The 72,089-nt window shown below is 40.2% G+C and overlaps 1 protein-coding gene across 1 annotated transcript; it reads left to right on the top strand.

Annotated features, from left to right (window-relative positions):
- The first annotated feature begins 38,691 nt into the window (after positions 1 to 38,691).
- Positions 38,692 to 45,309, top strand: LOC135092828 (dentin sialophosphoprotein-like). The gene is made up of 3 exons (XM_063991573.1): positions 38,692 to 38,770; positions 41,124 to 41,225; positions 44,037 to 45,309. The coding sequence occupies exons 1-3, from the start codon at positions 38,766 to 38,768 to the stop codon at positions 44,857 to 44,859; spliced, it is 930 nt and encodes a 309-aa protein (XP_063847643.1). The 5' UTR covers positions 38,692 to 38,765; the 3' UTR covers positions 44,860 to 45,309.
- Positions 45,310 to 72,089: the final 26,780 nt, after the last annotated feature.

The raw sequence follows: 72,089 nt of genomic DNA, 5'->3' as shown, positions 1-72,089 counted from the left end.
TATTTGTTTCTGTGTGTGTGTGTGTGTGTCTGTATGTGTGTGTGTGTGTGTGTGTGTGTGTGTTTCTTTGTGTCGATCTCTACAAATCACGAAGGGGAAAAAATGTAACAGTGCTAAATTGATTCCGCCCATGGATTAAAAATGGTTCTGGAAATATACGTAATGTGATCGTGGAAGACATGAACAGGGAAAGAGGAATGGCATAAGTGGGAGGGAAAGGAGGATCAGTTAGGCTACTACTCCGCTTGTTTCCCGAAGTAGCCAAACAATTTCTTGCAAAAGCAATATTTTCCGTAAATAACACCTGCTTTTAAATATACTGAAAAAAAAAAAAAAAACGAAACGTAGATCTTATGAAGTATAAATTGATTTTGTTCAGAAGTAGCATGAATAGAGAGAGAGAGAGAGAGAGAGAGAGAGAGAGAGAGAGAGAGAGAGAGAGAGAGAGAGAGAGAAGAGGAGAGATGAGGGAGGAGAGGAGTAGAGATGAGGGAGGCAAGATTACTCCGCCAGTCTCACGAAGTGGCCTTACTGACTTGGAAAGCACTGAATCATCGCTTCCCTTTCTTTCTCTCAACTTGGGGAAAAGAATACAGTGGAAAAAAAAAAGTAAACAAAAGACGAATTTCTTCCAGTATACATTAGTGAAGGAAAGGGACTAGTTTGCACCACAGCGCCACCGGGGAGTCAGCCAGTCAGTGAAGTAAACAAGTGCATGGTTTACTAACACTGAAACTTTACCTCCCGTGAGTTAATACTTAGTGAAATATACTGAGGTACTGAAAAGTTCTGGTTTATGGCAATGAGGGCGTGAGGGAAAACCATTCTATTTCACTAACTTGAGGGAGAAAAGTTGAGAGAAGAAATTAAAAGGAAATGGTTACCAAAGATAAATAAGTGCTTATAACTGTACTTAGAGCAAACTGAGAGATGACAAGACGAAAGAAAAAGAGAAAGACAGATAAGCTGTTCCATAACTGAAGACTGAGATATGAAAGTGATTCACCTACAATATGACACAGATATTTTGCAGTTTATTTCTTTAACGTTTAGCAAAATGCACATCATAAAACAAGTATAAAGCAAGAAAACTGCAGCAACAATGAGTGAGCGGCGCATGGCCAAGATGAAGCGATGCAGCACTCCCACTACTCGCTGCCAGGTACCACGCGACGACGCCCACGGGGAGTTTTCCAGAGCACGAGGGTTGGTGAGTGTTCATCATCAAGCTTGATAAAATTATACTTTAACAAAGAGATAGGAAGGAATTGCTTTTCAGATAGAATAGTTGATAAACGTAATTAAGTTATTAGTGTTGAATCATTAGATAGCTTTAAAATATTAGATAAATTCATGGATGAGAAATAAGTACTAGGTAGATATGTTTCATGTTGGGGCATGTTGATGGCTTCTAGCTTAGCTTCTCTTATTTCATTTATTTATCTATTTATATATGTATTTATTTATGTAATGCTAGAGCAGTGTCTGGTGAGATGTAGGTGAAAACTAAAGAAAGCGAGCACGCTGTCTGTAGGATCTTGGTGTTAATTAGTCCGTTTCCTTTCTGCGAGGTAGATGCGGTGTCTAAATGTTGCAAGTGTGTTGCTGTTCTCACCCATAACATTGCCGTGAACTGGAATTACAGTGTGAACTTTGCGGATCCACTGACTGAGAGTAATGCAGATCTGTGGCCTGCATACCGCCTCCTGCCTGGCCTGGTGACCATAAAGGGAGTGGTGTGCAATGTGGATTTTGGAAAGCTTGTCCACGAAACTCTCTCTACTTTGACCCTGCAGGAAGTGTGGGGCTAGTAACTCCTTTCTAACGAGACACCAACGCTCTCTCAATGCGGCAACAATACGGTGATACAGACATTCACATTCACAGGCACACTACCTTTTCTCCGCAAACCGATTGAATCTTGACAAGCCTGTGGCCTTGCCCTCGCTCAATCGAGGAATTATTTTACAAAGAACGCCATGGAAATGTACCTTGGTCTAGTTTTCATATTTTCGTTAATATTATTTTTCCTTGTGCGTTTGGGGGGTTGGAGGAGGAGGAGAAGGAGGAGGAGGAGGAGGAGGAGGAGGAGGAGGAGGAGGAGGAGGAGGAGGAGGAGGAGGAGGAAGAAGAAGAAGAAGAAGAAGAAGAAGAAGAAGAAGAAGAAGAAGAAAAAGAAGAAGAAGAGGAGGAAGAGGAGGAGCAGGAGCAGGAGCAGAAGGAGACGGGAGATGAATGGTGATGAGAAAGAGGGAGAGTGGGGTTCACAATATGGCATCCTTTACCTCCCAAAGTATCCGGCGGAGGTGCACCACCAGGGGAAGTGAATAAGGGGAGGGCGGGCTGGGGTAATACAAAATATTTTGTGGCATATAGAATCATTATTCGTTAGTCCCTGATCGTAAGGATTGCATTTGTTGAGATTTTAAGTTCCTCTCCTTTCCTCCGCTTCAGTTATCAAGTGAATTCTTTGACCCTCCTAGTGGTGCGGTCTTTTCTTAGCTTTCGAATCAGTTAAAAAAAGAAAATGTTTTGCATGGACATGTAAAATAGAGAAAACAAAAGCTTATATTTGTATTTTCTAGGATACAAAACAATATAAGACGCCGGTGCAAAACTACCTAAAAATCAACCCTTCATCATCGGCGTCTGTACAAAAAGTACAGAGGACGAAGATGGAGAGGTATTCTGGTCCGGATTTTCATACCTTCATAAGCCAGAACACAAAAAGGACCCCAGACATCATCCTTACTAACAATAAAACATATCACAACCATATAATAGAAGGACCAATCACTTCATCCGGTCACATTCCCATCATACTCACCAATACCTCTCAAGCAGTCACGGAACCTACAACGACCAGATTTAATTTCAAAAAAGCAAACTGGGAGAAGTTTGAAAACGGAGTAAAAACCTCTATAGATGATTCCGATCCAGGTGGAGAAGCAACACAAAGGAAAATAGAAAGGGCGCTTGAGAAATGGTACACTATAATAACAGCTAACATGAAAGAACACATACCAACCACGGATACAAAAACTACACAAAAGACAATAAGCAACGAAACCATACACAACATACAAAAACATCTAAACACACTAACACAAAACGCCCAACATCACGGACTTACATATATAAAGTTTATTCATTATAAAACACTTTAAAACTACCTTAAAGCAGAATGAATAAAAAAGCATAATAAAAACTGGGAGTATAAAATAGAGCAACTACAAACACTCTATAAAACACCAGCAGATTTCTGGCAACAAATAAAAATACTTAAAGGCAAGAAAAACCAAACATCAACTTTCATTATTATACAATAACAATAAACTTTACACGGATAAAGAAAAAGAATCAACATTTCGGCAGATATGGAGCAAAGTTTTAAAAATAAGTGAGGAAGAGAATTTATCATTTGATAACAATAATGAAAGAATAGTAGAAGAATTCCTGAACAACAATAGCAATAAATTTACCCCTTACGATAAATCTGATATAAACAGAATTAATAACAACCACCTACTTGCATCTAAAATAACTCTGCAAGATATAAGAGACACCATCAAATCACCTAAAAATAACACCCCGGGCAATAACAACATCAATAAATCTATAATGACCCATCTACCAGTCAATGCAATAAAAATATACGCAAAAATCATAAACCAATGTCTATTAATGGGATATTTTCGCAAAAAAATTAAAACAACATTAATCAAACTAATACCAAAGCCCAATAAACCTTCCACAGACCCAATGAAATTATAGACCAATTTCGCTACTTGAAGTTCCAAGTAAAATATTCGAAAAAAAATAATAAACAAAAGACTAAGACACTACATAGAATCAAATAAGATACTCCCTCAAGCACAACACAGATTCAGACAGACAAGAGGCACAGAAACAGGCATAACACTAACAACGGAAACAATAGCAAACACATATCTCTATCTTGTCCTATCGCTCCAGTCCCTCCTCAGGATCCTCCTAAGCGAAGGTGCCTCTGGCGTTTTGCCTCTGCTAGTTGGGGGGACCTGAGGAGGTATTTTGTTGATTTTCCTTGGAATGACTACTGCTTCCGTGTCAGAGACCCGTCTTTGTGTGCTGAGCGCATAACAGAGGTGATAGTGTCTGGCATGGAGGCGTACATTCCTCACTCTTTTTCTCGTCCTAAATCTTCTAAACCTTGGTTTAACACAGCTTGTTCTCGTGCTATACATGATAAGGAGGTTGCCCATCACCAGAATCTCATGCACTTTATATTTCTGCCCAGAACCATGCCAAGCCGGTTCTACGACTAGCCAAAAACTCCTTCATTAACACAAAGTGTCAAAATCTTTCAAGATCTAACTCCCCTCGTGACTTCTGGCATCTAGCCAAAAGTATCTCCAATAACTTTGCTTCTTCTTCTTTCCCACCTCTATTTCAACCAGATGGCACCACTGCTATCACATCTATTTCTAAAGCTGAACTCTTCGCTCAAACTTTGCTAAAAACTCTACCTTGGACGGTTCTGGGCTTGTTCCTCCCTCTCCTTTACCCTCTGACTACTTCATGGCACCTATTAAAATTCTTCGCAATGATGTTTTCCATGCCCTCGCTGGCCTAAACCCTCGGAAGGCTTATGGACCTAATGGGATCCCTCCTATTGTTCTCCGAAATTGTGCCTCCGTGCTTGCACCTTGCCTAGTCAAACTCTTTCAGCTCTGTCTGTCAACATCTACCTTTCCTTCTTGCTGAAAGTTTGCCTGCATTCAACCTGTTCCTAAAAAGGGTGACCGTTCTAATCCCTCAAACTACCGTCCTATTGCTTTAATTTCCTGCCTATCTAAAGTTTTCGAATCTATCCTCAACAGGAAGGTTCTTAAACATCTATCACTTCACAACCTTCTATCTGATCGCCAGTATGGGTTCCGTCAAGGTCGCTCTACTGGTGATCTTCTGGCTTTCCTTACTGAGTCTTGGTCATCCTCTTTTAGAGATTTTGGTGAAACTTTTGCTGTTGCCTTGGACATATCAAAAGCTTTTGATAGAGTCTGGCAAAAAGCTTTGATTTCCAAACTACACTCCTATGGCTTCTATCCTTCTCGTTGTAACTTCATCTCAAGTTTCCTTTCTGACCATTCTATTGATGCTGTGGTAGACGGTCACTGTTCTTCACCTAATTCTATTAACAGTGGTGTTTCTCAGGGTTATGTCCTGTCACCCAATCTCTTCTTCTTATTCATTAATGATCTTCTAAACAAAACTTCTTGTCCTATCCAATCCTATGCTGATGATACCAACCTGCATTTTTCCACGTCTTTTCATAGACGTCCAACTCTTCAGGAGATAAACATTTCACGCAGGGAAGCCACAGAATTCTTGATTTCTGATCTTTCTAAAATTTCTGATTGGGGCAGAGCAAACTTGGTATTGATCAATGCCTCAAAAACTCAACTCCTCTATCTATCAGCTCGACACAATCTTCCAGACAACTATCCCTTCTTCTTCAATGACACTCAACTGTCCCCCTCTTCTACACTGAACAAGGTAGAGTTTTTGGCAAAGGTTTGAGCGAAGAGTTCAGCTTTAGAAATAGATGTGATAGCAGTGGTCCCATCTGGTTGAAATAGAGGAGGGAAAGAAGAAGAAGCAAAGTTATTGGAGATATTTTTGGCTAGATGCCAGAAATCACGAGCGGAGTTAGATCTTGAAAAGTTTTGACATTTTCTGTTAATGAAGGAGTTTTTGGCTAGTTGGAGAACAGACGTGGCATGGTTCCGGGCAGAAATATAAAGTGCATGAGATTCTGGTGATGGAAGGCTTAAGTACCTTTTGTGGGCCACCTCTCTATCATGTATAGCACGAGAAAAAGCTGTGTTAAACCAAGTTTTAGAAGGTTTAGGACGAGAAAAAGAGTGAGGAATGTACGCCTCCATGCTAGACACTATCACCTCTGTTATGCGGTCAGCACACAAAGACGGGTCTCTGACACGGAAGCAGTAGTCATTCCAAGGAAAATCAGCAAAATACCTCCTCAGGTCCCCCCAACTAGCAGAGGCAAAACGCCAGAGGCACCTTCGCTTTGGGGGATCCTGAGGAGGGATTGGAGCGATAGGACAAGATAATGATATGAGATTGTGATCGGAGGAGCCCAACAGAGAAGAAAGGGTGACAGCATAAGCAGAAGGATTAGAGGTCAGGAAAAAGGTCAAGAATGTTGGGCGTATCTCCAAGACGGTCAGGAATACGAGTAGGGTGTTGCACCAATTGCTCTAGGTCATGGAGGATAGCAAAGTTGTAGGCTAGTTCACCAGGATGGTCAGTGAAGGGAGAGGAAAGCCAAAGCTGGTGGTGAACATTGAAGTCTCCAAGAATGGAGATCTCTGCAAAAGGGAAGAGGGTCAGAATGTGCTCCAGTTTGGAAGTTAAGTAGTCAAAGAATTTCTTATAATCAGAGGAGTTAGGTGAGAGGTATACAGCACAGATAAATTTAGTATGAGAATGACTCTGTAGTCGTAGCTAGATGTTGGAAAACTCGGAAGATTCAAGAGCGTGGGCAGGAGAGCAGGTTAAGTCATTGCGCACATAAACGCAGCATCCAGCTTTGGAACGAAAATGAAGATAGAGAAAGTAGGAGGGAACAGAAAAGGGGCTACTGTCAGTTGCCTCAGACACCTAAGTTTCAGTGAGGAAAGGAAGATGAGGTTTAGAAGAGGAGAGGTGGTGTTCTACAGATTGAAAATTAGATCTTAGACCGCGAATGTTGCAGAAGTTACTGAAAAAAAAGTTGTGGGGGGTGTCAAGACGGGGGCGTCGTCGACAGAAAGGCAGTCCGACCTGGGGACATTTATGGTCCCCTCCCCAGATGGGGACTCCGAGGCTGGTGTAGGAGTCGCCATGATGATTTTAAATTTTTTGAGTGAAGGGTGTGTGTGTTAATAGGTGCTTGTAGTTTTGTGTGGAGGAAGAGAGTTGTCTTTAGAGGGCAGGCTGTGACTGCCCCCTTGTGTTGTGAGACACAAAGGGAAACGTTTAGTGAGGTCACAGCTGAATTTAATGATAAGTTCACATCACCCCCTGAACAGTGCTTTAGACCTCACTGGGAGTAATTATCGTTTCGGCAGGTGTCTACTGCCTCCTACAAATAGCGGTAGAAGACAGGTAGATATGCAACATTGCGGCGGTGACGAGAGGCTGAACACAGTCAGTTAGAAGAGAGGAGTTGATGAGAAGAAAAGCTTTTGATTTTTACCCTGTCTAGAAGAGCAGTATGAGTGTGTATATATTTGTGTGTGTGTGTGTGTGTGTGTGTGTAATAATAAATAATAATAATAAACGGTTTATTATTTAGGCAGTTGACAAACTGAAAATGTACATAGGGGATGGGGAAAAACTTAACATTAATCCTAAAGGTAAGTCTAATCTAGGAGGGAAATACTATTGATTGATGGCTCGCACCATGGTGGGAATCGCACTGAGTCTGTACAGGTCCGTGCGCGGCGCCTTCAGGGGCGTTATTTTGTTGTGGTGTCTGGTGGCACGGACCGGGCGAGGCGCGTCGGGTGGCAGCATGTTTCTGAGACGTGGATGATGCAGTAGTCCCCTCCCAAACTTCTCCAGAGCCTCTCGGTGCCTGGTGGATATTCTGGACAGACTCAGGGTGGTCAGGGCTTCTTCATAGGTGGTGTATGCAGGGCCAAGGATGACCCTGCACGCCCTTTTCTGCACACTCTCTAGCTGTAGCTGTTGAGTGTGTGTGAGGGAGGAGGACCACGCTGGGGAGGCGTACATGAGTTTGGGGAGGATGAAGGTAAGGTACACCCCCCTTAACTCATCTGTCGGCGTCCCCAGCGACCTGAGTCTGCGCAGCATGTACAGCCTGTAGGTAGCTGATCTCACGGTGCTGGCGACATGCTGCTTCCAGGTCAGCTGGTCGTCCACCGTGACTCCGAGAAGCTTGGCACATTGGACCACCTGGAGGGGGTGAGGGCCCACTGTGAGCCGGGGAGGGGGCACTGGTACAGAGGAGGTACAGAAATGCATCACCACAGTTTTACTGTGGTTGATGGTCATCCTGCTCTCCTCCGTCCACGTCTGCAGTCGCTCCAGAATTGCTTGCAGTGGCGAGTAGTCCGGGTTCTTGGTGGAAACTGGGACGCCCACGGTGCAGTCGTCCACATACTTCCAGCGATGGGGGGTGTCAGTGAGGGCGTCGTTGATGAGGAAGAGGAAGCATAGAGGACCCATCTTGGTCCCCTGGGGGACTCCACATGTCAGCTGTTGGAAATTAGAGACAGAGCCCTGATACCGAACGGTCTGACGTCGTGGATGAATTCAAGGAAGCTGGTCAGGTAATGTGAGGTGGAGGTGGCTTTAATATTTCCGAATTGTCTGATATCCACGGTGTTACAAATTTTGGTGTATGCCCAGTCATATACAAAATCTTCACAAATAAGGCTAGGGATGGGAGTGATAGAGACTGGCCTGAGGTCATTGAGTGACTGTGGACTGGAAGTTTTGGGGATGGGGGTGACGTAAGATGTCTTCCAGTCCGCGGGGCAAGAGTGTTGGGAGAGTGAGGCATTTATTATGGAGCATAGCGGTGTTGCTAGCTCTACAGCAAATTCCTTGTAAATTTTTATAGGAAGGTCAGTGGGTGTGGTGGATCTTGGTTTAAATTTAAGTATTCTCTTAAAAACATCCATCGCCTGGACAGTGTGTGGAGGGGAGGGAGCGGGAAGATAGGAAGGAAGCGGAGTGGTGTGGAGGGGAGGAGAGGTTTGACAGATAGCAGCAAAGTGATCGTTCATCTCCTGAGCCGCGAGATTAGCAGAAAGGTGTGAGGTGCAAGGAAGAGATGAAGTGTGCTTTTGTAAGCCACACAAAGCTTTGATCTTAGCGTACCACTGTCTGTTGTTGGTCAGCTTGAGGTGGTGTATCTTGTCTGGGTAATAGCTTGCCTTTGTATTCTTAATCTCCCTGATTACTCTGTTTCTTAGTTTCCTGTATAGGACCGGGCAGGAGTGGAACGCCCAGGTCCGCTGACGCATGAGTCTTTTAATGCGGGGCGTCATCCAGGGAGCATCAGACGGGTGCGTTGTGACGCTCTTGGCTGGGAAGTAGTGGTGGAAGGCTTCTGTGGTGGTGGCGACGTAATTTTGCCATTTTAAGTGGACGTCCTCCTCATCCAGCACCTCGGTCCACGGGTGTTGTGTCACCCACTGCCCAAACTAACTCATGGCTGAGTCAGGCATGGGGCGGTGGGTCCTGGTGACAGCTGACCGAGGGGTCGAGGTGGTGGGTGTGGGTGTCCACAGTATGGAGAGGTGGGTGCTCCGTCCCATGGGAGGCAGCGGCTTGGGTGGCGAGTACTGCTGGCCCAGGTCTGTGAGTATAAGGTCGAGGATGGCTTGCTGGTGGGTGGGGAAGTCCACGACCTGGGTGAGGTGTAGCTGGTGTAGGATATCGTTGATATCTAATCTGTTAAAGTCCCCACAGATGACCAGCTTGGCAGCAGGATACCTCACCCTCAGGGCATCAGCAGTGTTGATGATGTGAGCGGTGAGTAACTGTGCTGTGGAGGCTCGTGGGGGGTGGTACACGACGCAAACGATGATGAAGGCCGTGTTGCTGGGATGGGAGGGGGGCGTGACTCTCACCCACAGGGCCTCCACACCGGCAGGAATATCGACAGGGAGGTGTAAGGGGCTGAGGGCAGAGCGGCAGAAAACGGCCACTCCCCCCCCCCTGCGTCCTGACCTGAGGTGATGGTAGAGCTGGTAGTCCTGCATCGTGCACACCTCAGGAACAATCTGCCACGCCTCAGTAACCGCCACAATGTCCGCACAAGTAGATCTCACCGTCACAATCAAGTCGTCCATCTTGTTGGCCAGAGACGTTGCATTAAATAAGAGGAGTGAGGGAAATCCACGTTCTCGGTACCTCAAAGTGTTTGTATTCCCTCTTCTCCACCCTGCGGTCTTCCCTGGCACTGGAGGTCACTACCTTGATGGGACGCACCACACTTTTGCCTCCTCTCGATGTGTGTGTGTGTATGTGTGTGTGTGTGTGTGTGTGTGTGTGTGTGTGTGTGTGTGTGTGTGTGTGTGTGTGTGTGCGTGTGTGTGTGTGTGTGTGTGTGTGTGTGTGTGTGTGTGTGTGTGTGTGTGATTCACCTACGGTCGTCTTCTGGTCACCCAGCCAGCCGTCTCCCAATGGAAAAAGCTCCGAGCTCATAGTGACCGATCTTTGTGTGTGAGTGTGTGTGTGTGTGTGTGTGTGTGTGTGTGTGTGTGTGTGTGTGTGTGTGTGTGTGTGTGTGTGTCTGTGTGTGTGTCTTTGTGTGTGTGTGTGTGTGTGTGTGTGTGTGAGTGTGTGTGTGTGTGTGTGTGTGTGTGTTTGTGTGTGTGTTCGTGTCTTTTTTTTTTTTTTGTGTGTGTGTGTGTGTGTGTGTCCTTGTGTGTGTGTGTGTGTGTGTGTGTGTGTGTGTGTGTGTGTGTGTGTGTGTGTGTGTGTGTGTGTCTGTGTGTGTGTGTGTGTGTGTGTGTGTGTGTGTGTGTGTGTGTGTAGACTCTCAACTAGCCAAGGCAACTGCGTAAAAATTAATGGACAAATAGGGAAGTAAGCAATGCTACGAAAAAGTAACACCGTCTGTAAGCGAATGACGCTAATAAACACCTACATATACACACACAGACAGAGATAGGTTTTTGGTACACAAGAAGATAAAAAAAAACACACACTCACAGTACACATTTCTCGCAATGTCTTTTCGTTTTCCCATAGAAGGTATTTTCATGCATTCAAAGATTTTCTACGTAACAAGCTAAAAAAAAAAAAAAAACTCACAGTAAGTCTGTATGGTTATGTTATTATGTTTCTCCATAAGTGTGCTTTACTTGTGTTTTAGCTGTCTGGTACGTATGGAACTCAAAAACACTGAAAAGAGAGGATTTTTGTAATATTTTGTTTTCTCCTATAGGGTGCTTGCTATGATTTTTTTTGAAGCATTTTCATGCTTTAATCTCTCAAAAAAAGTTTACGGAAATCTCATTTCTTTATCCCATATAGGGTGCTTTGCATATATTTTGACGTTTACATACCTAACAATGTGAAATACACTTAAAATCCAGACTTTTGCTAATGTTGTTAATGTTTCTCTATCATATAAAATGCTAAACATGCGTTTTTCACATTTTCGTACCTAACAAGCTCAAAACACTAACCATGTCCTTATACGTCTCTAGTAATGTTCTTTTGTTTCCCCATATAGGGTACTTTGAATGCTTTTTAGTATTTTTGTACGTAACAAGCTCAAAAACACTTAAAATACTTGTTTTTGGTATTGTTATTGTGTTTCTCCATCAAGGTTGATTTACACGCGTTTTGGGGTTTTGGTACGCATGAAGTTCAAAAACGCTCAAAAGACATGCTTCTCGTAACGATGTTTTTTTTTTTTTTTTTATGCCCATATAGGGTGAACTCCATACTTTTTAGGGATTTGGTGCCTAACACGTTCAAAACCATCGGAACACGTTTCTGGTAATGTCGTTTCGATTCTCCATATAGGGTACTTACTGGCGTTTTTCTATGTAACAAGCTGAAAATCAGTAAAAAAATACTTGTCAATGGTAATGTTGTTCTGTTTATCCATAATGGATGTTTTAAAATGCAATTTTTTTTTTGAACGTAAACAAAAACACTTAAAAATAAACGTTTTTGGAAATGTTGTTCTCTCTCTCCATATAGATTAATATTCATGCGTTTTCGAGTTTTGTTATGGAAGAAGCTCAAAAACACTCATAATACACTTTTCTCGTAATGTCTTTCCGTGTCCTCATATAGGGTGCTTTGTATGCATTTTGGCGTTTTTATACGTAACAAACTCAGAAACACTCAAAATACATTTTTTTTTCTCACTTTATTTTGTTTCTCCACAAAGGATGTTTTCCGGATATTTCCGGATATCCTCTATCCGGATATCCGCTATCCGGATATTTCCGGATAGCGTTTTGATTCGTTAGTAGCTCAGAAACACTAAAATGACATGTTTTTTGTAAAGTTGCTTTGGTACCTTATACAGGCTGCTTTCCATGACTTTTATCTTTTTAGTACCTAACAAGCTCATAAACAATTAAAAGACACGTTTCTGGTGATCTCGTTTTTTTTTTTTTTTTCCATATAGGTTGCTTTGCATGCTTTGTGGCGTTCTCATACTTAACACTGTGAGGTACAATCAAAAGACATGTTTTTGGTAATGTTATTTTTTTTCTCCATATAGAGTGCTATTCATGCGTTTTAACGTTTTGGTACCGAAGCTCAAAAACACTCATAATACATGTTTCTCGCAATGTCTCTATATAGAGTACTTTGCATGCATTTTGGCGGTTTTGTACGTAACAAGCTCAAAAACACACAAAATAATTTTTTTTTGTTAATATCTTTCTATATCTCACTAAAGGATTTTATTTTTATTGCATGCGTTTCAGCTTTTTCGTAAGTAAGAACCTGAAAAACACTCAAAAGACACGTTTTTGGCAGTGTTGTTCTATTTCTCTGCATAGAGTGGTATTGGCGCCTTTCGCGGTTTCTTACCATAAAATCTCAATAAAAACACTCATATTATAATTTCCAGTAACGTCTTTGTTTCCCCATGTAGTGTAATTTGCATGCATTTTTTGCGTTTTTCTATGAAACAAGATCGAAAACTCAAAATATTTGTCTTCCGTAATGTTATTCTGTTTTTTCTAGCGTTTTGGTACGTAAGAAGCTGAAAAAAAAACTGTCAAAAGACACGTTTTTGGTAATGTTGTTTCCCATTCCCATATAGTGTGATTTCCATTGTTTTTAACGTTTTGATTCCGAACGCACTCAAAAAGACTAAAAAGACACGTATCTGGTAATGTCGTTTCATTTCTCCATATAGGAAGCTTTGCCTGCATTTTGGCGTTCTTGTTTTTTTTTTTTTTTATGTAGGAAGGATACTGGCCAAGGCCAACAAAAATCTAATAAAAAAAAAATGCCCACTGAAATGCCAGTCCCATAAAAGGGTCAAGGCAGTGGTCAAAAATTGATGGATAAGTGTCTTGAAACCTCCCTCTTGAAGGAATTCAAGTCATAGGAAGGTGGAAATACAGAAGCAGGCAGGGAGTTCCAGAGTTTACCAGAGAAAGGGATGAATGATTGAGAATACTGGTTAACTCTTGCGTTAGAGAGGTGGACAGAATAGGGGTGAGAGAAAGAAGAAAGTCTTGTGCAGCGAGGCCGCGGAAGGAGGGGAGGCATGCAGTTAGCAAGATCAGAAGAGCAGTTGGCATGAAAATAGCGGTAGAAGACAGCTAGATATGCAACATTGCGGCGGCGAGAGAGGGGCTGAAGACAGTCAGTTAGAGGAGAGGAGTTGATGAGACGAAAAGCTTTTGATTCCACCCTGTCTAGAAGAGCAGTATGAGTGGAACCCCCCCAGACATGTGAAGCGTACTCCATACATGGACGGATAAGGCCCTTGTACAGAGTTAGCAGCTGGGGGTGTGAAAAAAACTGGCGGAGACGTCTCAGAACACCTAACTTCATAGAAGCTGTTTTAGCTAGAGATGAGATGTGAAGTTTCCAGTTCAGATTATAAGTAAAGGACAGACCAAGGATGTTCAGTGTAGAAGAGGGGGACAGTTGAGTGTCATTGAAGAAGAGGGGATAGTTGTCTGGAAGGTTGTGTCGAGTTGATAGATGGAGGAATTGAGTTTTTGAGGCATTGAACAATACCAAGTTTGCTCTGCCCCAATCAGAAATTTTAGAAAGATCAGAAGTCAAGCGTTCTGTGGCTTCCCTGCGTGATATGTTTACCTCCTAAAGGGTTGGACGTCTATGAAAAGACGTGGAAGAGTGCAGGGTGGTATCATCAGCGTAGGAGTGGATAGGAAAAGAAATTTGGTTTAGAAGATCATTAATGAATAATAAGAAGAGAGTGGGTGACAGGACAGAACCCTGAGGAACACCACTGTTAATAGATTTAGGAGAAGAACAGTGACCGTCCACCACAGCAGCAATAGAACGGTCAGAAAGGAAACTTGAGATGAAGTTACAGAGAGAAGGATAGAAACCGTAGGAGGGTAGTTTGGAAATCAAAGCTTTGTGCCAGACTCTATCAAAGGCTTTTGAGATATCCAAGGCAACAGCAAAAGTTTCACCAAAGTCTCTAAAAAAGGATGACCAAGACTCAGTAAGGAAAGCCAGAAGATCACCAGTAGAGCGGCCTTGACGGAACCCATACCATAGATCAGATAGAACCCATAGATCAGATAGAAGGTTGTGAAGTGATAGATGTTTAAGAATCTTCCTGTTGAGGATAGATTCAAAAACTTTAGATAAGCAGGAAATTAAAGCAATAGGACGGTAGTTTGAGGGATTAGAGCGGTCACCCTTTTTAGGAACAGGTTGAATGTAGGCAAACTTCCAGCAAGAAGGAAAGGTAGATGTTGACAGACAGAGCTGAAAGAGTTTGACTAGGCAAGGTACAAGCACGGAGGCACAGTTTCGGAGAACAATAGGAGGGACCCCATCAGGTCCATAAGCCTTCCGAGGGTTTAGGCCAGCGAGGGCATGAAAAACATCATTGCGAAGAATTTTAATACGTGGCATGAAGTAGTCAGAGGGTGGAGGAGAGGGAGGAACAAGCCCAGAATCATCCAAGGTAGAGTTTTTAGCAAAGGTTTGAGCAAAGAGTTCAGCTTTAGAAATAGATGTGATAGCAGTGGTGCCATCTGGTTGAAGTAGAGGAGGGAAAGAAGAAGAAGCAAAGTTATTGGAGATATTTTTGGCTAGATGCCAGAAATCACGAAGGGAGTTAGATCTTGAAAGGTTTTGACATTTTCTGTTAATGAAGGAGTTTTTGGCTAGTTGGAGAACAGACTTGGCATGGTTCCGGGCAGAAATATAAAGTGCATGAGATAAAAAGGTGTATTTTTAGTGTATTTCACATTGTTGTGTAGTAAAATGACAAAATGGTCGCAAAGCACACTATATGGGGAAATGACACGAGATTTCCAGAAACGAATTTTTTGAGCTAAAAAGTTTGGAAAGCACCTTATTTAGGAAAACAAATTACATCATTACCAAAATCGTCTCTTTATATATATATATATATATATATATATATATATATATATATATATATATATATATATATATATATATATATATATATATATATATATATATATATATATATATATATATATATATATATATATAATTTTCAGTATTTTTCAGCTATATGCCCAACAAAACGCTAAAACATATGCAAAAAGAGCTTTTATGGAGAAACAGTATAACTTTACGAAAAACGTGTGCTTTGAGTGTTTTTTCAGCATCTTACGTAGAAAAATGCCAAAATGAATATAAATTAATAGAAAAGGGGTATTATGAAAATTTTTGAGCTTTTTAGGTACCAAAATTGTAAAATGCATGAATAGCACCCTATATCGAGAAAAAAAACAATTTTGAAAAAAAAAAAAGAACTGTACATTTACGTACATTGTTAGGTTCCAAAACGCCAAAATGCATGCAAAGCCCTCCAGTTCGGCAACAAAACGACATTAAGAAAAACATTTTTTTTTCGGTGTTTTTGAGCTTGTTGTGCAGAAAAAAGGCAAAATGCATGGGGGAAAGAAAGACATTACGATTAATGAGCATTATGATTTTTTTTTTTTTTTTAGATTCTTAGGTACCAAAACGCGAAAAAAACATGAATAGCACTATATATGAGAAAGAAAATAACGTTACGAAAAACGTGGATTTTGAGTCTTTTTTTACATTGTTAGGAGGAGGCACTAGACACCTGCCGAAACGATAATTACTCCCAGTGAGGTCTAAAGCACTGTTCAGGGGGTGCTGTGAACTTATCATTAAACCCAGCTGTGACCTCACTGAACGTTTCCCTTTGTGTCTCACAACACAAGGGGGCAGTCACAGCCTGCCCTCTAAAGACAACTCTCTTCCTCCACACAAAACTACAAGCACCTAATAACACACACACCCTTCACTCAAAAATTTTAAAATCATGGCGACTCCTACACCAGCCTCGGAGTCCCCATCTGGGGAGGGGACCATAAATGTCCCCAGGTCGGACTGCCTTTCTGTCGACGACCCTAAGTGTCTTGACACCCCCCTCAACTTTTTCTTCATTAACTTCTGCAACATTCGCGTTCTAATTTTCAATCTGTAGAACACCACCTCTCCTCTTCTAAACCTCATCTTCTTTTCCTCACTGAAACTCAGGTGTCTGAGGCAACTGACAGTAGCCCCTTTTCTGTTCCCTCCTACTTTCTCTATCCTCATTTTCGATCCAAAGCTGGATGCTGCGTTTATGTGCGCAATGACTTAACCTGCTCTCGTGCCCACGCTCTTGAATCTTCCGAGTTTTCCACCATCTGGCTACGACTACAGAGTCATTCTCATACTAAATTTATCTGTGCTGTAAACCTCTCTCCTAACTCCTCTGACTATAAGAAATTCTTTGACTACTTAACTTCCAAAGTGGAGCACATTCTGACCCTCTTACCTTTTGCAGAGATCTCCATTCTTGGAGACTTCAATGTTCACCACCAGCTTTGGCTTTCCTCTCCCTTCACTGACCATCCTGGTGAACTAGCCTACAACTTTGCTATCCTCCATGACCTAGAGCAATTGGTGCAACACCCTACTCGTATTCCTGACCGTCTTGGAGATACGCCCAACATTCTTGACCTTTTCCTGACCTCTAATCCTTCTGCTTATGCTGTCACCCTTTCTTCTCTGTTGGGCTCCTCTGATCACAATCTCATATCATTATCTTGTCCTATCACTCCAATCCCTCCTCAGGATTCCCCTAAGCGAAGGTGCCTCTGGCGTTTTGCCTCTGCTAGTTGGGGGGACCTGAGGAGGTATTTTGCTGATTTTCCTTGGAATGACTACTGCTTCCGTGTCAGAGACCCGTCTTTGTGTGGTGAGCGCATAACAGAGGTGATAGTGTCTGGCATGGGGGCGTACATTCCTCACTCTTTTTCTCGTCCTAAACCTTCTAAACCTTGGTTTAACACAGCTTTTTCTCGTGCTATACATGATAGAGAGGTGGCCCACAAAAGGTACTTAAGCCTTCCATCACCAGAATCTCATGCACTTTATATTTCTGCCCGGAACCATGCCAAGTCTGTTCTCCAACTAGCCAAAAACTCCTTCATTAACAGAAAATGTCAAAACCTTTCAAGATCTAACTCCCCTCGTGATTTCTGGCATCTAGCCAAAAATATCTCCAATAACTTTGCTTCTTCTTCTTTCCCTCCTCTACTTCAACCAGATGGCACCACTGCTATCACATCTATTTCTAAAGCTGAACTCTTTGCTCAAACCTTTGCTAAAAACTCTACCTTGGACGATTCTAGGCTTGTTCCTCCCTCTCCTCTGACTACTTCATGCCAAGTATTAAAATTCTTTGTAATGATGTTTTCCATGCCCTCGCTGGTCTAAACCCTCGGAAGGCTTATGGACCTGATGGGGTCCTTCCTATTATTCTCCGAAACTGTGCCTCCGTGCTTGCACCTTCCCTAGTCAAACTCTTTCAGCTCTGTCTGTCAACATCTACCTTTCCTTCTTGCTGGAAGTTTGCCTACATTCAACCTGTTCCTAAAAAGGGTGACCGCTCTAATCCCTCAAACCACCGTTCTATTGCTTTAATTGCCTGCTTATCTAAAGTTTTTGAATCTATCCTCAACAGGAAGATTCTTAAACATCTATCACTTCACAACCTTCTATCTGATCGCCAGTATGGGTTCCGTCAAGGCCGCTCTACTGGTGATCTTCTGGCTTTCCTTACTGAGTCTTGGTCATCCTCTTTTAGAGACTTTGATGAAACTTTTGCTGTTGCCTTGGACATATCAAAAGCCTTTGATAGAGTCTGGCACAAAGCTTTGATTTCAAAACTACCCTCCTACGGTTTCTATCCTTCTCTCTGTAACTTTATCTCAAGTTTCCTTTCTGACCGTTCTATTGCTGCTGTGGTAGACGGTCACTATTCTTCTCCTAATTCTATTAACAGTGGTGTTCCTCAGGGTTCTGTCCTGTCACCCACTCTCTTCTTCTTATTCATTAATGATCTTCTAAACCAAACTTCTTGTCCTATCCACTCCTATGCTGATGATACCACCCTGCACTTTTCCACGTCTTTTCATAGACGTCCAACCCTTCAGGAGGTAAACATATCACGCAGGGAAGCCACAGAACGCCTGATTTCTGATCTTTCTAAAATTTCTGATTGGGGCAGAGCAAACTTGGTATTGTTCAGTGCCTCAAAAACTCAATTCCTCCATCTATCAACTCGACACAATCTTCCAGACAACTATCCCCTCTTCTTCAATGACACTCAACTGTCCCCCTCTTCTACACTGAACATCCTCGGTCTGTCCTTTACTTATATTCTGAACTGGAAACTTCACATATCATCTCTAGCTAAAAACAGCTTCTATGAAGTTAGGTGTTCTGAGACGTCTCCGCCAGTTTTTCTCACCCCCCCAGCTGCTAACTCTGTACAAGGGCCTTATCCGTCCATGTATGGAGTATGCTTCACATGTCTGGGGGGGTTCCTCTCATACTGCTCTTCTAGACAGGGTGGAATCAAAAGCTTTTCGTCTCATCAACTCCTCTCCTCTAACTGACTGTCTTCAGCCCCTCTCTCACCGCCGCAATGTTGCATATCTAGCTGTCTTCTACCGCTATTTTCATGCCAACTGCTCTTCTGATCTTGCTAACTGCATGCCTCTCCTCCTTCCACGGCCTCGCTGCACAAGACTTTCTTCTTTCTCTCACCCCTATTCTGTCCACCTCTCTAACGCAAGAGTTAACCAGTATTCTCAATCATTCATCCCTTTCTCTGGTAAACTCTGGAACTCTCTGCCTTCTTCTGTATTTCCACCTTCCTATGACTTGAATTCTTTCAAGAGGGAGGTTTCAAGACACTTATCCACCAATTTTTGACCACTGCTTTGACCCTTTTATGGGACTGGCATTTCAGTGGGCATTTTTTTTTTATTAGATTTTTTGTTGCCCTTGGCCAGTATCCTTCCTACATAAAAAAAAAAAAAAAAGTTTTCGTTATGTGTTTTTGTTTCACTATATTGGGTACTTTGCATGAATTTTACCATTCTTCTACGTAGTAAGTTCAAAAACACTGAAAATACTTGTTTTTGGTAATGTTATTATTTTTCTCCATAAAGTGTTTTTGCTTACGTTTTAGTGTTTTGGAACATAAGAAGTTCAAAAATATTCAAAAGACACGTTTTTCTTAATGTTGTTACTATTCCTTTATAGGGTGAATTCCATGCCTATTAGGGTTTTAGTGCCTAACATCTTCAAAACACTCAAAAGTCAATTTCTCGTAATGTCATTTTGTTACCCAACATAGGAGCCTTTTGCATACATTTTGCCTTTTTGGAACCTAGAAAACACAAAAAATACACGTTTTTGTTAACGTTTATCTTTTTCTTGATATAGGGTGCTATTCATGTATTACAGCATTTTGGTACCTAAAAGCCTCGAAAGCTCTCATAATACACGTTTTTCGTAAAGTATTTTTGTTTCCTTATATAGAGTACTTTGTATGGATTTTGGCATTTTTCTAGCTAACAAGCTCAAATACACTCAAAATACACGTTTTTCGTAAAATTACAATGTTTTTACATATTTTTTTTCCCATGCCTTTCAGCTTTTTGATACGCAAGAAGCTAAAAAAAAAAAAAAAATGATAGACGTTTTCGGTAACAGTTTTTTTTTTTCTCTCTCTTTTGTTCTTTTATGATATTGTGTGCTTTCCATGCCTTTCATCGTTTTGGTGCCTAGCACGCTGATAAACACCCTCGTTTCCTCTTTTCATATAGAATGCATTCTATGCATTTTATAGTTTTGTTACCTAAAAATGTAAAACACACTAAAAAAAAAACAGGTTTTTAGTAATGTCGATCTTTTGCTTTATATAGAGGGCTATTCATGCCTTTCAGTGTTTTGATACTAAGGAGCTCGAAAACACTCATAATACACGTTTTTGGTAATGTCTTTTCGTTTCCCAATATAGAGTACTAACCATGCATTTTGGCGTTTTCATACGTGACAACCTCAAAAACTCTCAAAATACTTTTTTTTATAATGTCATTGTGTTTTATTAATAAAGGGTGCTATTGCATGTATTTTTGCATTTTTTAACATATATAGCTCAAAAACACTAAAACATAAGTTTTTGGTAATGTTTTGTTTTCCCATATTGGGTACTTTCCATACTTTATAACGTTTTGTGTACTAACACGCTAATAAACTCTCAAAAGAAACGTTTCTCGAAATTTCGTTTCCTTTCCTCATGTATAGTGCTTTGCCTGCATTTTGGTCTTATGGCACCTAACAATGTGAAATAAACTCAACATGCATCTTTCTGGTATGTATGTTCTGTTTTTCCATATACAGTGCATGCATTTTAGTTTTTTGGTACCTAAGAAGCTCATAAGCACTCATAATACACGTTTCTCGTAATGTCTTTTATTTTCCCCATATAGGGTACTTTGCATGGATTTTTACCCTTGTGTGAGTAACAAGCTCAACAAACACTTTAAATACCCTTTTTTGTAATGTTCTTTTGTTTCTCCATATAGTGTGGTATTAACGCGTTTTCGCGTTACGTCCTAATAAACGTTTCTCTTCTTTTTTTTTTCTCTCTCTCCCTCCCTATATTGGGTATATTGCATGCATTTTGTCATTTTTCTACGTAACCAACTCAAAAAACATTCAAAATACTTGTTTTTTTTTTATTATGTTATTATGTTTCTCCATAATGTGTGTTTACATACGTTTTAGCGTTTTGGCAAGAAAAGTAAAAAAAAAAACCCTCTAAAGAAACTTTTTTCGTAAAGTTCTCTTCTATCTATAGGGTGAATTGCATGTTTGTTGTTTTAGGTTTGTAGTGCCTAACATCCTTAAAAAAACACACAAAAGACACGTTTCTGCTAATGTAGTTTTGTTTCCACATACACGAAGCTTTGCATGCATTTTGCATGCATTGTATGCATTTTGCATGCATTTGCATGCATTGTAACTAACAATGTGAAATACACACAAAAAAACACATTTTTGGCAAAGTTGTTCCCTTTATATAGAATGCTATTCGTGCGTTTTAGCGTTTTGCTACCTTAGATACTCAAAAAAATATTCATGATACACGTTTCCCGTAATGTCTTTTTTTTTTTTTCATGTCTGGTACTTTCCATGCCTTTTATTTATTCATTTTTTTTACGTAACAAGCTCAAAACACTCAATATATATATATATATATATATATATATATATATATATATATATATATATATATATATATATATATATATATATATATATATATATATATATTATGTGGTAAGGTTATACTTTCTCCTCATAAAGGGTGTTTGCATGCGTTTTTACGTGAGTAAAAAAAAAAAAAAAATGAAAAAGACGTTCTTGGTAGTCTTTTTTTTAGGGGGTGTGTTTCCCATATAGGGTGGTTTCCATGCTTAAAATATTAGCGTTTTGGTGCTTATTACGCTCACAAACCTTTAAAAGACATATTTTTTTTTACTTCTTTTCATATTCTATATAGGGTGATGTGCATGCATTTTAGCGTATTGGTATCTAAGAATGTGAAATGAACTCAAAATACTCTTTTTCGTTAATATTTTCTGTTCTTTGTTTTGTTTTTTTCTATATACAGTGGTGTCCATGGATTCTAACGTTTTCTACGTGATAAGCTCAAAAACACTCAAAATACTTTTTTTTTTTTGGTAATATTATTGTGTTTCTTAATAAAGGGTGTTTTGCACGTGTTTTAGCGTTTTAGTATGTAAATAGCTCAAAACACTCAAAAACACGTTTTTGATGTTTTATATATATATATATATATATATATATATATATATATATATATATATATATATATATATATATATATATATATATATATATATATATATATATATATATATATATATATATATATATATATATATACGGTGCTTTCTATTTTTTTTTTTTTTTTTTTTTTGCATTTTGCTACGTAACAGGCTTATAAACACTGAGAAGTCACGTTACTAGGAGTACCATTTTCTTTCCCCATATAGGATGCCTTCTCTAGAGTGAGCTCCTTCTAGCACTACAGCAGGTGAAGGAAACTCAGGAGGTGTTGTTTGTAGGTCCTTAATCCGTAAAGCAGCACAGGAGAGGAGAAATACAAGGGTGGTATAATCCTGCGTCTAACTGGAGTACAGGTCTCGCTGCTACTGCTGAAGTCGGCGGCGTGTCCTGAGGGGAACACGGCTGAGTTGCCACATACTAATAAGTACCCTACTCTAGCTAACATTAGTAGGTATACCCGTACATAATATCAAACATATACACCTCCCTCCCCCCTCCACGCTCGTAGTCTCATTCTCGAGCGGGCGGTCTGCCTTGAAGCCTCTTGGAGCGGCGCAACTCTGCAGGTGGTCCATCACTAGGGGCTTCACACTGAGGAGGATCGTCGGTATTGCGGACTGGGCGCAAGAAGCGGCGGTTGCGCCAGTACACACGACCACTGGGGACACGCACTTCGTAGGTCCTGGCTTTGCCAACGCTCATGACAACGCCGACCTTGTCCCAGCGGTGGGTCTTCGGGTCCTGTAGCCTGACTTGCTGTCCGACCTGCAGCTTGGGAAGTTCGCGTGCCTGGTTGTCATACTGGACTGCAACATTTTCAGTATGGGTAGCCGCACGACGATCGCAATCCTCAGCTTTGGACTGCCACTCCATGGAGAAAGAGTTGGGGTGGGCAGGAACGCAGGAACGGAGAGGGTGGCCGTAGAGCACCTGAGCTGGGGAACGGCCAGTGAAGTTGGGAGTGTTCCGATGTTCCAGCAAACCTCGGTCGAACTCCTCGCAATCTATGTCACCTGAGGGGGCCACCTTGAGGATGAGGTGCTTGATGGATTTCACAGCGGCCTCAGCATGACCATTAGCTTGCGGGTAGTGAGGTGATGTGACGATATGTCGCACACCCCATCGCTCTGCGAAGCTCCGGAATTCCTGGCTGGTGAACTGGGGGCCTCCATCCGTTCGCAGGCGAAGGGGCACACCAATCTCACGGAAGTAGCGACAAAACATCCGGACGGTGTTGGACGATGTTGTATCACCTTTGCAAGGGACGACCACAGGCCAGCCAGAGAGTCTGTCGACGATAACCAGGAATGACTTCCCAGCGACAGAGAAGAAATCTGCTGACACAGACTCGAAGGGCCTCGTTGGATGGTCATCGTTGAGTAGGGGTTCCTTCTGCTGGCTAGGTTGGAGAGTCTGGCAAGGCTCACAAGCTTGGACCATGTTCGCAATGTCCGAGTTGATACCTGGCCAGAAGACAGTTTGACCTGCCCGAAGTTTTGTCGCCTCAACACCCCGATGGCTATCATGAAGACGGGCTAGGATGCGGCGACGCAGGACAGCAGGAACCACAATTCTCATACCGTAGAGAACTAGGTCACCATCGGCATAAAGATTGTCCCGAATCTTCCAATAAGGGAGCAAGGACCTGTGAAGGGCATAACGGTCCAAGGGGAATCCGGAGGTCACGCAGTTGAGTAACAGGACGTATTCTGGGTCGGCCTTTGCTGCGTCACGCAACTCTTCCAGGATCCTGTCGTCATCCACCTTGGTCCCTGTCACAGCCCGCACGGTTGCTACGGTATGGAGGGATGCAGTGGACTCAGCACAGAGTGTGTAGTCTTCCGGTAGTGGGTGGCTTACTGGAGCGCGGGATAAGGCGTCGGGAATGCGGAGATCCTTTCCGGCACGCCACACTGCCGTGAAGATGTATGGAGATGTCTTCTCTTTGAGACGCTGGAGGCGTGGATTTTCCACTGCGTCCAAAGTATAGCTGGGCACCAGGGGCCGATGATCAGTCACCAACGTAAAGTTCTGCAGTCCCACCAAGTAAAATTTGCACTTGAACATCGCCCAGACAGCAGCGAGCAATTCCAGCTCGATGGTGGCGTACCTGCTTTCTGCCTCTGTCAAGAAACGGGAACCGCACTGTATGAGGCGTAGCTGTCCGCCGCCATGGTCTTGCAGTAATGCAAACCCGATTCCGTTGAGCCGAGAGGCATCCGTTTGGAGGATAGTTGGCCGGGCTGGATCAAATGAGGTGAGGACTGGAGGTTGTGAGAGTGCTGCCTTGACTTGTCGAAAGGCCGCATCATGATCCAGTGTCCACAGGAACTGTCTCTTCGGACTCATCAGGGGTCGGAGGGGTTGAGCAGCCGCAGAGATCTCAGGGGAAAACTCAGCTAACTGGTTGACAAGCCCCATAAAGGATCTGAGATCTGTCAGATTTGCTGGAGTTGGGAAATCCCTGATAGCAGTCACTTTACCTGGGTCAGCAGCAATGCCAGCCATTGATAGTGTGAATCCGCAGAAATCTAACTGGGGTGCTTCTACTACAAATTTTTCTCTGTTGAGGGTGATGCCAAATTCGCGACATCTGGTGAGAACTTGGTGGATGCGGCTCAAGTGAGTGGTGTAGTCGGCGTCATACAGTAAGATGTCGTCAACCACTTTCTCACAATTCTTGATGCCTTGTAGAGCTGCATCACCTCGCAAGCAATAGGCATCACCTGTCGCTGCGAATCCCATCGGTCCCCTGCAGTACTGGAACCTACCATGTGGTGTTATGAAGGTGGTAAGGTGTCTGTCTTCCTCAGCAAGCTCGATCTGCCAGTAACCGCAGAGAGCATCCATCGTCGAGAAGTAACGGGCTGTGGCATCCACGCTACGAACAGTGGCAAAGGGTGTAGGCGATGGATGAGCTGGTCGGGCGATTTGTGAGTTGAGTTTGGACAGATCTGTCGTGATCCTTACACCTCCCTTAGGTTTAGCCACGGCGACCAGTGGGTGACTCCACTCGGAGGGTTCATCACCTGCAGGTCGAATGATCCCTTGAGATACCATGGATTCGAGCTCTTCTTGAACTTGACCTCTGAAAGCCAAGGGGATCTGCCGGGCAGTATGGATGGCAAAAGGCACTGAACCATCCTTGAGATGGATTCTCATAGGTGAACCCACCATAGGTTTGAGTGGTGTGGACTCTAAGGCTGCCTTGTCCACAAGAACGTCCTGGAACTCCTTCAAAAAGTACGCCTTAGCTTCTGAAGGTGGTGTGTTGCTAGAGACCGGGAGCTCCACGCACTTCTTGGCATGCTTTACTTCCAAGATTGGCTTGGGGAAGTCCTTGGAGATGATGGCCAACGCTTGACAGTGGCCGCGGGAGAGAAGTGGAGTCTGGATATCCTTGTGTACCCAGATTTCAGCTAAACACGACTTCTCGCCTAGAGTTAGAGTGGCCGTGAGCATTCCGAGGGCGGGAGCCATTTCAGAACCGTCAGCTGTGAGTATAGTGGTTTCTGGGGGGATCTGTAGCTGGCTCGAAGGAATCTGAAGACTCCTCAGGTGTTGTGGGCCGATCATAGTGATATCAGCGCCGGTGTCAGGCATCATCCGCAAGTGCGACGACTTACCACCATGGGTGACGAGAACACTGACGTGTTGAGGTACTGCCGGGCTGGGAGATATCACGCGACGGCAGGAGAGCTGCTTGGATTTTTGTTGCGAAGGGGTGGGAGCACCATCAGTACTACCCCGCTTGTGGTTCTGACGGGATACCTTCTTGCAACAACTATCAAAGTGGCCGATACGGGAGCAGAGACGGCACTGAGCTTTGCTGGCGGGGCACTTGACAGTGGATGCGAAGTGGCCTTGGCGACCACAGTTACGACAGGTGACCTGGGCTGCAGGGCAGGCCCCTGTCTCATGGTACCTTGCACAGCACTGGCACAGTTCTGCTGTCTTCGCTGTCGACTGTTGCGGAGGTTGCTTATCGAGATTCTTCTGTTTCTTACTCTTCTGGTGCTGGGTTAAGGCTCTCACCTGTGTAGGCTGGGCACGGATGTCAGACGTGGCGCATCTGGCTGCCTCGTAGGAGCGGCAGGCCGTGACCATCTCCTGTAGGGAGCACTTGTCTTCCAAGGATATGAGTCGCTGGATTAACTCATCATCCCGGACACCCATAAGAATCACCGATTTAAGCTGAGTCTCCTCGCATACCGATGACTTACCAGGACAGATGTCGATCTCCTCGGCGCGGCGTCGCAACCTTACGTAAAAGTCGGCGAATGTTTCACCTTCCATCTGTCTGCAGCTGAAGAGCTCTCTTCTGCGTAATGCCTCGTTCCGCAAACCCTTGATGTGTAGCTACAGAGCGTCCACCACCTCATCGACAGTCTTATCTGTGGTGGGAGGAATTTGTAAGGTGTGCTCTAAGACACGTTGAGTCTCAAGGGTGAGACACATACGCAGCTGGATGAGCTGTTTCTCCTGTGTTAAGCTGGACAGGTCCACCATTGTTGCATAGTCCTGCCAGCGTCGCTTCCATTCACGAAACAGTTGGTAGGTAGCGTCGGGCTTCAGCGGCGGTGGAATCTGAGCTGCAGGCTTCTGAGTGGAAGGAGTCCGTGGCTGTTGGGGCTGGCGGCGGGTGGGGTTCTCGGGGTCCTCGCCGTCGTCCTCAGGGGGGACTTGAGGGGTTTGCCGTTGAGCAGCAAGCATGCTGATCAGAGCCTCAAACCTGGCATTATCCTCTTGCCTTCTGCTTTCCTCTGCTTCTCTTCGTCGTTCCTCATCTCTGAGCCTAGTCTCCTCCATCCATTTCATGAGAGACACGATATCAGCTGGTGGTGGTGAGGTTGCAGTATGTCGCCAATCGCCGGCGACGGCTTGGTCCTCCGCCTCACCGACACGGCGTTCGTGCTCACCAGAGCGAGTGAGAGGCATTGCGTCACACAAGATTTATTCTGCAGTATTAACAAATCTCATGAGAAAGTTTGATGAAAGTCAGCAGGGTGTGTGTGAGTGCGTGATTCAGTGGGTATATGCGTGGCAGTGTTTGGCATCTATGTATGGCGGGACGAAAGGTGAGCGAGGCATCACCGCAGACTGTGGTTCCAGCCCGAGGCAGTCACCCGAGAGACATGCGAGTGAGGGTATGTACGCCGCTCGCTGTGCCGTCCTCCTGTTTAACCAGCCACTACATTTCTTATGCCTCTGAATGACACGGAAGTATAATAACACTGCACTATACACATCACTGAGCACGAAAGCACTGCACAACACACTGTGAGTCACTCGGTTCACTACACTGCCGATGAGACGGAGTACACTAGGCAGCGGGCAGCACCTAAGTCCGGCGTGGTGTAAAACTCCTCGCTATACTCGCCGCACCGAATATTGGCCGGTGAGGCGGAGCTCGGGGATTCCCCCAGTGGTGCTACAAGTAATTTGTTATAAATTATAACACTGTCTACTCCTTCTTGTAACCCCGATTCACCTCCTTAACCCTTGTGGCTCTCTCATTGTTATGATTTTTTGTCACCCACCACCACTGAGATAAATATCAAAACAATGTTTTCTATACAAAGGTCTCGTTTCCTCAAATAGTAAACTTGGCATATCAGCGGACGTGAGCGACATTGCCGCTCTTCTGACTCCGCCCACCGCCTAGACTTTTACCACAATGGTGGTGTGGAAAAAAAGTCAAACTAAATAAATAAAGTAGACGTGCAGTTTTATTAAATGTATTATATGATGTAATGAGAGAGAGAGAGAGAGAGAGAGAGAGAGAGAGAGAGAGAGAGAGAGAGAGAGAGAGAGAGAGAGCGGAAGGCTGGTGGGCGTTCCGTGGTATCTTTTGAAGACGCGGCAACACTGGGGAATTTCCCTTAGTAACTCCGCCTCACCGGCCAAAATTCGGTGCGGCGAGTTTAGTTTACGGGGTTATCACTGCGCCATCTAGAGTGAGCTCCTTCTAGCACTACAGCAGGTGAAGGAAACTCAGGAGGTGTTGTTTGTAAGTCCTTAATCCGTAAAGCAGCACAGGAGAGGAGAAATACAAGGGTGGTATAATCCTGCGTCTAACTGGAGTACAGGTCTCGCTGCTACTGCTGAAGTCGGCGGCGTGTCCTGAGGGGAACACGGCTGAGTTGCCACATACTAATAAGTACCCTACTCTAGCTAACATTAGTAGGTATACCCGTACATAATATCAAACATATACACCTTCCATGCATTTTGTTGTTGTCACCTAATAATATGAAATACTTTAAATATACTCATTCTTGATGATGCTGTTCTTTTCTCTCTATACAGTGCTGTTCATCCGTTTTAACGTTTTCGTATATAAGAAGCCCCCCCAAAAAATACATATATATATAATACACGACTCTCGTCATGTCCTTTTGTTTCCCCCTATAGGGTACTTTGCATCCATTTCAGCCTTTTTTCACGCAACAATCTCAAAAACTCTTAAAGTACTTATTTTGGGAAATTTTATTCGGTTTCTCTATAAAAGTTTTTTTTGAATGCATTTTAATTTTTGGTACGTAAGCAGCTGAAAAAAAAAAATCAAATTATACGTTTTTGGTATTGTTCTGTTTTTCCATACAGAGAGGTATTGACGCGTTATAGCGTTTTGATACCTAAGAAGCTCAGAAATACTCATAATACACGATAATCGTAATATTTATTTGTTTCTCCATATTGGGTGCCTACATCCATTTTGGCGTTATGGCACCTTACAATGGTAATGTTGTTCTTTTCTTCATAAAGGGTACTATTCATGCGTTTTAGCATTTTGGTACCTAAGACGCTCAAAAACTTTTATAATACACGTTCCTCGTAATGTCATTTCGTTTCCCCACATATTGTATTTTTTTATGCATTTTGTCTAACCTAACCTAAACAAAATACACTTTTTTGTTAATGTTTTCTGTTTTGTTTTTTTCTTATATACAATGGTATCAATGGATTCTGACTTTTTCTACGAAACAAGCTCAAAAACGCTCAAATATATGTAAGAAGATGAAGTGGGCGCGCCTGCGAGAGGCTCACAGACTAGTCAGCGAGTCCCGCAAAAACGAGTCTTAAGGCCCTGAAGGTTTGTTGTTGTGGGAATTTTGGCGGGAGAGGCGAGCGAGAGAGAGAGACAGGGTGCAGAGTAATGGTGGATTTGCCATTTGATTTGCAGGTATATTATTGGGATTTGTTGTATTCTTTCATGGTGAAACAGTGTACATTGGGGGACATTATTGGGAGATAGGGTGGTGATTTGTACGCTTGGTTGGCAGGAGTTTGGTCTTGGCAGTGTGCTGTGGGACGTCAGTGAGGTGGCACCGTAGCAGATACTGTGAACTAAGGAGGCTACAGTGAGGAACTTGCTGTCCCTGGCTGCTATGGTGTTAGTACCGCCGTGCATGGAGGAAGAGCTGCAGTACTTCAGGGTAGTGGTAGTGGTGTACCTTCAGCGCGTTGGGTCGGTGTGCGGTTGGGCCTATAGGGTGTGAGGGTCCTGGGGGTACTGGTTAGGGTGGGACAGTGTCAGTGGCATATAACATTTCTTGTGTTGGTGCGTGAAGTGTTTATTTCTCCTCTTTATTTGTGTGTGGATTTACCCATTTTCTCATGGGATCAGGTATTTTGGAGTGCCAGCAGTGTGGCCTCTAAGAGTGTTAAGCACTCATATTTTATTTGTGTTTTCTTTATTATGTACTCATTTGTGTTTTCTTTATTATGTACTCAACCATTAAATTTTTAAATTGTGGCCCGGGTTTCTGTGAACCTAAGCAGGAGGTTTAAATTAATCAGTGGGTTCTTGTGGTGAGTGCTTGGTGAGCCTAATTAATGTAGGTTAACTGTGCACTAGTTTTGCACTCATTACATATATATATATATATATATATATATATATATATATATATATATATATATATATATATATATATATATATATATATATATATATATATATATATATATATATATATATATATATATATATATATATATTTTTTTTTTATGTTATTATGTTTCTATATAAAAGGTGTCTTACATGCGTGTTAGTGTTTTGGTACGTAATAAGTTCAAAAATACTCAAAAGACACATTTTTCGGAATGTTATTTTGTATTCCCATACAGGGTGATTTGAATTATTTTTAATGGTTTGGTGCCTAACACGTTCAAAATTATTTAAAACACATGTCGTTTCGTTTCTGTATATAGGATTATTAGTACCTAATAATGTAAAAGAAAAAAAAAACACTCAGAATACACGTTTTTTGGAAATGTTTTTCTGTTTTACCATATACAGTGCTATTCATGCATTTTAGCGTTTTGGTATCTGAGATGCTCAAAAATATTCATAATACACGTTGCTCGTAATGTCTTTTCGTTTCCATATTTAGGGTACTTTCCCTGCATTTTTATTTTTTTGTACATATCAATCTGGAAAACACTCAAAATACTTGAATTTGCTAATGTTTTTTGTGTTTCTCCATAACGTTTTAGCTGTTTCGTACATGAAGTGGCTTAAAAACACTCAAAAGACACATTTTTGGCAATGATGTCTTGTTTTCCCATTTATGGTGTTTTCCATGCTTTTTAGCTTTTTGGTGAATAACACGTTGATAGATACTAAAAAAAAAAAAAAATTTGCATAAATTTTGGCGTTTTGGCCCTTACTGTGAAAAACACTCAAAATACACCTTTTTGGTAATGTTGTTCTGTTTCTCCATATAGAGTGATATTTATCCGTTTAAGTGTGGTGGAATCAAAAGCTTTTCGTCTCATCAACTTCTCTCCTCTAACTGACTGTCTTCAGCCTCTCTCTCACCGCTGCAATGTTGTATCTCTAGCTGTCTTCTACCGCTATTTTCATGCTAACTGCTCTTCTGATCTTGCTAACTGCATGCCTCCCCTCCTCCCGCGGCCTCGCTGCACAAGACTGTACCCCTCTTCTACACTGAACATCCTCGGTCTGTCCTTTACTTATAATCTGAACTGGAAACTTCACATCTCATCTCTAGCTAAAAACAGCTTCTATGAAGTTAGGTGTTCTGAGACGTCTCCGCCAGTTTTTCTCACCCCCTAAGCTGCTAACTTTCTACAAGGGCCTTATCCGTCCATGTATGGAGTATGCTTCACATGTCATGGGGGGGTTCCACTCATACTGCTCTTCTAGACAGGGTGGAATCAATAGCTTTTCGTCTCATCAACTCCTCTCCTCTAACTGACTGTCTTCAGCCTCTCTCTCACCGCCGCAATGTTGCATATCTAGCTGTCTTCTACCGTTATTTTCATGCTAACTGCTCTTCTGATCTTGCTAACTGCATGCCTCCCCTCCTTCCGCGGCCTCGCTGCACAAGTCTTTCTTCTTTCTCTCACCAATATTCTGTCCACCTCTCTAACGCAAGAGTTAACCAGTATTCTCAATCATTCATCCCTTTCTCTGGTAAACTCTGGAACTCCCTGCCTGCTTCTGTATTTCCACCTTCCTATGACTTGAATTCCTTCAAGAGGGAGGTTTCAAGACACTTATCCATCAATTTTTGACCACTGCTTTGACACTTTTATGGGACTGGCATTTCAGTGGGCATTTTTTTTATTAGATTTTTGTTGCCCGTGGCCAGTGTCCTTCCTACATAAAAAAAAAAAAAAGATATGACGGTAGTTTGAGGGATTAGAACGGTCACCCTTTTTAGGAACAGGTTGAATGTAGGCAAACTTCCAGCAAGAAGGAAAGGTAGATGTTGACAGACAGAGCTGAAAGAGTTTGACTAGGCAAGGTGCAAGCACGGAGGCACAGTTTCGGAGAATAATAGGAAGGACCCCATCCTTCCTGGCCTTCCGAGGGTTCAGGCCAGCGAGGGCATGGAAAACATCATTGCGAAGAATTTTAATAGGTGGCATGAAGTAGTCAGAGGGCGGAGGAGAGGGAGGAACAAGCCCAGAATCGTCCAAGGTAGAGTTTTTAGCAAAGGTTTGAGCAAAGAGTTAAGCTTTAGAAATAGATGTGATAGCAGTGGTGCCATCTGGTTGAAGTAGAAGAGGGAAAGAAGAAGAAGCAAAGTTATTGGAGATATTTTTGGCTAGATGCCAGAAATCACGAGGGGAGTTAGATCTTGAAAGGTTTTGACATTTTCTGTTAATGAAGGAGTTTTTGGCTAGTTGGAGAACAGACTTGGCATGGTTCCGGGCAGAAATATAAAGTGCATGAGATTCTGGTGATGGAAGGCTTAAGTACCTTTTGTGGGCCACCTCTCTATCATGTATAGCACGAGAAAAAGCTGTGTTAAACCAAGGTTTAGAAGGTTTAGGACGAGAAAAAGAATGAGGAATGTACGCCTCCATGCCAGACACTATCACCTCTGTTATGCGCTTAGCACACAAAGACGGGTCTCTGACTCGAAAGCATTAGTCATTCCAAGGAAAATCAGCAAAATACCTCCTCAGGTCCCCCTAGCTAGCAGAGGCAAAACGCCAGAGGCACCTTCCCTTAGGGGGATCCTGAGGAGGGATTGGAGTGATAGGACAAGATAAAGATATGAGATTGTGATCGGAGGAGCCCAACGGAGAAGAAAGGGTGACAGCATAAGCAGAAGGATTAGAGGTCAGGAAAAGGTCAAGAATATTGGGCGTATCTCCAAGACGGTCAGGAATACGAGTAGGGTTTTGCAGCAATTGCTCTATGTCATGGAGGATAGCAAAGTTGTAAGATAGTTCACCAGGATGGTCAGTGAAGGGAGAGGAAAGCCAAAGCTGGTGGTGAACATTGAAGTCTCCAAGAATGGAGATCTCTGCAAAAGGGAAGAGGGTCAGAATGTGCTCCAGTTTGGAAGTTAAGTAGTCAAAGAATTTCTTATAGTCAGAGGAGTTAGGAGAGAGGTATACAGCACAGATAAATTTAGTACGAGAGTGACTCTGTAGTCGTAGCCAGATGGTGGAAAACTCGGAAGATTCAAGAGCGTGGGCACGAGAGCAGGTTAAGTCATTGCGCACATAAACGCAGCATCCAGCTTTGGATCGAAAATGAGGATAGAGAAAGTAGGAGGGAAAAGAAAAGGGGCTACTGTCAGTTGCCTCAGACACCTGAGTTTCAGTGAGGAAAAGAAGATGAGGTTTAGAAGAAGAGAGGTGGTTTTCAACAGATTGAAAATTAGATCATAGACCGCGAATGCTGCAGAAGTTAATGAGGAAAAAGTTGAGGGGGTTGTCAAGACACTTAGGGTCGTCGACAGAAAGGCAGTCCGACCTGGGGACATTTATGGTCCCCTCCCCAGATGGGAACTCCGAGGCTGGTGTAGGAGTCGCCATGCTGATTTTAAAATTTTTGGGTGAAGGGTGTGTGTGTGTTATTAGGTGCTTGTAGTTTTGTAAGGAGGAAGAGAGTTGTCTTTAGAGGGCAGGCTGTGACTGCCCCCTTGTGTTGTGAGACACAAAGGGAAACGTTCAGTGAGGTCACAGCTGGGTTTAATGGTAAGTTCACAGCACCCCTTGAACAGTGCTTTAGACCTCACTGGGAGTAATTATCGTTTCGGCAGGTGTCTACTGCCTCCTCCTGTGTTTGAACCAAGGTTTGGAAGGTTTAGGTAGAGAAAAAGAGTGAGGAATGTACGTCTCCATGCCAGACACTGTCACCTCTGTTATGTGCTCAGGACACAAAGACGAGAGTCTGACACGGAAGCAGTATTCTTTCAAAGCAAAATCAGCAAAATACCTCTTCAGGTCCCCCCAACGTGCAGAGGATTAACGCCAGAGGCACTTTCATTTAGGGAGATCCTCAGGAGGAATTGGAGCGATAGGACAAGGTACAGATATGAGATTGTGGTCGGAGGAGCCCATCGGGGAAAAGAGGTTGACAGCATAAGTAGATGGATTAGGGGCCAGGAAAAGGTCAGGAATGTTGTGCGTATCTCCAAGACGGTCAGGAATACGAGTAGGGTGTTGCACCAATTGCTCCAGGTTGTGGAGGATAGCAAAGTTGAAGGCTATTTCACTAGGATGATCGGTGAAGGGAGAGGAAAGCCAAAGCTGGTGGGGAGCATTGAAGTCTCCAAGAATGGAGATTTCTGCAAAAGAGAAGAGAGTCAGAATTTGCTCTACTTTGGAAGTTAAGTAGTGAAAGAATTTCTTATAGTCAGAGGAGTTACGTGAGAGATATACAGCATAGATAAATTTAATTTGAGAGTGACTCTGTGGTCGTAGCCATATGGTGGAATACTCGGATGATTCAAGAGCGTGGGCTCGAGAGCAGGTTAAATCGTTCCGCACATAAACGCAACATCCAGATTTGGATCGAAAATGAGGATAGAGAAAGTAGGAGGGAACAGAATAGGGGCTACTGTTAGTTGCCTTAGACACCTGAGTTTCAGTGAGGAAAAGAAGATGAGGTTTGGAAGAGGAGAGGTGGTGTTTTACAGATTGAAATTTGGATCTTAGTCCACAAATGTTGCAGAAGTTAATGAAGAAAAAAATGAGGGGGGTGTCAAGACACTTAGGGTCGTCGTCAGAAAGACACTCCGACTTGAGGGCATTTATGGTCCACTCCCCATATGGGGATTTCGAAGCTGGTGTAGGAGTCTCCATGAATTTTGAAATTTTGAGTGAACGGTGTGTGTGTTATTAGGTGCTTGTAGTTTTGTGTGGAGGAAGGTAGTTGTCTTTAGACTACTACTACTATTACTACTTACATAAGAACATAACACAAGAAATAAGGGAAGCTGCAAGAAGCCATCAGGCTTACACGTGGCAAGCCCTGTAGTAAATGTACATACCTATATCCACCTATCATCCCCATCCATAAATCCTTCTAATTTTCTCTTAAAGCTCCTTAATGTCTTAGCACTAACAACTTGATTACTGACTCCGTTCCATTTATCTACCACTCTATTTGAGAACCAATTTCTTCATATTTCTTTTTTAAACCTCAATTTTTTTCAAGCTTGAACCGGTTATTTCTTGTTCTATCCTGGTTGCTGATCCTAAGAATTTTGCTTACGTTCCCCTTATTATAACCCTTATACCGCTTAAAGACTTCTATCAGGTCCCCTCTTAAACTGTTTCTCAAAAAAAAAAAAAATGTAGATATAACAGCTTCAATGTCACCTCGTAAGGAATACTTTTCATTCCCTGTATTCCTTTAGTCATTCTTCTTTGTACTGATTCTAATAGAACTATATCCTTCTTGTAATATGATGACCAGAACTGCACAGCGTAATGTAGATGAGGTCTGACCAGCACCAAATATAACTTTATTACTTCGGGCCTTCTACTTTTAACACTCCTGAAAAATAATCCTAATACCCTATTTGCCCTGTTTCTGGCCTCTATTCATTATTTTCCTAGAGTTCAGAGGTAACTATAATTCCTAAATCTTTCTCGTACCCTGTACCTACCAGTGTTTCGCTGTTTAATGTGTACTTACTGTGTGGGTTTCCTCTACCTACGCTAAGTACTTTGCATTTGTTGATATTAAACTGCATTTGCCATCTGTCCGTCCATTCATTCATACTATCTAAATCTGCCTGCTAGGCGATTGCATCCTATTCTGCCCTAATTAATCTACCTATCTTTGTTTCATCCACAAATTTACTAACATCACTACTAATTCCACTATGCAGTTTATTGATATAATATATTGAAAAAACAACAATGGCCCTAATACTGATCCCTGTGGCACCACACTAATTACATGACCCCACTCGGATTTAGAGCCGTTTATTACAACCATTTGTCGCATGTTGCTTAGCCATGACCTTATCCAGCCTAACACTTTCCTATATATTTCGTGTGCCCTAACCTTTCTCAGGAGCCTTTGAAGGGGTACCTTGTCAAATGCTTTACTAAAGTCCAGATACAAGATTTCATAATTATCACCATTATTTACTGCCTCGTACATTTTACTTTAAAAACTTAACAAGTTCGTCAGGCAGAGAGAGAGAGAGAGAGAGAGAGAGAGAGAGAGAGAGAGAGAGAGAGAGAGAGAGAGAGAGAGAGAGAGAGGGAGAGAAAGGGGGGTTAGAGCAGTAATACATTAATGAAAGTGGAAAATCAGAGCACTGGCATTGTGTGTGTGTGTGTGTGTGTGTGTGTGTGTGTGTGTGTGAGCTCGTATAAGGAATGTATATAGATTGAAGGAAAACTTGATTTGGTTTTATAAGAATAAATAAATAAATAAAGAAAGAAAGAAAGAGAAAAAAAAAGATATAACAAGCTTGACTCAACACTCTAAAAAGCATACGCAAATAAGTAAAGACAAATAAGTAAACACACACACACACACACACACACACACACACACACACACGTGTAGATATGGAGACGGGACCACACGAGCATAGCTCAGACCCTGTAAATTACAACTAGGTAAATACACACACACACACACACACACACACACACAGCGAAGTATCATAAACCTATACGCTCTTCATACACGTTCATCTGGTGATCTTCATTACTTGCTCCATATACGCCTTCCTTTGTGATGCCGTCCAATGTGCAGTCTGATATAAGTTTAGAGAGAAATACATTAACTTTGTCAGTGTATACTCCTATACACAGTGATAATACTGATGATAGTGATGGTGATGGAAGTTATAGTAGTAGCAGAAGTCCATCTTTGCCTGTCTGGCTACCTTTAATTCATAAAAGCAATTAAGAATTAAAGGTAGACAAGGGGGATTGAAGCAAAATTCTTAGGATCAGCAACCAGGATAGAACAAGATATAACGGGTTCAAACTTGAAAAATTCAGGTTTAAGAAAGAGATAGGAAGAAATTGGTTCTCAAATAGAGTGGTAGATGAGTGGAATGGACTCGGTAATCATATTGTTAGTGTTAGGACATTAGGGAGCTTTAAGAGAAGATTACACGGGTTTATGGATGGGGATGATAGGTGGAAATAGGTATATTAAATTTTCATACAGGGACTGCCACGTGTAAGCCTGGTCATTTCTTGCAGCTTCCTTTATTTCTTATGTTCTTATGTTATCTCTCTCTCTCTCTCTCTCTCTCTCTCTCTCTCTCTCTCTCTCTCTCTCTCTCTCTCTCTCTCTCTCTTTCTCTCTCTCTCTCTTCGTTTATGCGTGTGTGTGTGTGTGTGTGTGTGTGTGTGTGTGTGTGTGGAAGATGGATGTAAGCATGACGGTTTCTTATTGTGGCTGCACATTCTAGTGCTGAGGGACGACGCAGTGCTGTTTGTTGCGACACGTTGCAGAATGTTAAAGAAAGATGAATTAGTAATGCGCTTTTGTGGAGTATAGCATACGGATTAATGAAAAGAAGACGAAGGTTTTTGTAATTAATGGATCCCCAGAAGATAAGGCCGACATGCAAGTGGAAAATATTAAAAATGGTCGGTGTGCAAAATACACTTACGAGTAATTGGGTAGTGTAATTACGGATTAGAAACCGATATCTGCTGATGTTAGATTACATAAAGCCAAAAAGATGTGCCATCTCCTCAATTTTATATCCTATGTTAAAAACATTTCTTTTTACATTAAGCGAAGTGTGAATGACGCAGCACTATTGCTGTCCATACTGTATAGATGTGAGTCCTGGCTTGGGAGTGACCTTAAGTCAGTACCAAGCTATATAACTGGGGATCTGAAGCAGCTCTTAGGCTTGAGCATCACCACTACCAACACGCTGCAATCTTTTGTCTCGTCCTGATTAATAACATATGTTTTGTTAAACTCAGATCTCAATACTCGTGGCATGTACTCATCAGGAGGATAAGAATGAGCTTCACCGCATCGCATTCATGCGGCTCCGCGTCAATAGCCACATTTGGCAGTGAAGACGGACGGTGGAACAGTGGGAGATTGGAGGGATATTCTTAGAGGAGCTGCTGTGTGGGTGCGGTGCTATGCAGAGGAGTGGTACCTACTGGAGTAATATCCTCGCTGGTAATACTTCCGTGACCTGTATGGATTTACCTTTTTAAACCAGGTGATGTCATTTGATGTGCATAGTTGCTGTGAGGTCCTATACAAAATTTTGTCGCTCTTCTAACGGTAGATGGTGTGTTTGTATAAGTCCAATTTAATAGCGTGTTTTCATACTTGGTTTCATTGAGTTTTTTTTTTTTTTGTTTATTTTATGTACTTGTTTTAGGTTGTACATAAAGTTAGTGGAAGGGGACTTTTATGTATTTTTGGTTTTAATTCTTGATTTTACTAGGTTTTAGTTGTAAAATATGCCGTTTAGTTACATTTTTTTTCTATTGTTTTGATAAGTTCTAATGGAGGCTGACGTTTTGAAACGTTTCTTTTACTATTTTTTTTTACATTTTTTTTTCTTTTCTCTGTCACTATCAGTATGTGTTGTAGGTATGAATTTATACATATAACATTAATTTCACATCGCTAAAATATCTATCTATCTATCTGTGTATGTGTCTAGAGGATCACTTGCTAATCCTGCGATCACCAACAACACAGCAGGACTCCATGAATGAAGGTTGAGACCTCCAGCAGTGTGATCTCAGTGTTGCCGCAAGGCCCTTCATACGTCATACACCCCTAACCCTCTTGTTCAAGGTTACAAGCTGCTTGCTGCTTGGTGAAAAAATTACGTGTGTGTGTGTGTGTGTGTGTGTGTGTGTGTGTGTGTGTGTGTGTGTGTGTGTGTGTGTGTGTGTGTGTGTGTGTGTGTGTGTGTGTGTGTGTGTCATAATAACAAACTGGACTAGTGCACATGTTGCGATAGCTCATAACACACACACACACACACACACAGACACACACGAGTAGTATATAATTAACGGCCTAGGAAAATGTCACTTCATTCGCTTGCAGCGTGCTCACCAACATCTGCGGAATGAGGTGAGTCTGAGGTGCACTCCTCACACAGACAAGCAGACCTTCGTCCTCTCTGTCTCAGGGAGAGCGTAACACATCTAAGGGTGTGCTGGTTACTCCTATCACCTTTTTACTCCTTGAGTTCCGGAATATGGTTATTGTTTAGTGTATACGATCATACATTTAACATTCATTCGGATGATTCTGTTTGAAAGAGATTTGTTCATGCGTATAAAGCAGCCTTATGAAGAGATGTCACTTGCAACACCTGTCCCAGATCACCTTAAAATTCGCCAACCGAATGTGAAGACATTTCTAAGTATAACGCCACTCACCACACATCTATCTTTGCTTATATTGGCACAAAGAATAGGTGTGGTTATCAGGTGGACTTAAATATAGTTTAACTTAGGTCAAGGAGTGTTTATAATGCTGGTGATCTGGTGATTGGACTCTTCTGGAAGTGAGAGTTGGTGTTCTGACTCTACCGTTTACCACTTTTTTATTCCTTTTACCTATGGCTGATACTGATCTGGGAGTCTGTTGTTCCTTGTTCATTTTTTATTTTTTTTCCCATTCTCAAAGCATTAAGCTCAAAGTTTAAGCTTCATAGAAGCAGTGCTGATTTCATTCTTAGTGATGGTTAAGTACTTAGGACAAGCAGTGTGAGATTAAAAAATTCATCAATTACCTACACTAAGGTAATGCGTAAGGCCTCTTACATTCAGTTCGTCTATTTAAGGGATTACATAAAAGATCATGTTAAATGAAGGCTCAGAGAATTTGCAGTTCAACTCATTACACTACTTTCTCCTTATTTTGTTTAATTTATCCTTAACCAGAAACCATGAATCTCTGATCCCTTGTCTGATTCCTTGCCAACTTCATTCACTTTTTTTACGTGGAAGAATACATAAGAACATAAGAAAATAAAGGAAACTGCAGGAACCTGTAATAATAGGACACACTGGAAATTAATAGGACGGATCGATTAATATCTTTCTCTTCTCAACTTTTCTGAAGCTATATATATATATATATATATATATATATATATATATATATATATATATATATATATATATATATATATATATATATATATATATATATATATATATATATATATAAACCAAGTAATGAATAAATTCAGATGTGAAGTTCTACGTATTTTTTTTTATTTTGTGTTAAATAAAACTTAAAAAAAAAAGAAGGATAAGCAGAATGAAAGCCTTCATTATATGTATTTTCTTCAAAATCAACAGATGGAAAAGGTTAAAAAATGTAGTTATGAAGTGGGCAACGTGAATCAGATAAATTACAGACTTCTGAGGATGACACTTGCTTTACTGCCCCAGGTATTCTTACAACGCCACACTCACGCCTACTGCTTCTGGCCACTCGTAAACATTTCCCATGATGTTAAGATTCATATTAGCAACAATGTTATCTTACACTTAGACTAACACTAACAATAACCTCAATACTTACACGAGTATTAACACTTACACTAACATCAACAACAACATTTATATCAACATCATCCTAACACAATCTCACTAACACTCACTCACACTTACACTGATACACATTAACACTTACTATGGCTGACTTACACACATTAACTCACAGTCACAAATCACAATGACACACACACACACACACACACTAGCACTAATCACATTACCACTAATGAACATCTGCATTTACAGCCGCATTAACATAAACAAAAAATAAATAAATAATTAAAAAATAAAATAAAATAAACTCTATGTAAAAAACAAATAAAAACAAAAATGTGTATAGTGCATATGACGAATTATAGTTTTTATTACCAGTGCTACTTTGGGATGTGATAAACTCGTCACTTGGGTAATAACGAAATTATATATATATATATATATATATATATATATATATATATATATATATATATATATATATATATATATATATATATATATATATATATATATATATATATATATATATATATATATATATATATATATATATATATATATATATATATATATATATATATATATATATATATATATATATATATATATATATATATATATATATATATATATATATATATATATATATATATATTTTCTTTTTTTTTTCTCTCTCATAGATTTCCTAATAGTATATATTTGCAATGTATTGTACTGTGTATGGCACCCATTGTAAGTGTCTAAAGCATTTATTTTTTAGTAAAGTCTTGCCATCCGACTATTTTTCACTTTCAACAGCAACATTGTAATAGATTATGTTCGTAGGTCAAGTACACCACTGTGGGCTGCTGGAGTACAATAATGCAGCCTTCAGTCCCCATGACCGCGACTGTACCTCTGCTCTTCTCCTGCAGGTTCTTGGTCGCCTTCGTTGGCCTGTTGTGTGTGGCGAGAGCAGCATTATCCTTCCATCTTCCTGCTGCCCAATCCCCACTCTCCCTTGGCCTTCTTGCTGGGTAAGACACCACCGCCTCCTCCACCATTATCATTTTACTGGGCATTTATTTTCCTAGCCTATAATCCATCTATATAACAGGCCGGCAATCCCACACGGGATGGCATTCACCTACAACTTTATTAATACACCTATCTTGCTATTTCAGTGTCTGAAATGTGTCATTGTGCACTCTAACTTAGGAGACAAAATTAATCTTCAATTCTGTGTCCTTGCATGTATTTTTGTACAGTGCTTTGAATGTTAGCAAAGCTGCATACATATAAAGTTAATATTTATTTTTACTAATGGCATTTCTCTCCATTGACTTCTTGAATTTTGGAGGAGCTGGTGTTGAAATTATTGCAAAGTATGACAACAGAAGAAAAGCAAGTTTTTAATCTTACTAATGGCTTTACTCTCCATTCACTTCAAGGTCTTTAGTGTGGGTCTTAAAATGGTGTTGTCACACTAAATAATATTTTGTGGTTCTCTTATCTCGATTATTGTCTCTTATTCTTTTCTTTGTCTTTATCTCTGCATTTTTGTGCTTATCCGTATTTATCTTTCCCTTTTTTGGGAGTCTCTTTCGATTTTTTTTTTTTTTTTTTTACGTTAGAGGGTCACTGGCCAAGATGAACACAAAGAGGAAATAAAATCCCATTCCGTCCAGAAAAAAAAGTCAAAAAAATGTCAAAAGAATCATCCTCTTGAAGAGAGGATACAGAAGCAGGTAGGGAGTCCCAGAGTTTACCACAGAATGAAATGAATGGTTGAGAATATTGGTTAACTCTTCCATTAGAAAGGCGGACACAATAGGGATGAGAAAAAGAAGAAAGTCTTGTGGAACGAGGCCACAGGAGGAGTTAGCATGCAGTTAGCAAGATCAGAAAAGCAGTTAGCATGAAAATAGCGGAAGAATATAGCAAGAGATGCAACATTACGGCGATGAGAAAGACGTTGAAGACAGTCCGTTAGAGGAGAGGAGTCGATAAAACGAAAAGCTTTTGATTACACTCTGTATAAAAATAGCGGTATTAGTGGAAACCCATATCCACATACATGTGAAGCATACTCTATACATGGGCGGATAAGGCTCCTGTACAGAGTTAGAAGCTCCTGGGATGACGAAAACTGGTGGAGACGGCTCAGAACACTTAACTTTAGAGAAGCTGTTTTTAGCCAGAGCTGAGATGTGAAGTTTCCTATTTAGATTGTAAGTAAAAGACAGACCGAGGAAGTTCAGTGGAGAAGAGAGGAACAGTTAAGTGTCATTGAAGAAGAGGGGATAGTTGAATGGAAGGTTGTGTCGAGTTGATAGATGGAGGAATTGAATTTTTGAGGCATTGAACAATACTAAGTTTGCTCTGCCTCAATCAGAAATTGGCTTCCCTGTATGAACTGTTTACTTCCTGAAGGGTTGGACGTCTATGAAAAGACCTGGGAAAGTACAGGATGGTATTATTAGCGTAGGGGAGGATAGGACAACAAGTTTAGATCACTCTTCTTGGTTTAGATCACTGATGGATAATAGGAAGAGAATCGGTGACAGGATAGAACCCTGAGGAACACCACTGTTAATAGATTTAGGAGAACAATGATCGTCTATCAAAACAGCAATAGAACGGTCACAAAGGAAACTTGAGATAAAGTTACAGAGAGAAAGAGAGAAGCTACAGGAGGGTAGTTTGGAAATCGAAGCTTTGTGCCAGACTATATCAAAACCTTCCTGTTGAGAATAGATTAAAAACTTCAGATAGGTAGGGAATTAAAGAAATAGAACGATAGTTTAAGGGATTTGAACGGTCACCCTTTTTAGTAACAGGCTGATTGTAAGCAATATTACAGCAAGAAAGAAAGGTAGATGTTGATACACAGAGTTTGACTAGCCAAAGTGCGAGCACGGAGGCAGAGTTTTGGATTTCATTAGGTCCATAAGCCTTCCGAGGGTTTAAAAAAGCGAGGGCATGGAAAACATCAGTGGAAAGGATGTTAATGGGCAACATGAAGTATTCAAAGGTTCGAGGAGAGGGAGAAAGAAGTCTTGAATCATCCAAGGTAGAGTTTTAGCAAAGAGTTGAGCTTTAGAAAGAGATGAGATGGCAGTGGTGCTATCAGGTTGAAATAAAGAAGGGAAAGATCAAAAAACAAAATTATTAGAGATGTTTTTTTGATAAGTGACAGAAGTCACGAAGGAAGTTAGATTTTGAAAGATTTTTGTACGTTCTATTAATGAAGGAGTTTTTGGAGAACAGACCTGCAATAAATCGGCCAGAAATTTAAATCGCTTGATATTCAGGTGATGGAAGGCTCAAGTTATTTCTGTTTTTCCCTGTCTTTTTTATCAAACTTTTTTTTTTTTTTGCTTTCCTTAGTTTCTCCATCACTATTCCTTTATTTTTGTCTCCACTTTTGTGTCCCTGTCCTTGCAGCTCAGTTTCTTCACTTCTCCACGCTTCTCTCCTTTTTCCTGCATCTCTCTCTGCCTCTCCACTTTCCTCTACTCATACTTTAACTTTCCACCAGTTTCCCACACGCTTGCCTATACACTTCTCTCCATTTTTCTCTACTTATGCCTCCGCTTTCCTGCACCTATACACGCTTGTGTATAGGTGCACTTGTGTATAAGTGACTTCTGTTTACCTACTTCTACTTACACCTGCTCTTTCTTCCACTCTCCTCCACTTTCTCTCTCTTTCCTCCTCACTTTCCTTCACCTATGCCTCCACACTTCCCTTCACATATGTTTTCACACTTCCCTCAACCATTACCAACTTTCCCCCCGCCCTGTCCTCTCCACTCCTTCATCTCTCACCGGCGTTCACTTCTGCAGGGATGTGGCTGTTGACCGGGGAATCTCTCCACGCCTTATGGCCACTGATGATGATGGTGATTCACGTATGATGAGGGACGCCTCTGCTTCTGATTCAGCTTCATCTTCTGAAGAGTCTGATGATTCTAGTAATTCTTCTTCACGCATGATGAGGGACGACTCTACTTCTGATTCTTCTAATGATTCACGAATGATGAGGGACGCCTCTACTTCTGATTCTGCTTCATCTTCTAATGAGTCTGATGATTCTAGTAATTCTGGTTCTTACTCACGTATGATGAGGGATGACTCTGATTCTGATTCTGATTCTGGTTCTAGTGTTTCTAATGATTCACGCATGATGAAGGATGCTTCTGCTTCTGATTCTGCTTCATCTTCTAATGAGTCTGATGATTCTAGTAATTCTGGTTCTAACTCACGTATGATGAGGGATGACTCTGATTCTGATTCTGATTCTAGTGTTTCTAATGATTCACGCATGATGAGGGACGCCTCTGATTCTGATTCTGCTTCATCTTCTAATGAGTCTGATGATTCTAGTAATTCTGGTTCTAACTCACGTATGATGAGGGATGACTCTGATTCCGATTCTAATTCTAGTGGTTCTAATGATTCACGCATGATGAGGGACGCCTCTGCTTCTGATTCTGCTTCATCTTCTAATGAGTCTGATGATTCTAGTAATTCTGGTTCTTACTCACGCATGATGAGGGATGACTCTGATTCTGATTCTGATTCTAGTGTTTCTAATGATTCACGCATGATGAGGGACACCTCTGATTCTGCTTCTGATGATTCAACTTCTGATGATTCTAGTAACTGATGATGGTTATGATGACTCATGCATGACGAGAGCCGACCCAGATTCAAATGTGGACAATGATTCTGAGGAAGATGATTTTAAATCTAATGAGTCTGAACCTGAAGATGATGATAAGTGAGGAGAATAAGTAAGAGTGACATTTCTAATTCAAGAGAAACAGTGATCCCTGTAACCGAGGAGAACCACTGATCCCTTTAAAGAGAACCAATAATCTCTATGACTCAAGAGAAGAAAAATATCCCTCCGATTCAAGAAAACTAAGGATGCGTCCAGTAGAGAATTAATGATCCCTGTAATTCAGAAGAACCAAAGTTGCCTCCAAATCAAGAGAAACAGTTACAGCGACATTGAGAATGACAGCGAGCACTGATACCTACGATACCACTGATGCCTTCTCATTTGCAATCATACATGTAAACATGAAAGATAAATAAAGTATTTATTGGCTAATGTTTTCTTTGTTTCTAATATTAATAATTATGTTTCTAATAATTTTTCTTTAATCATATATCAAGTTGTGTGATCACCATTAGCAATGCAAAGGTTCATGCATTTTCTGAGTTTCACATGAAGCCGATGCATTAACAAATGATAATGATTATTAACAACTACAGCAAGAAAAACAGCAATAACAACAACAACACCACCACCACTACTAACATCAACAACAACATCAACAACAACAACAACAACAACAACAACAACAACAACAACAACAGCAGCAGTACTAGTAGTAGTAGTAGTAGCAGTAGTAGTAGTAGTAGTAGTAGTAGTAGTGGTAGTAGTAGTAGTAGTAGTAGTAGTAGATTGATTTATTAGTCTACTGGCTCTGCAACATCGCTGACATATGGCGCTGCTACTTTTTTTTTTAAAAACAACAATGATTACAGGTAAGAATTAAAAACAAAAGTATGTTAGGGCAAAAATATTTAAATCACTAAAATGTCAGCATATTACATAAAATGGAATGGACTTCCCAAACATTAACTGCAAAAAAAAAAAAAAAAAAAGAGATGGTCTTTAAAATAAAGGATTTAAAGTAACGTGGAACTGATCCCAGTGGCCCAGAACAGCGCAATTGGTGTTGTTCTTTCTGTACCCAAGGCACTGAGCTCATTGAACTACATACATGGTGTTGTTCGCTATATGGCTAAGATACTGGCCCTACTGACCCAGGCATGAAGACAAAGCGTTGTTCGTTGTATATCTTCCTTACTTACCTCCAGGTTGTCCCACTGCAAGGATAATGCTCTGCCCAATACTATATTACTGATAAAATAATAAAAAAAAAAATCAATAAAATGGAATTGATAATTTGTTCAAAAGATCAGTCTTCTCCAAAACAAACAAGAACCTCATCTCCCATTAAAAGTGGCCTCTCTCCAAATATTAGTGACATTGGGAATGTCCTACCCTCAACGCGACAACGGAAAAAGTATCGCTCCTTCAGCTTCACTAGACTTTTTTTTTTTTTTCATGTACGAGGGACGCTGGCCGAGGGCAACAAAAATCCAATAAAAAAAAAAAAAGCCCACTGAGATGCCAGTCCCAGAACAGGGTAGTCAAAAATTGAAGGATGAGTGTCTTGATACCTCTCTCTTGAAGGAATTCAAGTCAGAAAAAAGTGGAAATACAAAAGCAGGCAGGGACTTCCAGAGTTTACCAGAGAAAGGTAAGAATTATTGAGAATACTGGTTAACTCTTGCATAAAAGATGAACATGAAAGATGGACATAAAAGGGGTGAGAGAAAGAAGAAAATCTTGTGTAGCGAAGCTATCAGAGGAGGGGACGCATGCAGTTAACAACATCAGAAAAGCAGTTAGCATGAAAATAGCGGTAGAAGAGAGGTAGAGATGCAACATTACGGCGATGAGAGAGAGGCTGAAGACAGTCAGTTAGAGGATAAGAGTTGATGAACCGAAAAGCATTTGTTTCTGCCCTCTCTAGAATAACGGTATGAGTGGAATACCCTGAAACATGTGAAGCATACTCTATACACGGAGGAATAAGGCCCTTGTACAGAGTTAGTAGCTGGGGAAGTGAGAAAAATTGGCGGACACGTCTCAGAACCTATAACTTCATAGAAGCTGTTTTAGCTAAAGATAAGATGTGAAGTCTACAGTTTAGATTATAAGAAAAGGACAAACCGAGGATGTTCAGTGTAAAAGAGGGGGGAAAGTTGAGTGCCATTGAAGAAGAGGGGATAGTTGTCTGGAAGTTTATGTCAAGTTGATAGATTTGAATGAATTGAGTTTTTGAAGCACTGAACAATGCCAAGTTCTCTCTGTCCCAATCAGATATTTTATAAAGATCAGAAGTCAGGCGTTCTGGGACTTCCCCGTATGAAATGTTTACTTCCTGAAGGGTTGGACTTCTTTGAAAAGACATGGAAAAGTGCAGGGTGGTATCATCAGCGTAGTGGTGGATAGGACAAGAAGTTTGGTTTAGAAGATCATTAATGAATAATAATAAGAGAGTGGGTGACAGGACAGAACCTTAAGGAACACCACTGTTAATAGATTTAGGAGAATAACAGCGACCGTCTAACACAGCAGCAACAGAACGGTCAGAAAGGAAACTTGAGATGAAGTTAAAGAGAGAAGGATAGAAGCTGTAGAAGGATAACTTGGAAATTAAAGTTTTGTGCCAGACTCTATCAAAAGTTTTAGATATGTCCAAAGCAACCAAAATCTCTAAAAGAGGATGACCAAGAGTCAGTAAGGAGAGCCAGGAGATCACCAGTAGAGCGACCTTGACAGAAACCATACTGGCGATCATGTAGAAGGTTGTGAAGTGATAGATGTATAAGAATCTTCTTGTTGAGGATAGATTCAAAAACTTTAGATAGGCAGGAAATTAAAGCAATAGGATGGTAGTTTGAGAAATTAGAACGGTTACCTTTTTTAGGAACATGCTAAATATAAGCAAACTTCTAGCAAGAAAGAGAGGTAGATGTTGACAGACAGTGTAGAAAAAGTTTGACTAGGCAAGGTGCAAGCACGGAGTCACAATTTCTAAAAACAATAGGATGGACCCCATGAGATCCAAAAATCTTTCGAGGGTTAAGACCAGCGAGGGCATAGTAAACATCATTCCCAAGAATTTTAATAGGTAGCATGAAGTAATCAGAGGGTAGAGGAGAGGAAGGAACAAGCCCTGAATCAACCAAGGTAGAGATTTTAACAAAGGTTTGAGCGAAGAGTTCAGTTTGAGAAATAGATGTGATAGCAGTGGTACCATCTGTTTGAAATAAAGGAGGGAAAGAAAAAGAGGGAAAATTATTTGAGATATTTTTAGCTAGATGCCAGTTTGATACTGAGAGATTTTGACATTTTCTTTTAATAAAGAAGTTTTTGGGTAGTTGGAGAACAGACTTGGCATGGTTCCGGGCAGAAATATAAAGCGCATGGGATGCTGGTGATGTAAGGATTAAGTACCTTCTGTGCGCCACCTCTCTATCATGTATAGCACGATAACAGGTTGTGTTAAACCAAGGTCTAGAATAGAAGGCTTAGGATGAGAAAAAGAGTGAGGAATGTACGCCTCCATGCCAGATACTATCACCTCTGTTATGCACTTGGCACACAAAGACGGGTCTCTAATATGAAAGCAGTAGTCATTCCAAGGAAAATCAGCAAAATACCTTCTCAGGTTCCCCCAACTTGTAGAGATTAAACGCCAGAGGCACCTCCGCTTAGAAGGATCCTGAGGAGGGATTGGAGAGACAGAACAATATACAGATATGAGATTGTGATCGGAGGAGCCCAACCGAAAAGAGAGAGTGACAACATAAGCAGAAGGAATAGAGGTTAAGAAAAGATCAAGAATGTTAGGCGTATCTCCAAGACGGTCAGGAATACGAGTAGGGTGTTGCACCAATTGCTCTAGGTCGAGGAGGATAGCAAATCTGAAGGCTAGTTCACCAGAATGGTCAGTGAAGGGAGAGGAAAGCCAAATCTTTAAGAATTGAGATTTCTACAAAAGGGAAGAAAGTCAGGATGAGCTCCAGTTTGGAAATTATGTCGTCAAAGAATTTCTTACAGTCAGAAGAGTTAGGTGAGAGATATGAAGAGTTAGGTGAGAGATATACAGCACAGATATATTTAGTTTGAGAGTGACTCTGTAGTCGTAGCAAGATGGTGGGAAAACTCGAGAGCACGAGAGCAGGTAAAGTCGTTGTGCACATAAATGCAACATCAACTTTTGGATGGAAAATGAGGATAAAGAAAGTACTAGGGATTAGAAAAAGGGATAATATCAGTTTCCTCAGACACCTGTGTTTCGGTGAGGAAAAGAAGATTAAGTTTAGTAGAGTAGAGGTAGTGATATATATACTGAAAATTGGATATTAGAACGCGAATGTTGCAGAAGTTAATGAAGAAAAAGTTGCGGGGGTGTCAAGACACTTGGGGTCGATATTGGAAGAGCAGTCCGACCTGGGAACATTTGTGGTCCCCTTCCCAGATGGGGACACTTCACTATAAAGTGTCTCACTGTAAGGCAGTCATCACAAAGTGGTTGGGTTTCCCGTTACGTGATGTAGCCATGATTGAGACGCGTGTGAACTGTCTGGAGACGGCCAGTGCAGTCCTTCAGCAGCGATCTTACACAATGACATACGTCCATGGACAAAAAGTTACAGAGGTTATCTCACCAAACTTTGTAGGGGCAAGCAAATCCTCCTACTTGCCCTGCCAACTGCCAATAACGTCTATGTTTATATTGGAGTTAAAATCATGAAATGGAATGAGGCTGAAATGAGCAACCTGAGTTATTGCATCTCTAGGCAGCCTATTTGCCTTTTCATTTCCCGAAACCCCAACATGTGCTGGGACCCAGCAAATCCTCTATGTTGTAAAACCTAAAGCCAATGAAAAATCGATAAAACAAAAGGATGAAGGGAAGGAGGACTAAAATGTTTTACAGCAGAAAGAACATTAAGAAAATCACTAAAATACGTATAAAATAGGAGAAGAAAAAAGCAAAAATAGTTCTTAAAGCTAGGATAAACAGAAACAATACTGGGGAGGCTACCACCTTGAAAGAGTAGAAGAAAGGTAACACCAAATCCGACTACACCTATGGATATTGAGCCGTACACAAATACAAGGATGGAGTCGGTATGTGTGGAAGTCTTCCAAGAATAAGGCATGGGTCTCAAAATCCGGTAAAAATTTCTTATTATGAATAACAGGGCAACAGAACAAAAACAAAAAAAGTGCTTTGAACTGCCAGTAAACAACACTAGACCAACACCAGCAGAGACAGGCAGAGACATACAGAAACGGAAGGTACATTTAATACCACCATACCAGATGCAGCCCTGAATCCAAAAGATATATATATATATATATATATATATATATATATATATATATATATATATATATATATATATATATATATATATATATATATATATATATATATATATATATATATATATATATATATATATATATATATATATATATATATATTTATTTATTTATTTATTTATTTATTTATTTATTTATTTATTTTGTATGTACAGCGCCTCTCGTTCCCCTTTTGTTTTCGACCACACCTTCGGTGGCATCACGTGCACCCCCTCAGACAGCAGATGGCCTCTGCTGAAAACTGAAAACTGAAAACTGCTTAAAAGGCACATTTCTAGAAGTTGCGTTGTGTTCGATTGGAGGCAAAGAGCGAGGTGACTTGAATTTTTTTAACGAAAAAAAAGTATTATAAGTAGGTGTGACCATCTTTGCGACAACTCTTGAGAGGAAACACGCTTGACGGGAGATGTCTGAGGTGCAGGGTAAGGTGCAGGAGATGGGTCACTAACAACAGGTGACAGACTATGAGGATGAAGGAATTCCTACAGTTTGTTACTGATTTTCATGGCAAAATGAAAAAAAAAGAATGGGTTTAATGGGTTTAATCTCAATGGTGGAAGCAACACGTCTTTCCCGAGGAGTAAGATAAGTAACATAACTTGTGAACTATAAGAAGACTTATAGTTTATCTAGACTCATCTGATCATTTTGTGTCCAATTTCCAGACTTCAAAAATTTAATGGCATCATATGCATACTCAGTAGCATGAACTTGACCAACCATGTGACCTACATTTCCAAGCTGTGTTGTAAGTGTCTCAGCATAACGAAGAGCCCATAGCAAGGAATCATGAGGCTCCAAGGACACACAAGAAATTACTATGAAAATCAGTATAATTATCCTGAAGCATACAAGGCTTAAAGGAGTGAGCTGACACCATGGTAAAGGCAAGTGAGCCTGGAATTGATTGTGACCAAGCAAAAACATCTCATGTGCCCCAGAGATGATGTTACTGTTAGTCATCAAGTCCTCACATTGCTGTGAAAGCGACAATGGAGAATACTTATATATATATATATATATATATATATATATATATATATATATATATATATATATATATATATATATATATATATATATATATATATATATATATATATATATATATATATATATATATATATATATATATATATATATATATATATATGGCTTAGTATTCCAACTATTCTCCATATATATATATATATATATATATATATATATATATATATATATATATATATATATATATATATATATATATATATATATATATATATATATATATATATATATATATATATATATATATATATATATATATATATATATATATATATATATATATATATATATATATATATATATATATATATATATATATGTATAATTTAATTTGATGTGAGGCTTTCCTGAAGAGACAGAATTTATTCACGGTTATAATGATTCTTCGCAGTGTCTGTTACCTACACGTACACACATATAGTGAATGGTCAAGAAGGTGTGGGGATGGAGTGTATTTTCTTAACTGTTTCTATAGTTTGAAATAATGCAATGGAACTTATTGGAGTTTTCAAGGTCAATTTCATGATTAATTCGTGTAAGGACATTTTTTTTTTCAAATACTGAATAGATTTGACCAGATGACTAGCACACCTGTGGCAGTCACAACTCATGCAGTGGTCACACCTCGGCTCGTTGCGTCATAACTGCTCGGCTGCGTGACTTTGAAAAAAATAAAATACCACCATAGTATAAAACACTTCTCTGTCGCACCTCGACTAATTTCAGAAGCATTTACTTTAATTGATACGGGTTTTACGTGTATGTGTGTATATATATATATATATATATATATATATATATATATATATATATATATATATATATATATATATATATATATATATATATATATATATATATATATATAAAGTTGTGTTAACAGTTTAACAAGAATTCTGTATGTTTAACAAAAGAAACACTCTTGAGAATCCTTCTACTCATCTCTGTGGCCTTTGAAAATAGTTGTGGTGAAAAAGCAAAGCGTTTCAGACTATGGGTCTTGCTCGGGGCGTCGCGTGCCACGTCATGGCGTCACAAATCATGGCTGTGCGAGAGCAGGCGACAGGTAATGATTTATTACAACAACTGCATCCTCTTGGTGCTAACTATATTAGCTGAATCGGTGGTGACGCAGACAAATTTTTAGAGCGACGCCTTTACAGAGTTTAAAATAACCATATTTATAAAAGGTGAGCGAGATATAATATCATAAAAATATGAAAAATTTTATGTGATGGGTTGAAAAATAGCCAGCTTTGGGCAGACCTCAAAATCATAAGAACATAAGAACGTAAGGGAAACTGTAAGACGCCATCAGGCCTACACGTGGCAGTCCCTGTATGAAACACAACTACCTCTATCCACCTATCATTCCCATCCATAAATCTGTCTAATCTTCTTTTAAAACTCCCTAATGATTCAACCCTAATAATCTGACTGCTGAGTCCGTTCCGAAGATAACCACGCCCCACAACTGACCACTCGACCTACCTTCATAACACACCTCTTTACACCCCTGACGAGCAATGTAACAGTATAAAGTACGTGCAAATTTTCTCTACCTTTATACTCTACTTATTTATTTTTTCTTTCTTTAATGTAAGAGTGGCAAGGAATTTCAAAAGGAAAGAAAAGAAAACTAGTATAGCAGCAGTAGTAGTAGTAGTAGTAATAGTAATAATAGTAATGATAATAATGATAATAATAATAATAATAATAATAATAATAATAATAATAATAATAATAATAATAATAATAATTATTATTATTATTATTATTATTATTGTTATTATTATTATTATTATTATTATCATTATTATCATTATTATTATTATTATTATTATTATTATTATTATTATTATTATTATCAATATTATCATTATTATTATTGTTGTGGGAACAATTTGACTGTTTTACTCACCCAATTATCTGCCAGCTAACACATTAACGCAGAAAGCATCGCTAAATATAAATATAAATAACTGATAACTTAGTTGTGTTTTATATGGCCGGGAATGATGGTGGCTGCTATGGGTGAGTTATAATTTCTGAGTTTACAAACCAACTGGACTAGCCGTGTTTCGTAGCTAAGGTAGCTTCCTTGCGGTATCCAACTGATGCGGGATTGTAAATTCTTTTCAGCTTAGCGAATTTAACTACAGGCAACAGGTAGAGTGGCGAGAATGCGTCTTAATAGGACTGTTGGTCTGGTAGCGGCTCATTGACGACTACTGGGCGACTACTGAGGGTGTGTTCGGAACAAGACGTGAACTTTGTTCCTCAGCTTGCCACGTCAAAATAACAAAAGCCTTGCGAAGCCGCTTACGTCAACTCCCTATTTTTATTTTAACAACTGATACTTAGTTTTATACTAGATTAAACTTTATTACCCTCTAATACAATTTTACAATTTATGCACTATCAGGAAAACTCTAACATGGTAAAGAAAGCGCGTGAAATAAGTTGCAAATAACGAACTATTTTGACAGTACAGGGATGTTAAGCCTCAGGTAAAAAATCTCTCTCTCTCTCTCTCTCTCTCTCTCTCTCTCTCTCTCTCTCTCTCTCTCTCTCTCTCTCTCTCTCTCTCTCTAGAGGAAGATCAGTTCACCAATGGAGGAAGAAGGAAGGGAATGGGAAGCGATGGGAAGTGGGGAGTGAAGAAAAAAGCAAGTGGGACAGAGAGAGAGAGAGAGAGAGAGAGAGAGAGAGAGAGAGAGAGAGAGAGAGAGAGAGAGAGAGAGAGAGAGAGAGAGAGAGCGTAATAATATTAATGAAAATAATAATGAAAATAAAGAAAAGTGGTAATAATAACAAAGAAATGATAATAATAATAATAATAATAATAATAATAATAATAATAATAATAATAATAATAATAATTATGATAATAATAATAATAACAATAACAATAATAAATCATTATTATTATTATTATTATTATTATTATTATTATTATTATTATTATTATTATTATTATTATTATTATCATTATTATTATTATTATTATTATAAGAAAGAAACACACACACACACACACACACACACACACACACAAACACAAAACTACCTAGCACCTAATAACACACACACCCTTCACTCAAAAATTTTAAAATCATCATGGCGACTCCTACACCAGTCTCGGAGTCCCCATCTGGGGAGGGAACCATAAATGTCCCCAGGTCGAACTGCCTTTCTGTCGACAACCCTAAGTGTCTTGACACCCCCCTCAACTCTTTCTTCATTACCTTCTGCAACATTCGCGATCTAAGATCTAATTTTCAATCTGTAGAACACCACCTTTCCTCTTCTAAACCTCATCTTCTTTTCCTCACTGAAACTCAGGGGGCTAAGGCAACTGAGAGTAGGCCCTTTTCTGTTCCCTCCTACTTTCTCTTTCCTCATTTTCGATCCAAAGCTGGATGCTGCATTTATGTGCGCAATGATTTAACCTGCTCTTGTGCCCACGCTCTTGAATCTTCCGAGTTTTCCACGATCTGGCTACGACTACAGAGTCAGTCTCAAACTAAATTTATCTGTGCTGTATACCTCTCACCTAACTCCTCTGACTATGAGAAATTCCTTGGCAACTTAACTTCTAAAGTGGAGCACATTCTGACCCTCTTCCCTTTTGCAGAGATCTCCATTCTTGGAGACTTCAATGCTCACCACCTGCTTTGGCTTTCCTATCCCTTCACTGACCATCTTGGTGAACTAGCCTTCAGCTTTGCTATCCTCCACGACTTAGAGCAATTGGTGCAACACCCTACTCGTATTCCTGACCGTCTTGGAGATTCGCCCAACATTCTTGACCTTTTCCTGACCTCTAATCCTTCTGCTTATGCTGTCACCCTTTCTTCTCCGTTGGGCTCCTCCGATCACAATCTCATATCTGTATCTTGTTCTATCGCTCCAATCCATCCTCAGGATCCCCCTAAGCGAAGGTGCCTCTGGCGTTTGGGAGGACCTGAGGAGGTATTTTGCTGATTTTCCTTGGAATGACTACTGCTTCCGTGTCAGAGACTCGTCTTTGTGTGCTGAGCGCATAATAGAGGTGATAGTGTCTGGCATGGAGGCGTATATTCCTCACTCTTTTTCTCCTCCTAAACCTTCTAAACCTTGGTTTAACACAGCTTGTTCTCGTGCAATACATGATAGAGAGGTGGCCCACAAGAGGTACTTGAAAATTCCATCACCAGAATCTCATGCACTTTATATTTCTGTCCGGAACCTTGCCAAGTCTGTTCTCCACCCAGCCAAAAACTCCTTCATTAACAGAAAGTGTCAAAACCTTTCAAGATCTAACTCCCCCCGTGACTTCTGGCATCTAGCCAAAAATATCTCCAATAACTTTGCTTCTTTTTCTTTCCCTCCTTTATTTCAACCAGATGGCACCATTGCTATCACATCTATTTCTAAAGCTGAGCTCTTCGCTCAAACCTTTGCTAAAAACTCGTCCTTGGACCTGATGGGGTTCCTCCTATTGTACTCCGAAACTGTGCCTCCGTGCTTGCACCCTGCCTGGTCAAACTCTTTCAGCTCTGTCTGTCAACATCTACCTTTCCTTCCTGCTGGAAATTTGCCTACATTCAACCTGTACCTAAAAAGGGTGACGTTCTAATCCCTCAAACTACCGTCCTATTATTGTGACGAATTTTTAACAATGGCTTGTAAGCGTTATTACTGGCCTATGATGAGCCTTTACATCACAAATCATGTAGCGCAATGTCTTTCTTGTTCACAAACTAAAGGTATCACTCACACCACTCCTATGCTTGAATATCGGATTCCTGCTGTCCTTTTGGTACTGTTGTTATGGACCTTTTGCAATTACCTCGCAGTCACCATGAATCTTTTTATGTTCTAGTCTGCGTTGATCATTTCAGTCGCTTTGTAATTCTTGTCTCCTTACCCAACAAATCTGCTACAGTTGTGGCCCATGCTTTAGTGTCCCACCTCGTTTGTCCAATCATTACACCTTCAGTTTAAGAATGAGGTACTTAATACCATTTGCCAGCAGAACATAATTTCTCATTACTTTATTACTGCTCACCATCCGGCTTTTAATGGACTTAAGGAAAGGATTAAAAGAAAAATTTTGGAAATCCTTCGGCATGTTGCAGGTATTTTCCATGAGTCATGGGAAGATAGGATTCCGCATGTAACTGCTTCCATTAATAAATCTGTGAATTCGTCTACAGGATAGACTCCTCACTATATTGTGTTTGGTGAAGAATAACGTCTGCATTATGACATACTAGTATCTCTACGTGTACCAATGTATTCCGCTGATGACTACATTCAGAGTCATATCCGCACGTTTCAAACTACAGGCTTCACGCGCGTACTGTGTCGGCAACACAGTACAGCCACGCCTGTGTCCATTGGTATTAGTGACACTGTCTTTAATAAGGTCTCACCTCTGCGTCAGTCTAAATTAGAACCTAAATTTTCAGGCCCTTTTCTCATTACAGAAAGCCTTTCTGGTAATAAATAAAAAAAATAAAAAAATGATGCAAATCTTGATATTTCAGTTGTCCATGTTGACAGATTGAAGAAGGCTTGGGTTCCAACCACCTCTTCTTCTCCTTCTCCAATGTCTCAGTCTCCACCTATCTCTCATACTTCTGTTCATCCTGTCTCTACACATTACTCTTATTTTTTTTTTTATGGGGGGGGGAACCCGATTTTACATTTATCATGTATTTTTCTTTCTCTCTTTTCGCTGTCCCATGAGTTTGTTTTGTTGTGCCCCTGGGGGGAGATTATTTATTATTTTTATATCTTATGTTAGGATTACATTGATTACAGTTTTTGTGTTGTCCTGCAGTGATATTTCTTTTTACCCTGCAAGAGGGATATTTTCGCTCGAAAACAACAATATGTACAACACCAACCAGTTTCGATTCCGTAGCAATAGGGTTACCACACACGCACTGGCACTCATCACCGAACAAATAGCACAATATAAATTCGACAATGGACAATGCCAAGTTATCTTAAGGGATATAACTAAAGCTTTTGACCAGGTTTGGCACCACGGCCTTAAGCACAAAATACTTCAGTTACACCTACCACTAACTACAAAAAATGTTATATGTGATTTCTTAACAAACCGCACAGCCTCCATCAAATTAAATAATTATGTCGGACCAACTTTTAATCTCAATTGTGGTGTACCACAAGGAAGTGTTCTTTCTCCAACCCTTTTCACAATCTACACTAATGATATACAATACCCTAACCAAAATTTAAACATTAGCTTCGCTGATGACATAACCCAAATAGTCGGATACCCAGGTAGATCAAAAAATATGTTAAACATAAAAACAGAGAGAGCAATCAGAGTAATTAATAACTATGGAAAGAAAATGACATAACATCCCCATCTAACCTAACCTAACCTAATGCTACTTATACATATAAATGTTTTCCCCGGCACTACACCAGTTTCACTTTTAGTCTAACCTAGTTAGGTTAGGTTAGGTTAGGTTAGGTTAGATGGGGATGTTATGTTTGAGTTCCCCAAAAATGGTACTCAAACGAGCAATGGTACTCAAACGAGTGGTTATATCCCTCACCTACCTTTGACATTCAGTAACGTTGTTGAATCTAGTTTTAACTTACACGATCAGATAAAACTAGATTTAACTAGTTAAACTTTGATATTTCTAGTTATATCAAACACATTAAGGTATAACTAGTTTTGCCTAGGTAATACTAGTTGTTCACCAACACATTGAAAATACCTAGTTAAAACTAGTTTTGACTGATTCCGGGTTTTGACTGTAACACACACACACACACACACATATATATATATATATATATATATATATATATATATATATATATATATATATATATATATATATATATATATATATATATATATATATATATATATATATATATATATATATATATATATATATATATATATATATATATATATATATATATATATATATATATTCATCTGATTCACCATGCACGCTTTACAATTACAATGGTGATAATTTTTAATCTCTTGATTCTGAAGAAAGTAAGTATAGTAAATGCTTTCATTCAGCTAATACTATTATTTTAGTTTTTTTTTTTTTTTTATTAACGGGTAGAAGTTCACTAGGGGTGTGTTGTACTCTTTCTTGTAACATAAGGTAGTGAAACGAGTATGAGATAAAACTTACAATCATTATTAAACTCAATATCCGGTACCTGAAGCGGGCCTAGCGCGTGCAACTTATCTAGGAAACGGTGATCTCGCTTGGATTCAAGTAAGTATGTACAATAAACATAACAGGTACAAGCTAATGAGCAATAAGAGAAAACAAAGTTGACAAAACATGCATAAGTTAATAAGCAACGAAGTGAATGCAACTTGTACCAAATAATAAGCAGTAAGGGAAAACAAATATATACCCAAAACACAATTCAAATATTAGTAGCTCGGGCGTGTACATAATGGAGAGTGAGTGTACGTGTGTGAGTGCTCGTGTTTGTGTTTGTTTTCGTCATGTCTTCTTCCAACTCACGACGATGTAAAAGAATCCAGGCAGCAGGAGGGAGGATAGTTCCAACTGCGAGAAGAGAGTGAGACTGACGAGGTGTGGAGGCGGAAGTCAGTCGTTCAGTTAGCTCGATCAAGACGTGAGTCGAGACGTGTTTCTAAAGCTTCGTCTTTATGATACTGCCACGGTGTGGTATAGACGGTATTCAAAGCGATGGTTAGTTGGAGGAATTAGTGGTTGTCGAGGCTGGTACGAGGGCCGTAATAATATATATATATATATATATATATATATATATATATATATATATATATATATATATATATATATATATATATATATATATATATATATATATATATATATATATATATATATATATATATATATATATATATATATATATATATATATTCACAAAAGTTGAAAAGAAAAGTAATTCATCCTATTCAGTTTCCAGTGTGTTTTCTTATTACAGCTTCCCGCAGTTTCTTTTATTCTCTTATGTTCTTATGTATTTCCACGCAGAAAAAGGTGAAAGAAGTCGACATGGAATCAGACAAGGGATCAAAGACTCATGGTTTCTAGTTAAGGACAAATTAGGAGAAATAGGGAGAAGTGTTATGAGTTACACTGGAATTACTCTAAGCCTTCGTTTAACATGATCCTTTTATGTAAAACCTTAGATAGACAAACTTAATGTAAGAGGCCTCACGCAATACATTAGTGAAGGTGACTGATGAATATTTCAATATCACACGGCCAGTCCTAAACATTTACTCATCTCTAGGAATCAAATCAGCACCGCTTCTATGAAGCCTAATCTTTGAACCTATTGCTTTGAGAAGAGAAAAAGGGAGGTTCCAGAGTTTACCAGAGAAAGGGATGAATGACTGAGAATACTGGTTAACTCTTGCATTAGAGAGGTGGACAGAATAGGGGTGAGAGAAATAAGAAAATCTTCTGCAGCGAAGATACGGGAGGAGGGGAGGCATGTAGTTTGCAAGATCATAAGAACAGTGAGCATGAAAATAGCGGAAGAAGACAGCTAGAGATGCAATGTTGCGGTGATGAGAGGCTGAAGACAACCAGTTAAGGGAGAGGAGCTGATGAGACGAAAAGCATTTGTTTCTGCCTGCTAAGAATAACGGTATGAGTGGAACCCCATCAAACATGTGAAGCATACTCCATACATGGACGAATAAGGCCCTTGTACAGAGTTTGTAGCTGGAGAAGTGAGGAAAACTGGCGGTGACGTCTCAGAACGTCTAACTCATTGAAAATGTTTAAGCTAGAGATAAGATGTCAAGTGTCCTATTTAAATAATAAGTAAAGGACAGAACGAGGAGATAGTTCTCTGGAAGTTTGTGTTGAGTTGATACATGAAGGAATTGAGTTCTTGATGCATTGAACAATACTAACTTTTCTCTGCCATAATCAGAAATTTTAGAAAGATCAGAAATCAGGCGTTCTGGGTCTTCCCTGCGTGAAATCTTTACTTCCTGAGGGGTTGTAGGTCTACGAAAAGACGTAAAAAGTGCAGGATAGGAATGGATAATACAGGAAGTTCGGTATAGAAGGTCACTAATGAATAATAAGAAGAGAGTGAGTGACAGGACAGAACCCTGAGAAACACCACTGTTAATAGATTTAGGAGAACAATGACTGTATATCACAGCAGCAATAGAACGGTCAGAAACGAAACTTGAATTGAAGTTACAGACAAAAGGATAAAAGGCGTAGGAGAGTAGTCTGGAAGTGCCAGACTCTGTCAAAACCTTTAGATACGTTCAAGGGAACAGCAAAAGTTTCATCAAAAATATCTAAAGGATGATGTCCAAGACTCAGTAAGGAAAGCCATAGGATCACCAGTACACCAGTCTTGACGGAACTCATACTAGCGATCAGACAGAATGTTATGAAGTGTTTAAGAATATTCCTGTTGAGGATAGGCTGAAAACTTTAGATAGGCAGGAAATCAAAGCAATAGGACGGTAGATAAAGGTACTACTGTAGAACGGTCATCCTTTTAAGGAACAGGCTAAATGTAAGCAGGCTTCCAGCAAGAAGGAAAGGTATATACATAAGTTATCTTACTTATCCTAGTAGTGGCAAGGAAATCCTTGTACGTATAAGTCATGGAATGGAATGGGCTGAAAGGAGCAACCTGAGTTCTTGCATCTGTAGTCAGCCTATTGGTCTCCTCATTCCCAGAAACCCCAATATATGGTAGGACCCAGCAAATCCCAATACTCGTATATAATCTATGTTGCAAAACCTAAAGCCACTGAAGAATCAACAAAATAAGAGGATGAAGGGAAGAAGGACTAAAATGTTTTACAGCAGAAAGAACATTAAATGTGTCTCTAAAATTCGAAAAAAGTAAAAATAGTTCTTAAAGGTGGGATAATAACAGAAAGTTTTGCTGTAAAACAGAAGCAACACCGAGTAAGCTACCGCCTCGAAAGATTAAGAGAAAGATAACACGAAATCCGACGACACTTTTGGATTTTGAACTGTCCATAAATACAGGGATGGAGTCGGTATGTGTGGAAGTCTTCCAAGAATAATGCATGGGACTCAAAATCCGATAACAAGTTCTTATCAAGAATAGCAGGATCACAGAGAGAAATTTCTTCGAACTGTAAGTAAACAGCACTAAACCAACACCAACCTACAAAGACATACAGAAACGAAAGCTACATTTAATACAACCATACCAGATGCAACCCTGAAACCGGAAGATTTAGTGAAACTCGTCTGGGACACACATAGATGAGAACGTGAATCGCGAAAGATGGCCACACAGAAAAAAAAAAAATATTGACTCGGGAACACGTTCGACTAATAACTCAACCATAAGGAGTAAGAGGCGATTTATCAACTGAAGCAGGTAGTGGCACCATTGTCACATGTTATGGTAACGCAGAGAAAGAAGGACACCAGCATCCACCACTAAGCTGGGGATTGAGCATTAGCGGAACGCACCAGTTCCCAGGTAAACACCGGCATGGTGCACCGAGTCTAACACAAAGAGCCGAACCTCAGCACCAGAGGAATAAAGGGTCTATCTATCAACGAACCAAGAGGTATGAACACAGATTCTAAGGACTGACAGTGCCCTCTTACATGCTACCTTAATATATATATATATATATATATATATATATATATATATATATATATATATATATATATATATATATATATATATATATATATATATATATATATATATATATATATATATATATATATGTATTTTTTTATGTAGGAGGGCAACAAAAATCCTCCCCCCCAAAAAAAATAGATAAATGAAAAAAGCCCACTAAGATACCAGTCCCAGAAAAGGGTCCAAAGCGATAGTCAAAAATTGAAGGATAAGTGACTTGAAACTTCCCTCTTGAAGGAATTCAAGTCATGGAAAGGTGGAAATATAGAAGCAGACAGTCGAGTTCCAGAGTTTACAAGAGAAAGGGATGAATGATTTAGAATACTGCTTAACTCTTGCATTATAAAGGTGTACAGAGTAGGGATGAGAGAAAGAAGAAAGTCTTGTGCAGCGAGACCGCGGCAAGAGGGGAGGCATGCAGTTAGCAAGATCAGAAGAGCAGTTAGCATGAAAATAGCGGTGGAAGACAGCTAGAGATGCAACATTGCGGCGATGAGAGAGAGGCTGAAGACAGTCAGTTAGAGGAGAGGAGTTGATGAGACGAAAAGCTTTTGATTCCACCATGTCTAGAAGAGCGGTATGAGTGGAAACCCCTCAGACATGTGAAGCATACTCCATACATGGACGATAAGGCCCTTGTACAGAGTTAGCAGCTAGTGGGGTGAGAAAAACTGACGGAGACGTCTCAAAACACCCAACTTCATAGAAACTGTTTTAGCTAGAGATGAGATGTGAAGTTTCCAGTTCAGATTATAAGTAAAGGATAGACCGAGGATGCTGAGTGTAGAAGAGGGAGACAGTTATGTGTCATTGAAGAAGAGGGGATAGTTGTCTGGAAGGATGTGTCGAGTTGATAGATGGAGGAATTGAGTTTTTGAGGCATTGAACAATACCAAGTTTCCTCTGCCCCAATCAGGAATTTTAGAGAGATCAGAAGTCAGGCGTTATGTGGCTTCCCTGCGTGAAATGTTTACTTTCTGAAGGGTTGGAAGTCTATGAAAAGACGTGAAAAAGTGCAGTGTGGTATCATCACCGTGGGAGTTGATAGGACAAGAAGTTTGGTTTAGAAGGTCATTGATGAATAATAAGGAGAGAGTGGGTGACAGGACAGAACCCTGAGGAACACCACTGTTAATAGATTTAGCAGAAGAACAGTGACTGTCTACCACAGCAGCAATAGAACGGTCAGAAAGGAAACTTGCTCTGAAGTTACAGAGATAAGGATAGAAGCCGTAGTACGGTAGTTTGGAAATCAACGCTTTGTTGTCCAAGACAACAGCAAAAGTTTCACCAAAATCTCTAAAAGAGGATGACTAAGACTCAGTAAGGAAAGCCAGAAGTAGAGCGGCCATAACGGAACCCATATTGCTGAGTCGTCTGGTTGTCGTTGCTCTCCTGTTCTCGAGACCTTCTTTGCGAAGGTCTCAGAGGTGGAGGCTGAGTTCCATCGAAGGATCTCAGAGGTGCAGGCTGAGTTTCGTGAGAGGATCTCAGACTTGCAGGCTGAGTTCTATGAGAGGGTCTCAGCACCTGTTGGAGGGTCGTGCCCTACCGTCACCGTACCTAGTAAGGCGACGGAGGAGCAGTGGTCGGTTGTGTGCAGGGGAGCCAAGAGGGTGAAGGTCCTCAGGGCGCCTTGCTTGGAGACGAAGAATGCCTTCAATGTGCTGGAGGAAGTGAAGGAGGAGGTGGACATGGCGGGAGAAGACAAGAAGGAGGCGGCAGATGCAATTACCCTGCCCAGAGGTAGAGTGCTTGTGTTTGGTGATAGTCATGTTAGGCACTTAGATAGTGCGTTCTGTGCTAGGGATAGGAAGCGTAGGTCGAGGGTGTGTTTGCGGGGGCCGGGATAGGGAAGGTAGCTGATAGGCTAGACACGTGCTTGGAAAAAGATGGGACCAAGCCCATTGTTTTTCTCAGTGCGGGAGGGAATGACCTTGGTAAGGTCAGGAGTGAGGAGCTTATCGGGAGGTTTCGACAGGCTTTGGACAGGATTAGGGACAAGGGAGGGATCCCAGTGGTATGTGGAGTCTTGCCGAGGAGGGGAGTTGGTGCTGAGTGGCTGTCCAGGGCTATTACAGTGATTTGCAGGCTCGGGAATCATTGTAAGAGTAATGGATGGATGTTCATCGACAACTGGGACCTTTTCTATGGTAGGGACACCTTGTACGCCAGGAATGGAGTGCATTTATCACGCCAGGTTGTTGGTGTTTTGACCGAAACACCCGAGCAGGAGGTAACTGTACTCCAGCGCTTTCTTCGTTAGTCGGGAGGGAAGAAGGGGTAGTGAGGAGAAGGCGAGGGGCAAATTAGTTAAATCTAGAAAGCTAGCTAGCTCAGGGAAGATGAGAAGTAGCTTAAGTGTTTACTACACAAACTGTAGAAGTATTCTGAACAAAATAGACTTGCTTAGAGGAATAGCGTGTGTAGAGAAATTTGATATCATTGCCTTAACTGAAACTTGGTTAGATATGTCAGGAAAATTATTTAATCCAGAAGTTAAGATAGATGGTTATACAATGTTCTATAAAAATAGTGAAAACTGGAGAGGAGGAGGCGTCGCGTTATACGTTACGGACACATTACAATGTTGTATTAAAAGTATAATTAAATCAGATAACAAAGCAGAGTTGATATGGGTAGATATTAAGGAAGGATCGCAGGCAGTAGTACTAGGGGTAGTTTACAAACCACCGACCAGTATAAAGGAAAATTAACACCTCACTGTGGCAAGAATTAAATAGAGCAGGCAGGTACAGTCAGTTATGTGTGGTGGGAGATTTCAATTCTAGGAATATCGACTAGAGTCTGATGGTGGGTAACAAGGAAGCAGAGGAATTTCTTAAGGTAATTCAGGATAAATTTTTAAAACAGGTAATCGTAGAACCCACAAGGGGGAATAATATTCTATATTTAATTCTTACTAACAGGGAGGAAGCAGTCACGCAGGTAGAGGTTGGAAGACAGCTAGGTAACAGTGACCATAGGGAAATTTGGTACAATTTAGAATGGGAAGAAACTTTTAGAGGCAAATACACTAGTAAAATACCTGACTTTAGGAGAGCAGATTTTTAGGAATTAAAAAGATACCTCCAAGGAGTGGACTGGCAAGGGATGCAGGATGAGGTCAGGTCAGGGATGGAGTTCAGACAGATAAGGCAGGATGAGAGAGGTGAGGTGAGGTGTGAGGGTGTAGGACAAGAGGAGGGAAGATGTGTCCGGAAGGGGCGGAAGAAAGAGGAAGGGGGAGATAGGTGTGAGTATGTTGGAATGTCAGGTCATGCTAAAATGAGAGAGGTGAGGTCGAGGCGAGTAGATGAGGGAGTGGAGAGGATGGTACCAGCCAAGTTGAGGGGATTAAGTGAGGTAAATGTAGATTAATTGTATGAATATTTCGTAGATAAATTTCATGCAGGTCAGCTAGCAAATATCCCGTATAGGACAAGCACCTTATATGAGAACAGAAAAAAACATTACCAAAAAACGTGCTTTTATTTAGTGTTTTCCAGCTTTTTTCATAAGAAAACACTAAAACGTATGCAAAACTGTCTTTATGGAGAAACGGTAAAATATTACGAAAAACAATCATTTTGATTTTTTAGCTTATTATGTAAAAAAAAAAAAAGAAACACCAAAATGCATGAAAAGCACCGTATATGGGGAAACGTAACGACATTAAGAGAGAAGTGTCTTATGAGTGTTTTTGACCTTCCTAGTTACTAAAACGCTAAAATTCTTGAACAGCACTCTATATATATATATATATATATATATATATATATATATATATATATATATATATATATATATATATATATATATATATATATATATATATATATATATACACAGAATAACATTACCACAAACTTAAATTTTCAGTTTATTTCACCAAAAACCACCAAAACGCCAAAATCGATGCAAAACACCCTATATGGGGAAAAGAAACAAAATTTTCAAAAACGTGATTTTTTTTTTCTGTGTGTATGTGTGTGTATGTGTGTGTGTGTGTGTGTGTGTGTGTGTGTGTGTGTGTGTGTGTGTGTGTGTGTGTGTGTGTGTGTGTGTGTGTTTATTAGCGTGTTAGGCACTAAAACGATAAAAATAATTGAAATCCCCCTTTACGAGAATGGAAAACAACATACCTAAAACGTGTGTTTTGAGTTTTTTCAACTTCTTCCATAGCAAAACACTAAAACGCAAATGGAGGACGAAAACTTAATGGAGGAACAAAATAACATTAACAAAAACAACAATTTTTAGTGTTTTTGAGCTTGTTACGTACAAGAACGCAAAAATGCATGGAAAGTATCCGGTTTGGGCAAACGAAATGACATTACGAGGAACGCATATTATGAGTGTTTTTGAGTTTCTTAGGTAGCGAAACGCAAAAACGCATGAATAGTATTTTATATGGATAAACAGATTAACGATACGAAAAACATATTTTACATTATTAGACACCAAAAAAAAAAAAAAAATGCAAGTAAAGCATGCTATGTGGGAAAAAAAAATTCCAGAAACGTGTCTTTTGAGTGTTCAAGAACGTGCTGGGAAATAAAAAAAAAAGCTATAAGTCATGGAAAGCTCTCTATATTAGAAAAAAAAAAAAAACTTCTCTTTTTCGGGAAACGATATTTCCCGAAACGTGTCTCTTTGACTTTTATGAGCGTGTTAGGCACAAAAATGCTTAAAAGCACCTAAAGCAACCGATATGGGAAAAGAAAATAACATTACGAAGAACATTTATTTTCAATGTTTTGAAGCTACTTACGTAACAAAACACTAAAACGCCAATAAAACAGCATTTGTGGAGAACCACAATAACATTTTTAATAACAAGTATTTTGAGTTTATTTGCGAATGTTACGTGCAAAAGAAACGAGAAAATGTATGGAAAATACCCTATATGTGGAAACGAAAAAAGAAAAAAAAAACATTACGAGAAACGTTTACTATGAGTACTTTTGAGCTTCTTGAGTACTAAAATTTGAAAAAAAGCATGAATAGCGGTCTATATGGAGAAACAAAACAACATAATCAAAAACATGTATAGTCAGTGTATTTCCCATTATTATGTATAAACAGGTCAAATTGCATGCAAAGCATCCTATATGGGTTAAGGAAACGAGATTTCCAAAAAAAAGATGTACGTATTAGGCAGTAAAATGTTAAAAATCATGGAAAGCAATCTATATAGGGATCCTATATAGGAAAACATAACAACATTACCAAAAAGATCTCCTTTTCATTGTTATTGAGCCATTTACGTAGAAAAAACTCAAAAATAGATGCAAAACTTTCTTTATGGCGAAATAGAATAGCATTACCAGAAACCAGTATTTTGAGTGTTTTTCAGCTTGTTACGCAGAATAACGTCAAAATACATGCAAAACACTCTATATGGGGAACGAGAAGACATTACGAGAAATGTGTGCTTTGTGTGATTTTAGCTTTTTCGGTACCAAAACGGTAAAACACATGGATAGTGCTCTATATAGTGGAAAAGAATAACATTACTAAAAACGTGTATTTTCAGTGTATTTCACATTATGAACCAAAACCCCAAAATGCATACAAAGCACCCTATATATGGAAAAGGAATGACATTTCAAGAAACGTGTTTTCAGTGTTTATCAGCGTGTTAGGAATCAAAACGCTAGAAACCATGAAAGGCACCCTATATAAGGAAATAAAGCAATATTACCAAAAACTTGTCTATTGAATGTTTTTGGGCTATTTACATACCAAACGCTAAAACGCATACAAAACACCCTTTGTGAAAAAAGAGAATAACGTTACCAAAAAATCTGTGTTTTGAGCTTGTTACGTACAAAAACGCTGAATGCATGGAAATCACATTGCATGGGGAAATGAAAGAACATTACAAGAAAAATTTATTAGGAGTATTTTGAGGTTTTTCGGTACCAAAACGCTAAAACGCATGAATAGCCGTCTATATGGAGAAACAAAACAATATACCCAAAAACGTGAATTTACTTTGTATTTCACAGTGTCTTTTGAATGTTTATCAGCGTGGTAGGCACAAAAACGCTAAAAAAGAATGGAAAGCAACTTATACGGGAATAAGAAAAAAAAAAAATAAATAAATAAAAAAAAACAGCAATACCAAAAACGTGTCTTGATTTTTTTACAGTTTCTTAGGTACCAAAACGCTAAAACGCATTCAAAGCACCCTTTATGGAGAAAAAAGGATGACATTATGAAATGTCATCCTTGTTTTGGAGTTCATTTCGTAAAATAAAAAAAAATAAAAAAATAAAAAAAAACGTTTTCTATGAGTGTTTTTTTTCAGCTTTTTAGGTACCTAAACGCTAAATGAAGGACTGGATGAAGTGCTAATTCCCGCCACCCCTACGTGAAGACACGAAATGCACGCACGAACAAGTGACTACGTACTGATCTCCGCCACCCCTACGTGAAGACACGAAATACACGCACGAACAAGTGACTACGTGCTGATCTCCGCCACCCCTACGTGAAGACACGAAATGTACGCACGAACTGGTGACTACATGCTGATCTCCGCCACGACTACGTGAAGACACGAAATGCACGCACGAAAAAGGGACTACGTGCTGATCTCCGCCACGCCTCGGTGAAGACAAGAAAACCCACTCAAGAGCAAGGGATTACGTGCTGATCGCCGCCACACCAAGACAAATACACTAAACACGTCTTCCCGCCAGCCTCCCCAAAGGAATTTTGATTACTATGTGTAATTTTCAATCTGTAGAACACCACCTCTCCTCATCTAAACCTCATCTTCTTTTCCTCACTGAAACTGAGGTGTCTGAGGCAACTGACAGTAGCCCCTTTTCTGTTCCCTCCTACTTTCTCTATCCTCATTTTCGATCCAAAGCTGGATGCTGCGTTTATGTGCGCAATGACTTAACCTGCTCTCGTGCCCACGCTCTTGAATCTTCCGAGTTTTCCACCATTTGGCTACGACTAGAGAGTCACTCTCATACTAAATTTATCTGTGCTGTATACCTCTCATCTAACTCCTCTGACTATAAGAAATTCTTTGACTACTTAACTTCCAAAGTGGAGCACATTGTGACCCACTTCCCTTTTGCAGAGATCTCCATTCTTGGAGACTTCAATGTTCACCACCAGCTTTGGCTTTCCTCTCCCTTCACTGACCATCCTGGTGATCTAGGCTACAACTTTGCTATCCTCTATGACCTAGAGCAATTGGTGCACCACCCTACTCGTGTTCCTGACCGTCTTGGAGATACGCCCAACATTCTTGACCTTTTCCTGACCTCTAATCCTTCTGCTTATGCTGTCACCCTTTCTTCTCCGTTGGGCTCCTCCGATCACAATCTCATATCTTTATCTTGTCCTATCACTCCAATTCCTTCCTCAGGATCCCCCTAAGTGAATGTGCCTCTGGCGTTTTGCCTCTGCTAGTTGGGGGGACCTGAGGAGGTATTTTGCTGATTTTCCTTGGAATGACTACTGCTTCTGTGTCGTGTTATGCTGAGCGCATAACAGAGGTGATAGTGTCTGGCATGGAGGCATACATTCCTCACTCTTTTTCTCGTCCTAAACCTTCTAAACCTTGGTTTAACACAGCTTGTTCTCGTGCTATACATGATAGAGAGGTGGCCCACAAAAGGTACTTAAACCTTCCATCACCAGAATCTCATGCACTTTATATTTCTGCCCAGAACAATGCCAAATCTATACTCCAACTAGCCAAAAACTCCTTCATTAACAGAAAATGTCAAAACTTTTCAAGATCTAACTCCCCTCGTGATTTCTGGCATCTAGCCAAAAATATCTCCAATAACTTTGCTTCTTCTTCTTTCCCTCCTCTATTTCAACCAGATGGCACCACTGCTATCACATCTATTTCTAAAGCTGAACTCTTTGCTCAAACCTTTGCTAAAAACTCTACCTTGGACGATTCTGGGCTTGTTCCTCCCTCTCCTCCACCCTCTGACTACTTCATGCCAAGTATTAAAATTTTTCGCAATGATGTTTTCCATGCCCTCGCTGGCCTAAACCCTCGGAAGGCTTATGGACCTGATGGGGTCCCTCTTATTGTTCTCCGAAACTGTGCCTCCGTGCTTGCACCTTGCCTAGTCAAACTCTTTCAGCTCTGTCTGTCAACATCTACCTTTCCTTCTTGCTGGAAGTTTGCCTACATTCAACCTGTTCCTAAAAAGGGTGACCGTTCTAATCCCTCAAACTACCGTCCTATTGCTTTAATTTCCTCCCTATCTAAAGTTTTTGAATCTATCCTCAACAGGAAGATTCTTAAACATCTATCACTTCACTACCTTCTATCTGATTGCCAGTATGGGTTCCGTCAAGGCCGCTTTACTGGTGATCTTCTGGCTTTCCTTACTGAGTCTTGGTCATCATCTTTTAGAGATTTTGGTGAAACTTTTGCTGTTGCCTTGGACATATCATAAGCTTTTGATACAGTATGGCACAAAGCTTTGATTTCCAAACTACCCTCCTACGGTTTCTATCCTTCTCTCTGTAACTTTATCTCAAGTTTCCTTTCTAACCGTTCTATTGCTTCTGTGGTAGACGGTCACTGTTCTTCTCCTAAATCTATTAACAGTGGTGTTCCTCAAGGTTCTGTCCTGTCACCCACTCTCTTCTTATTATTCATTAATGATCTTCTAAACCAAACTTCTTGTCCTATCCACTCCTGCGCTGATGATACCACCTTGCACTTTTCCACGTCTTTTCATAGACGTCCAACCCTTCAGGAGGTAAACATATCACGCAGGGAAGCCACAGAACGCTTGACTTCTGATCTTCCTAAAATTTCTGATTGGGGCAGAGCAAACTTGGTATTGTTCATTGCCTCAAAAACTCAATTCCTCCATCTATCAACTCGACACGACCTTCCAGACAACTATCCCCTCTTCTTCAATAACACTCAACTGTTCCTCTCTTCTACACTGAACATCCTCGGTCTGTCCTTTACTTATAATCTGAACTGGAAACTTCACATCTCATCTCTAGCTAAAACAGCTTCTATGAAGTTAGGTGTTCTGAGACGTCTCCGCCAGTTTTTCTCACCCCCCCCAGCTGCTAACTCTATACAAGGGCCTTATCCGTCCATGTATGGAGTATGCTTCACATGTCTGGGGGGGTTCCACTCATACTACTCTTCTAGACAGGGTGGAATCAAAAGCTTTTCGTCTCATCAACTCCTCTCCTCTAACTGACTGTCTTCAACCTCTCTCTCACCGCCGCAATGTTGCATATCTAGCTGTCTTCTACCGCTATTTTCATGCTAACTGCTCTTCTGATCTTGCTAACTGCATGCCTCCCCTCCTTCCGCGGCCTCGCTGCACAAGACTTTCTTCTTTCTCTCACCCCTATTCTGTCCACCTCTCTAACGCAAGAGTTAACCAGTATTCTCAATCATTCATCCCTTTCTCTGGTAAACTCTGGAACTCCCTGCCTGCTTCTGTATTTCCATCTTCCTATGACTTGAATTCCTTCAAGAGGTAGGTTTCAAGACACTTATTCATCAATTTTTTACCACTGCTTTGGCCCTTTTATGGGACTAGCATTTCAGTGGGCATTTTTTTTTTATTAGATTTTTGTTGCCCTTGGCCAGTATCCTTCCTACATAAAAAAAAAAAAAAAAAGAAAATATATATATATATATATATATATATATATATATATATATATATATATATATATATATATATATATATATATATATATATATATATATATATATATATATATATATATATATATATATATATATATATATATATATATATATATATATATATAGGTCTATTAAAGTCAGTACAGAGGAAAATGACTAAAACGATACAGGGGTTGGGGGAGTATTCCTTACGAGGCGAGATTGAAGTTGTTAAATTTACATTCTTTAGAAAGACGTAGGTTAAGAGGGGACCTGATAGAAGTCTTTAAATGATATAAGGGTTATAACAAGTATAGGCAAAATTCCTAGAATCAGCAACCAGGGTAGAACAAGAAATAACGGGTTCAAACTTGAAAAATTTAGGTTTAGGAAGGAGATAGGAAAAAACTGGTTCTCAAATAGAACGGTAGATGAGTGGAACGGACTCAATAATCATGAT

Source organism: Scylla paramamosain, chromosome 41 (genome assembly GCF_035594125.1).
Source record: "Scylla paramamosain isolate STU-SP2022 chromosome 41, ASM3559412v1, whole genome shotgun sequence".
NCBI classification, from domain to species: domain Eukaryota; kingdom Metazoa; phylum Arthropoda; class Malacostraca; order Decapoda; family Portunidae; genus Scylla; species Scylla paramamosain.
Note: the sequence above shows the minus strand (reverse complement) of the source record. Positions and strands in the feature narration are given on the sequence as shown.

Coding starts and splice junctions, on each gene's coding strand:
- LOC135092828 (XM_063991573.1), top strand. Junction 41,226..44,036: donor TCCCTTGGCCTTCTTGCTGG/GTAAGACACCAC, acceptor TCACTTCTGCAG/GGATGTGGCTGTTGACCGGG.